The 60,000-nt window shown below is 44.2% G+C and overlaps 4 protein-coding genes across 9 annotated transcripts; all 4 read right to left on the bottom strand.

Moving 5' to 3' along the window:
• Positions 1–11,950: 11,950 nt before the first annotated feature.
• Positions 11,951–12,334, bottom strand: LOC136531677 (L-type lectin-domain containing receptor kinase SIT2-like). The gene has a single exon (XM_066524332.1). The coding sequence runs from the start codon at positions 12,332–12,334 to the stop codon at positions 11,951–11,953; it is 384 nt and encodes a 127-aa protein (XP_066380429.1).
• Positions 12,335–18,847: 6,513 nt separating this feature from the next.
• LOC136531676 (anthocyanidin 5,3-O-glucosyltransferase-like) lies at positions 18,848–20,707 on the bottom strand. The gene has a single exon (XM_066524330.1). The coding sequence runs from the start codon at positions 20,509–20,511 to the stop codon at positions 19,015–19,017; it is 1,497 nt and encodes a 498-aa protein (XP_066380427.1). The 5' UTR covers positions 20,512–20,707; the 3' UTR covers positions 18,848–19,014.
• Positions 20,708–27,160: 6,453 nt separating this feature from the next.
• Positions 27,161–36,046, bottom strand: LOC136531673 (uncharacterized). Its single transcript, XM_066524323.1, has 3 exons — positions 35,062–36,046; positions 28,459–28,599; positions 27,161–27,386 (listed from the first exon to the last, which is right to left on the bottom strand). Exons 1-3 carry the CDS (start codon positions 36,044–36,046, stop codon positions 27,325–27,327), a joined length of 1,188 nt encoding a protein of 395 aa, XP_066380420.1. The 3' UTR covers positions 27,161–27,324.
• On the bottom strand, positions 35,996–54,595 carry LOC136531674 (CBL-interacting protein kinase 24-like). Of its 6 annotated transcripts, XM_066524327.1 has the most exons (6): positions 54,264–54,595; positions 53,146–53,208; positions 52,953–53,004; positions 49,510–49,650; positions 38,752–38,892; positions 37,134–37,679 (listed from the first exon to the last, which is right to left on the bottom strand). In XM_066524327.1, the coding sequence occupies exons 1-6, from the start codon at positions 54,435–54,437 to the stop codon at positions 37,618–37,620; spliced, it is 633 nt and encodes a 210-aa protein (XP_066380424.1). In that variant the 5' UTR covers positions 54,438–54,595; the 3' UTR covers positions 37,134–37,617. The 6 variants fall into 6 exon arrangements, with proteins under 6 accessions (XP_066380423.1, XP_066380421.1, XP_066380422.1 ...); XM_066524329.1 differs by lacking the exons at positions 37,134–37,679; positions 38,752–38,892 and adding an exon at positions 46,654–46,884; XM_066524328.1 differs by lacking the exons at positions 37,134–37,679; positions 38,752–38,892 and adding an exon at positions 47,897–48,437.
• Positions 54,596–60,000: the final 5,405 nt, after the last annotated feature.

Below are 60,000 nucleotides of genomic sequence, written 5' to 3'. Positions count from 1 at the left end.
CAAAAACTAATTGCACAGTTTGCTTTAACTTTACGAGACGAATCTTTTGAGCCTAATTAGTCAATGTTTGGACAATAATTCACAAATACAAACGAAATACTACAGTAGGGAATCTTCACTATGCAAAGTTTGCCTGCGCAAACTTTGCCCAACTAAACACCGCCTAAGTAGATCCAACCTAGGGCCTCCGAGAAGGGGGAGCATGTTGCAATGCCCTCGCTTGGATGTCCATGCCCTCACAGGATGCGCCCTTATGTAGATCTAGGCCGGGCCCAATGGGAAGGGGAGCAGGGATGATGGGATGCAGAGTGGCCAGGGACGCCCTACCCTGGCTCGGTCATCGTTGAGAGAGAGAGAGGGGGGGGGGGGGGGGGAGGGGGAGCCGGACAGCCAGGAAGGGGAGTTGGGCCACTGGGAAGGGCAGTGGCCTGGGGCAATGCTCCCTCGTTTAGACAGGGAGAGAGAGGCGGCGGTGCTATCTAGTGAAGGAGTCAGAGCGAGTAGGCCGGGCTGGTGGGCTAGGGTTCTAGCCAAGTTATATACCCAGGCTGGTTTTCACTGTCGGTTCTAGTCAGAATCCAGCGGTGAAATGATTTCTCCAACAGTTCTGTTTTGAATTGGCGGTGACATATTATCACTGTTGGTTTTAATAAACTCTCGGTGAAAATAGTGTAGGGGAAAACCATTTAAGTAGTAGTGATGATCAATCTGTTCAAATCTAACTTGGCAAAATTTGAGTTTTGCAGTTAACCTAGTAATTACTCAGTCTCTCAAGTCTCACCGGTACAGATAAAAATAAAAAAGAAATGCCTCTGCAGTCACTCTGATAACTCTCTTATTTCTAGTACCAAGACGTTTCTTGTATAAATCCTCATGTGTGCCAAGTCTTTTCTCCGGTCTCTTACTCTCGCCGTTGTCTTACTTCTACTTGTTTAATTACAAAAGCTTCTTCCCTCCTTTGCTTTACACATACACTAGTAGTAGTGACTGGTGAGCATGTTTAGTACACATTCCTTCTTGGATACCTAAAAGAACTTTATTACTCAAGCTTGCAAAAGACCTATTGGTGGGTCTATAGCAGAAAACCATATCTGTGGTTGAAAACTCTGGCCAGTGGGACTTCTTTCTCTTTTTCGTCATTGTCTACTCACATCAAGTTTGAAATGCGACTCTGTCTCTTTGCTGAGTCATTTCTCTTGTCTTCTAAGAGCCTTGCACAAATGTCCAATTGGAAATGTGCTCTCTAGAATGGAGAAAGAAGTAGAATGAGAATCGAGCAATGTAGCCATCAAAACAAAGCTAATTAAGCAATAAAATCAAAGGGGTGGATATTTGTTACTAACCTTAAAGTAAAAAGATCAAGCCATTCTTCAAAATCCAAGAGCTAGCTTCATGGTGAAGAGCAGCCGCAACAATGGAGGGAAGGACCCAAACGCACGCCTCTATTCTCGTGATGGAAGAGAGGAGGAAGGAGAGGACGGCTGCAGCCTTATTATGCTGTAGGCTTATCACCATCGGTTCTTGGCTAGAACCGACAGTGATAGAGCCTAATCACTGTCGTCTCTTGGCTTGAACCGGCAGTGATATGTGGCCGTAAGCCACTGCCGGTTAGAGACACAAACTGGCAGTGATAGTTGTCGTCACTGCCGGTTCGATCACATCCCAAATCAATTTCTGATTTTCAGAGCCATGAACCGACAGTGAAGGATCAACACTGCCGGTTCTCCTAATTCCGGCAGTGATGAGGTCGACAGTGAAGTGTTATTCTGTAGTAGTGGTCTATAGCAGAAAACCATATCTGTGGTTGAAAACTCTGGCCAGTGGGACTTTTTTCTCTTTTTCGTCGTTGTCTACTCACATCAAGTTTGAAATGCGACTCTCTCTTTGCTGAGTCATTTCTCTTGTCTTCTAAGAGGGTTCTTGGTTTCCGGTCACGGTACGCCATGCCATGAAGTCTAGCGGCCACAGATATCGATGTGACCGTTTGGTTGATAAATACGCATAGGCAGCTACTGAAATTTACAGTGCAAATCAAATGTAATCTCATAACAAAGTGTGGCGGCCATTTTTGCGCCACAACTTCAGCGTCGCCACTAGTGCAGCGTCGCGTGCACTGGTGGGCAACCAAACAGCCCGTAAGTCTCATCACATTATTTGACTCGTTTAAAGCAGTTTCTACCCTTGTTGTATACGCCAGACAGAGAACATAACTAGTCTACAGCTGGACCTGAAAAGTCCTATTTATTGAAGGGAAGGTCCACGAGGGAAAAACCGAAATACTCCTATCTCTGACTTATTGTTGTAAATGTAAACTTTGCCCCTCTGGAAATTTCCTCTAGTTCGTAATCAACGCACATAAAGTCTTCTGTCTAGTTTTAATTTCTTTTCATCCTCACCTAATCTTGTTTGAAAGTAGACCTCCCTTTTGCAAGTTTTCTTATATTTTTATAAAATATTATCTAATCTCATGTCATCACTACCGTCGCTTCAAATTTTCCATGAAAACAGTGCTTTCGTTATGTTCTAGTTTCTTCTGCCGATCGAGTCATCATCATATAGCAATTCTTCTGTCGTCTTTGATTGTGGCCCCCTGGTGACTTAATTTCTAGAGTCCGTTTGGATAAATTTAGTTCCAGTTCAAGTAAAACCTGAACTAATTTTTAGTTCATACTTCATCCATCCTAATTTATAGGTTGTTTTGGCTTTCCTACGATATATATTATCGTATAATGTGATGGAGATTCGAACTGGCTATAATTATAATATAATCTTGATGGCAATGAGATCTGTGATCCATTAGTAATATCAAATACAAAACATTAGAGTACCATAATAACATCTATTTAAATATAATAATAAAACATATAGAAAAATTAGGAAACAAAGGTCACTATCTAGTTGAGGCCATTGACCCAAATAGTGAGTATTATACTCTCACTATCGGGACTCGGCAGTGATATTTTCCTATCACAGGCGGATCTAGGAACCGGTAGTAATAGACAAGCCCATCACTACTCACGACCCTCTGCAAGATGCGATAGTGATGCTGGGTTTGGACCCGATAGTGATCCATGGATCTGGAGTATGGTATATATCTATAAAACCTCAACTTAGACGTGGCAATATTAATTTCACCGGGCTTTGCTGCGGTACCTCTAAATGACCGTGAGCTGTCGATCTAGATGATTTTTATCACATATTACCTTCTAAGAGGTAATAGAAGGAGAAGGAAAATATTTTCCAATTAGATCTAATTCCATATCCTATTAGATCTAGCTTGCATGCATGATCTAAATTGTAATCAACGTGACATATCATGCTAAGATGATTTTTAAACATTTTTTGTAACAATTTCTTTTCGAGTCTGTCTACCCAACGACCATGTGTTTTATGTAGTTTCAACACATGAATTTTTTTACACCATAAAATTAAGATCTAACAACCTTCATCCTCCTTCTACCTCCAGACAATCACAAATCACAAGATTACAGATCCACGGATCTACATATTACAAGAAACAATTTTTTTCTATGCAATAACAAGAGGACAAATCGAATCTCGGGTGGCCGAGGACTACAACTCCGACCAGCGCCTCCGTGTGCTGACGATGACATCCTTTGGTCTCAAGTACGAACTGGTGACCTCCCAGTACCGGGCTTACGCATCAATGTCGTCCAGATCACGCATATACAACCGGGCTTACGCACAGACAGTTGAAAAGAGAGGGGGAGATTGAGAAAATCCATGTGTTTTTTATACTAAAACACATGTGTGTTATATAGCATTTCTGTTTCTTTTCACATACGTTTGCATGTACGTCACTTGGTAAAATACACGTATCTGCATGCTTAATCTTTTTGTGCTTATCCCTTTTATATAACGTAGTTTTAATCGAGTTAGCATAATATAAACACTTAAATATGTAACGTGTTAGCGTGCAACATGTTTTAGATCGCCAAAGTTCACAGCTCATTTAGCGTGTTAGATGTTGATGTTCTTTATGTATATAATAATATATTTTTTAGTTGAGTACGTGAATTGAAAATGGATTGTTCGAATTCATATTTAGATCTATGCGTAATTTTTGTAGGACAAAATAATTACGCACAGTTACGGAATAGAAAAAGGAAGGTTGCAGAAAAAAAGAAGAAGATTGCGGCAAGGAGGGGCCACATGCGCTTGTATCTCCCGTGATTTAGGGGATTTGAGAATTTTTCTTTTTTTTCTTTTTTAGGTTAATTAATTAAGTTAAAAATCTAAAAAAAAATCAGTGGCCTAGATTAGTTTGAAGTATTACCTCCTAGCAGCTGATGGGGGTACCGTAGCATTGCCCAATTTCACCCTTGAATATTATAGGAACATAGTTAGGATGGAGATGAAAAATTTACATCACCAGTTCAAAAAAAAAGAAGAAAAATTTACATCACGGTTTACCTGTCCCTCTAAATGGGGAGGCACTGTAACTAAAACAAAGCTAGTTCTCCTACTGTATACAGGCAAGATATACACAAACACTCGCAGTATCATGCATATATCATCTTCCTTGAGACATGGTGGCCGAAACTGTTGTGCCATTGCTTGGAGTTGATGAAGGATATGACATGATGTATGGATCGAACCCATCTTCTTGCATCAAGGCCAAGGCTTCAAAACTTTGGTGGGTGGGAGCTGTTGGATTGATCTCCCACACCATTAGGCCCAACGGCTTTTGGGCCTTGTTCTCACGCCCTGATCGGGGACGCCCAACCCTACATGATTGGTGGGCCCCCGTCGCACAGCGCTATAAAGGAAAGGTGGGGGCCGAGGCTCGCAGTACGAGGTTCACCGCGCCGCCAGTCACCCCACCGACATCCTAACCCTAACCCGATCTTGAGAAGGGGCGCTGCCAGCGACGGGAAGCACCATCGACGCCGGCAACGCCACCCGACGCACACGCCGCCACCAAGGACGCCACTGCACCGACTTCTCTCTCCATCGAACGTCGCTGCCGGCGTGCAGATGGCATCAGGGAACGAGATCCCGACCGGTGCTTCGACCACTATGGCCTTCGATGGTCTGCGACTTCCTACTCCACCTACCCCTCTTCTTCCTTTTATATCTCTGTAGTTCATGCATTAGGTTTTGTGTATATACTGTAAATCTTGAACATGTATTCCTATTCTGTGTACCCGATCTGGTGAACTTGACTCGATTGAGTCCTAAGAAATCTAACAATGGTATCGGAGCTAGGTTAGAGAAGAAACCGGATCGGGAAAAAGAAAATAGAAAGAAGAACCCTAGATCTAAATCCTTTCGGATAAGAGAAAATCAGACCCAAATCCGAAGAGGGGAAAGGGGATAATCTTGGAGAACTCGAATCAAAGAAAAGAAGGGTCGGAACCCTAACCCTAACCCTAGTTTCCCATTCGGATGAACGAAAAGAAAAGAAATCAAAAGAACAGAAAACCGAATCGGCAAAATCGAATCGAAAAGCAAATCCCTAACCCTAATTTTTTCCCCATCCCCACCACGGGTTAATCCTAGAAGAAAGAAAGGACGGGGAAGAAGGTAAAAAGGGGGCAGATTTACTCTTCGCCGGCGCGGGAGAAGAAGAGCCGAACCGGCTCTTCTCCAGCGCGGGAGAAGAAGAGCCGAACCGGCTCTTCGCCGGCGCGGGAGAAGAAGAGCCGATTTGGGGCGCTGCTCGCCGGGCTCGGCCAAGGGGGCGCCACGGCTAGGCCGCTCGACGGCGGCGTGCTCACCCGTTGGGGAGCACGCGCGCCGGCGAGGGGGCCGGCGACGGCGCCATGGGTCGCCCGCTCCTCCGCCTTCGAGACGCTCTCGGTTGCGCTCGCCTCGCTGCTGCGGCTGAGAGAGAGTAGAGAGAGAAGAGGGAGGAGCGAATGGCCTCTAGGGTTCGGGAGGACACGGCCAGGGGCTGTTTTTGTTCGCCCGAAGACGGCGCGCAGCCGTCCGATGAATCCAACGGCCACGGATGCTCGGGCCGTCGCCGGCCCAGGCGGGTGCGAGCGCGCGCGGCACTTTGCCGGCCTAGGCCCAGGTTGCGGCCTGGGTGCGGCCTGTGTGGGCGCGGACAGATGGGCCGCTGCAGCGCGCGCTGCTGGCTGGGCCGTGCGTATGGGCGAGCTGGGCCGCGCTGGGCTGAAATGAAAGAAAAATTTTGTTATTATTTTCCAGGAGCAATTTTAATGCATATTTTTTTGATGAATTTGAATGATTTTGATATAATTTTTCTGTGCAAATTTTATCCAACGATATTTTGCTCAGAAAATAGTGAATTTTTTAGTGCTTCTGGAAAATAATAATATGAAAGATTATTAAGTTTCCGCTGTGCATGATAATTATTGTTCTCTTTGATTAAATTTGAACCAACAGGATAATTTAATTTTAAGAGAAGTGATGAATTTCTGATAATTCTTTTGATGAGATTATGATGTTGTTATTTTCTGACCAACGTTGTTAATAACAATATTATAATTTTGATCCATGAGAACTTATGCATTAATTTTACTTCTGCCCAACGATGATGTAAAATGTTTGCATGGATGAATTATAAGTTTTAATTTGACCAACGTTGAGTTAAAGCATGAAATTTTATGTATAAATGTTTCTTACTTACTCTGGTGTGATTTTAGGAGGCAAATGCATTGTGAACATTGCCAACATCCCGACACTCAATGGGACCAATCACCGTGTGTGGCGGGAGAAGTATGAATTGGAACTTGCGTTGGGAGAGGTCGATTTTGCCATCACCTCACCGTGTCCTACTGAGCCAGAGGACCCAGTGAGAGGTGAAAATGAATCTGACGCTGATTTCGCTGCTCGAAAGCGTGATCATGCTGAAATAAGAATGAAATATGACCTTAAACATAGGCAATGGACTCTCTCCAACCGCAAGTGCCTGTTGGTGGCCAAAGCCACCATAGAAGAACAGATAAGGGGCTCAATCCCTGAATGTGCTACTGCCAAAGAATATCTTTGAGAAAATCAAGAGTCAGTTTACTGGGTCTACCAAGGCCACAGCAAGTTCACTGATTAAGAAGCTTGTGAATGAGAAATTCACTAGTGGTAGCATAAGAGAGCACATTTTGAAGATGAACACTACGGCATCTAAGCTAAAGGAAATGAATTTGAAGGAGGAGGATTTCCTAATTAATTTAATTTTTGCTTCTTTGCCAAAAGAATATGACACCTTCATTGTGAATTATAATATGCAGCCTGAAAGATGGGGCATAGAAAGACTCATCTCAATGTGTGCTCAAGAAGAGGAGAGGATAAAGTCCTCACAAGGTGAATCCGCTAATTTTGTGAAGGATAACAAAAGAAAGAACTTTAATGGCAAGAATTCTAAACCACAAGGGAAACCTAAGTGGGATAAGGCCTCTTCCTCCAATTCACAGGGAAAGAAATCCCAGGATTCTGAGAATTAGCAGTATGGTGGAGCTGAAAAACTTCAGTGCAAGCACTGCTTCAAGAAGGGACACTACAAGAGGGATTGTCCAGACTTCCTGAAATCTCTGCTAAAGAAAGGTGATGAATTTATTATATTTGTAGATGAATCCCTATATTTATGTTATGATAAATCCACTTGGTGGGTTGATCCAGGAGCAACTACTCATGTTGCAAATTCCTTACAGGGGTTAAGTGGGACGAGAACCTTGCAAAGAGGAGAAAGAACGATTAAAGTTGCAAATGGAGTGCAAGCCAATGTTGAAGCCGTTGGAGTTTTTTCTTTAGAATTGAATAATGGTTTTGTACTTAGACTTAAAGAAGTACTTTATGTTCCCTCTTTGCGTAGAAATTTGATAAGCGTTTCGAAACTTGATGATGATGAAATTGATTGTCACTTTGGTGGTGGCAAGTGTAAGATACTGGTTGATAATAAATGTGTTGGTCTTGCCTTTCGACAAGACAAGCTTTATCTATTATCTCTTGCTGAGAATGCGAACAATGTATGCGATGAGAATGTGAATGATTCCCCATCTGTAGATGTAACTAAGAAGCGAAAGAGAATTGATACTGTCTCTTCGAAATTATGGCATTGTCGCTTGGGCCATATTTCGAGGGGGAGAATAGAACGATTGGTTAAGGAATCAATTCTCCCGCACTTAGAATTTTCAGTTTTAGAACAATGTGTTGATTGTATCAAAGGAAAGTATGTCAAGAAAATTAAGAAAGATGCCAAACGAAGCACAGGAATTTTAGAAATAATTCACACAGACATATGTGGTCCTTTTCCTGTGAAAAGTGTGGATGGTTACGACTCGTTTATAACATTCACAGATGACTACTCTCGTTATGGCAATATTTATCCAATTAAAGAAAGATCGGAAGCATTGGATAAATTCAAAATATTTAAAGCTGAAGTTAAAAATCAGCACAATAAGAAAATCAAGATAGTACGATCAGACCGAGGTGGAGAGTACTATGGGCGACATACCCTATATGGCCAAATTCCTAGACCATTTGCAAAGTTCCTACAGGAAAATGGCATAGTTGCTCAGTACTCCACACCGGGGGAGCCTCAGCAGAATGGAGTGGCTGAAAGACGTAACCGTACCTTAATGGATATGGTAAGAAGCATGATGAGTTACTCCACATTACCGATTAGTTTATGGATGGAGGCACTGAAAACCGCCATTCACATACTTAATCGAGTACCAAGTAAATCGGTGCCTAAAACACCATATGAATTATGGACAGGAAGGAAACCCTCACTTAACCATTTGCGTGTGTGGGGCTGTCCGGCTGAGGCAAAAGTGTTTAACCCAAACATAGGAAAGTTAGACTCCAAGACAGTCAGCTGTCATTTTATTGGCTATCCAGAAAGATCGAAAGGATATCGATTTTATTGTCCTGACAGACATACGAAGATTGTAGAAACAAGACACGCTGTGTTCTTGGAGGATAACATGATCAGGGGGAGCATGGTAGCACGAGAAATCAGCCTACAGGAGAAGCGGGTACATGTACCCACTCCGATGATTGAAGAACCATTCTTCACGCTACCTGCTGCTGTTGCACCGACAGTGCAGGACACTGTAGTGCCAACATCTGTTGCAAGTTCTCTCGTGGCGACAATGAATGAACATGAGGAACCTGTCCTTGAGGAACCTATCATTGAGGAACCTATAGAACCAAATGTTGCACATGAGGAAGAACAACAATAGCCCAATGTGGAACAAGTGCCAGAGGCACCTAGAAGGTCTCAAAAAATAAGAAGATAAGCTATTACTGATGACTATGAAGTTTATGAAACAGAAGAATTTCAGATGGGGGATGATCCCACCTCATTTGAAGAAGCCATGAAAAGCGACCACTCATCAAAGTGGCTTAAGGCCATGGAAGATGAATTGAAATCAATGAGTACCAATAAAGTTTAGGACTTAGAAAATATTCCTAAAGGAGCCAAAATAGTAGGCTGTAAATGGGTCTACAAAACGAAATATGACTCCCAAGGGAATATAGAAAGATTTAAAGCGCGACTTGTGGCGAAAGGCTTCACGCAAAGAGAAGGGATTGATTACAATGAGACGTTTTTTCCAGTCTCATGTAAAGATTCCTTCAGAATTATAATGGCACTTGTAGCCCACTATGATTTGGAGTTACATCAAATGGATGTAAAGACGGCTTTCCTAAACGGGGATTTGGAAGAAAATGTTTATATGGCACAACCGAAAGGTTTTGTCATTAAAGGAAAGGAAAATATGGGATGCCGCCTGAAGAAATCAATCTACGGATTGAAGCAAGCTTCAAGACAGTGGTATTTGAAGTTTGATAGAACGATAAAAGGTTTTTGGTTTAAAGAAAATGTTGACGACAATTGCGTTTATGCAAAGTTCAAGAATGGAAAGTACATATTCCTAATTTTGTATGTGGATGATATCTTGCTTGCTAGTAGTGATATCAATCTACTAATGGAAACGAAGAAATTCTTGACCACAAACTTTGATATGAAAGATCTCAGTGAGGCCTCGTTCGTTTTGGGAATAGAGATTCACCGAGACAGAAGAAAGGGTGTTCTAGGATTATCGCAAAAGGCATACATAGAAAAGGTCCTGAAGAAATTTAGTATGCATGCGTGCAGTCCTTCACTTGCTCCTATAGTCAAGGGCGATAGATTTGGGGAACATCAGTGTCCCAAGAACCAATATGAAATTGACCGAATGAAAGCGGTACCGTATGCTTCAGCTGTTGGAAGTTTACAATATGCTCAAGTGTGTACACGCCCTTACTTAGCTTTTGTTACCGGGTTACTTGGCAGATATCAAAAGAATCCAGGAATTGAACATTGGAAATTAGTCAAGAAAGTCCTACGTTATTTGCAGGGTACGAAAGGCCTCATGCTTACGTATAGAAGATCTGATTCCCTGCATATAGAGGGGTATTCAGATTCTGATTATGCGGGAGAAGAAAGAAAATCCACGTCAGGATATGTATTTACTCTCGCAGGAGGGGCTATATCGTGGAAAAGCTCCAAACAAACCGTAACCACATCCTCGACAATGTATGCCGAGTTTGTAGCATGCTATGAGGCAACGGGGCAGGTGAATTGGCTGAAGAAATTCATACCTGGATTGAAAGTGATTGATAATATAAATGAACCATTGAGGTTGTATTGTGATAACAACCCAGCGGTACAGTATGCTCACAACAATAGGTCAAGTGGTGCTGCCAAATACATTGACATAAAATACTATGTTGTGAAAGATAAAGTTCGGGATCATATAATAAATCTTGAGCATATAAGCACAAAGAAAATGCTCGCGGATCCACTCACAAAGGGCTTACCACCCAACGTGTTCAGAGAACACGTAGCCGGCATGGGTTTAAGGGAAAGCCTATGATTCCCGAACATACGAAGGGTCCAAAGAAAGTGTACATTTCAAAACGGAGAAGTGTATTGTGGCTGTTAGTCTAACGGCATTAATTGCTGTGATGATGGGACAGTTCTATGCACTAATCTGTGATGAAATAGGATGGAAGCAAGAAAAATATGAATCGAAAGTTTGAGTAAGAATTAAAGAACGAAGAAAGTGATGAGAGATCAAGGGGGAGAATGTTGGATTGATCTCCCACGCCATTAGGCCCAACGGCTTTTGGGCCTTGTTCTCGCGCCCTGATCGGGGGCGCCCAACCCTACATGGTTGGTGGGCCCCCGTCGCACAGCGTTATAAAGGAAAAGTGGGGGCCGGGGCTCGCAGTACGAGGTTCACCGCGCCGCCAGTCACCCCACCGACATCCTAACCCTAACCCGATCTTGAGAAGGGGCGCTGCCAGCGACGGGAAGCACCACCGACGCCGGCAACGCCACCCGACGCACACGCCGCCGCCAAGGACGCCACTGCACCGACTTCTCTCTCCATCGAACGTCGCTGCCGACGTGCAGATGGCATCAGGGAACGAGATCCCGACCGGTGCTTCGACCACTACGGCCTTCGATGGTCTGCGACTTCCTACTCCACCTACCCCTCTTCTTCCTTTTATATCTCTGTAGTTCATGCATTAGGTTTTGTGTATATACTGTAAATCTTGAACATGTATTCCTATTCTGTGTACCCGATCTGGTGAACTTGACTCGATTGAGTCCTAAGAAATCTAACAGGAGCTAGTTCTGGAGGTGATGCATCGCCATGTAGGTACTGCATGACTTGCCGCATGCTTGGCCTTGCATTGGCAAATGGGTGTGAGCATAACAATCCCAACTTCAATGCCAAGCATGCCTCATCGACATTGTAGTCCCCCTTGAGCCTATTGTCGATTGTATCAGTGAGTGATCCATTCTGCAAATGTTGGAACACCCAATCAAAGAGCATGATCTGGTTATGCTGTGCATTATGTTTGACAGGCCTTCGCCCACATGTGACCTCAAGAATGAACACACCGAAGGCAAACACATCTGTAAGAGGTGTGGCCTTGCCTGTACTTGCTAGTTCAGGAGCTAGATAGCCTATGGTGCCAATGCAACCACATGTGTCGTTTGTGGATCAAAGCCATGGTCATACAATCTTGCAAGACCAAAATCACCTAACCTCCCATTCATCTCATCGTCAAGGAGAACATTGCTTGCCTTGATGTCACGATGAATAACTACTTTCTCCCATTCCTCATGGAGATAAAGCAAACTGCATGCTATACCCTTAATGATGTGAAACCTTTGAGACCAATCCAGTGTGGCCATAACCTGATCCTCATACTTATCAAGGCTTCCGTTGGTCATGTAGTCATATGCTAAAAGGAGCTCACCTTTGCGCCGACAATACCCAAGTAATTTTACAAGATTACGGTGCTGGAGGCGGCCAATGCTAACAACTTCGGCAATGAATTCCTTCATGCGTTGTTTTGAATCTAATCTAGAAGGAATCTGTATAGAGAGAAAATCTCGTCTTATTGAGCATCTTAGGGCCAATTCTTCTATTCAACAGATGTTCAATCATAAATCATGCTGATATTTGTTTAGATCTATTTTTTTCTAGAAAAAAGTATACTTCATGTGCTAGTCTCTAAAAAAATTTTGGCAAAATTTTTGCAATATCGAAATTAAAGACCCTGATTCTAATATTTCCCACTACTACATAAAGTAGTTTTGGGATGTGTCAAAATCATTACTAGGGGTAGGGGTGGTTTCTCCAACAGTTTCTACCCAAGCATCTCTATAAATGAGAAACCTGTAGAAGCGATTGCACACCTGTTCTTTAAAATTAATTTCTAGAGACCGTTGAAACTACTGACCCAAGGAATCATTTTTGTAGAAATTTTAAAATGGCCATAAAAACTGTAAAAAAACCATGAGAAGCCCACTAGCTAAGCACTGAGTACCACTAGCTCAGCTTTTCAGATTATGGAGGAATCTGGAATCCTTTGGATTGTATAAGCTGGGCTAAAGCTATGGCTATTTTGAACTCTTGGTGGCTCCTCCTGCAAGCCAGCTTCTATAATCCTCATGAATGAAACAGGCCCTAAGATGCTTTTTTTTCTATTAACTTCTATGAATCTTGTATTATATATTAGATCTCTAAATTATCTTAAATACAAAAGTTTCTACTAGAAAGTTTTTTTCTCATCAAACACTGCAAGTTTGGTGTCTCTGGCGCGCATCTAAGGTCGTTTCAGATCGAATTTCAAAATTTTGAATTTAGAAACTGGGAACTTCAAACGTATATTACGTCTCCTAAACGATATCGAAAAACAATAGTGAACTACAATGTTCTAGATCTCATCGAGTAATCTCCAGTGAGGCAGTGACAGGACGTTTCCTGTATAATCGTTGATCAACATATGGAAGCCTAAATCTTCTGTCAGGTCTTTTGGTCATGTCGTTGTTTGATTTGTCTCCCCTCGTTTGATGTAAGTCCACAAGTAAATATGACCGGTGACTGGTGAGTTGTGAGCATGCTTTGTACACTCACACATCATTAATTAATCAAGCCCACAGCAGGACCTGGAAAGTTCTATGGGTGCGAAAAGTCTACAACCGAATTTGATATATCGTACTCCCTCCGGTTCTCTAAAACAAGTCGTTTTGAGGTTATCTTAAGTCAAACATTTTAAACTTTGATTACAAATAACTTCTTTTGGGTTGAGTTTGAAAATATGAAAGTGATGTAAGTAGATTCATCTCGAAATGTAGTTTCATAAAAGTATATATTGACTATATTTTATAAATATTTTATAGCAAAAAGTAGCGGTCAAAGTCGTTTCTTAAAGACCGTGTCGATGTTCAAAACGACTTGCTTTAGAGAACCGGAGGGAGTATCTATTGTTGAAAACTTTGGCCCTGTGGAAACTTCTTCTCTACGCACATCGGGTCTTTAGTCTAGTATTTAATTTTCCTCGTCACATATAATCTTCTTTGAAAGGTGCGCACCCTCCCTTTTGCATGCCATCCTATGTCTTAAAGTTACTCCCTAAATTCCTATCATCACTACCGTCGCTTCAAGATGTTCCCTGAATGTTATCTTCAAGATTTTCCATGGATGTAACATCACTAGCGTCACGTCAATTCCTAAATAAATTAACTCTTAGAGTTCTCTTAAGTCAAAAATTTTCACTGAATTTATAGCAAAGAGCATCCGAACTTATAACACTTAATTAGTATCATTAGATACACCCTAAAATATTTGTGCTCTTTTCTATAAATTAGGTCAAACATAAAAAAAAGTTTGACTTAATACAAGTCTAGAGATCGATTTATTCAAGGATGGAAGGAGTACTAACAAACATATCGATGCATTCCGAACATACAATTTGTTGCATAATTATCTGGATGACTTGCAGCTTGTAGTTTATTCAAAACATCATGTGTTAGGGTCGCCTTCCTCTCAAGTAGATTACCTAACTAAGTTAGATAACCATTAGTTAGATTAATCGGTCATCCTGGTACATCACCCATATGATGTACTCAACCAACCTTCATCTGGGATCGATCACGCGGATGAAAAAGATCATCACAACATACAATAAGTTCACATCACATTAAAAGGAGTACATTAGTTTACAACAAGTTTGTTCCACACTTAGTCATTACACCATAACATCACAGAGTTACAAGTGGAAGTCTTTAACTAACACAACATTATTTTTGGTACAACGCATGGTTGTGCCACTCTCCATGCATCTACACAACGAACCATCCTCTACCACTCCTTGTCATCGGAGGACTCAGGTGCGTAGAAGAAACCATAGGCTGCGGCTACGGTGCCTGCAAGACTTAAACAATTACATGGTGCAGTTGTACTCAACAGGACTTACCCAATGTATTAACAAGGATTATGCATTTGGTTCATTGGAAAGGATTGTAATTGGATTCGGATAAAGGCATTTTATAAAAGAATGAAAATGTTACCTTATCAACTAGGAAAGCATATCATGTTTAAGGAAATGCAAGCAATTAGCAATTGGATCTAGATCTTCCACGAGTTCTTCTTGGTCACTAGTTCGTATCACTACTACACGGTGATTAACAAAGGCGGTCAAAAACGCTTTTGTGACGTGGGCAACTTGTCCGCCTGCAATTAAATGCCTAGGTTAATCGTGATTAACACAGGCGGACATGGTGCCCGGGTTTCATGGTTAACACAGGTGGTCCTTGTGCCTGACTATGTTAATCAATTTAAAACAAATAAAAAAACACAGCCCAATGCTGAACCCATATAGGGCCCGCCGTTGAGCCCAATGTCTATATCCGCCGTCGGTGAATAGATCTGGACCCACGCCGCCGCTCGCTAGGGCCGCGGTGCCAGCACCGCCGTGTCCAATGCTTCCCACACCGCCGCTCACTAGGGCCATGCCGTTGCTCACTAGCTCCACGCAGGGCCAGCGCCACCGCTCTCTAGGGCTCCGAGAAGCCTGTGCGTCCATGCCGCCGCCCGCTGGAGCCGAGCCAGGCCTGCTCGTCCGCATCACCACCCGTCGGGGCGCGCAACCACCAGTCGAGAGTCACGTCGTCGGCCATCGCTAGCCAGATTGGTCGTCGGTAGTCGCACGGTAGAGAGATAGGAAGAGAGATCGGATGTGCTCGGCTAAGGGAGAGGAAGAGAGATGATGGAGTGACTGAGTCTGCCGGTTGGGAGGAGAAAACTTATGGTTTCTCCACATATATATACTACAAACCTGTTACCAGGCCTAGATGGGCCAGGTGGGCTCGACCTCCGTTTTCATATGCGGACCTCTTAAAATTCCCACCTTTGTAAATTGATTGTAAATCGATTTTACGAGATAGTCAATATCCTGATCGCCTCCGTAAATAAAATGTCTGCCCCCGTAAATTAATTTTGCGAGATGGTTAATTGTGTCCGCCTCTGTAAATGAAACGTCCGCCTCCGAATATCCTCGGGTATTTTACGAGATGGTTGGATTTTGTGACCGCCTGTATTAATATTTGGGCGTGTCTCAATCTTTTCTAAGTTTGTCCAAGGAAGCCCACGAATGGTTTGACCGATGGCCGAGGTACTAGCTTATTCTAGCTACCCCGCACCACATCTTGCGCCAAATCCACGGGAAAGCTGGTCGCAATGAAGTACTTGGTTTGCCACACCCATATATGAAAAGTGGTTTGTACAAGTATATTCATGTCTTATTACCACGGATACACGGTCCTTAACCAGTCCAACGAGCTACACCATTCAAGACCTCACCTGTTTTGCCATATGGTCTAAGCCTTGGCTAGCCCTCAATCCATTCTCATCATCTTGATCAAATTTCAGATCATATCTCCAATTTATGTTGTTACAAGCATGCCCTAAGGGGAGTAATGGTACATATCTTTTATGAACACGAAAACGATAGTCCAGAGCGTATCACACAGGGTCACACATCGGGCCTACAAGCAAGGACAACAAAGTAAATCAACAAGATTGAATAACTTAGTTGTTAAACTCATTACAATTCACGATGAATTCACCCTTCATTACACATTTACACAGCATTAAACACTATGCATATTCGCCTTGAAAAATGACAACAATGATACAATATCACCAAAATAACGAGCAACATAAAATGTAAATCTACCAGGTAATTTCCAAAAATAAAATCAAATTATTTTTCATCAAGCTCATCCTAGGATTTCAACCAAATTGATTAAAAACCTACAAATTGATTGACAAAATTAAGGAAGGAGAGGGAGATTACCTTGCTTGCTTCAACGAATCCCAACCAAGATTCAAATTCCTAGCGCCGGATTATATAGATCATAGAAGGGGATGAGAGATGGGGATTAAGAAACAGCACATTGCTATTCTGTCCAAGCAGTGAGAAGAGAAGCAAATGTGCTGTGCTCCGGTGGCTGTGTGTGAGGTTAACTCCCCAGACCTCGGCGCCCAGCCCAGCCCCTAGATGGGCTTAAAGATGGCAATGGGGACCCGCGACCCGATACCCAATGGGTATTTACTCTATTAGGGTCTAAATATGGACTAAACACACTACCCACGGGTATGTAAATGGACCAAACCCTTCACCCATTGGGTACGCGGGTATGGGTATGTTCCAGCAGTCCCCGTAACCGTTTACCCATGGGTGAAAAATACCCGGCCATCTGAAAGAGGTCAATACTCCGTGGTTAGACTACAGATTCTGAAAAGTAATGCAGGTAGAGAGAAACAAATATGCTTGCCAGTAACCTTGGTCATATTTGGTGCAAAAACCATAGCAATGTTGTGAGCATTCATCTTGTTGTAGCTTTCATTTTCCACCACATCTGCCATGAGATTGATGGCCCATTCAAGCAATGCTGCTTCAACCGGAGGTAGGGTACTTGCAAGATGGCTACACTCTTCTTCAGTGTTGCAGTGCATCACTTGTTCTGGAGTCAACGAGTCCAATACTCCACTTGGAAGTTCCCGAAACCATGTCTATAATCAGTAACTTCTACATTAATCATGACTAATGTAGAGGAGAAACTAAATGGAAAGGAATCTTAATTTGCATAAGATATTATTATATGCTATTATTTGTCTAATTTTATGTGCTCTGGTTAGTGGTGATTATTGTTGAATTATTGATTTTCATGTGCGTGAATAAATTGTTGGCGGGTACGGGTGACCCGTCGGGTATGATTTACCCGGCCAGGTATGGGTCTGGGGAAAATTCCCCACCCATGACGGGTATGGGTATTCTGACGGTACCAAAATTTTATGGCGGGAATGGGTCTGGGGTGGCCATACCCGATAGGGATTTACCCATTGCCATCCTTAGATGGGCTCCATAACCGTTTGCGCTGAGGTTTGGCATGTCGATGCTGTGGTAGTGCCATGTGGGATCCACGTCCATGCCACCTGTTGTAGCTCAGCCCCAAATGGCATAGGGCCCATATGTGTAACATCAGTGAAAATCTTACAAAAAAAGACTAAAAAGCAAAATTTCAACTCCTTATTATGGGTACAAACGATGGTTGAAGATGTTATAAAGAAGACAAATTTTGCTTAGGGACATCAAAGAAACGTTATTTGCTGATACATACCGCCAACCTAGAAATTGTCCAGTACCATTATGAAAACATGTGTCATTATCGTAAGACATAAACCGATTATTTTATTAATTTCTCACGTCTAGCGAGAGGAAACCAAGAAGAGAAATGACTTTTTTGCCCTTGTCACCTCTACCTTCATCATGTCAGCGTAGCCGTTCTCTGTCCCTCTACCCTCACGGCAGTGAATCCCCTCCCTCGTGCCTCTTCCACAAATGGTGACATGGCCCATCCACCCGGCGATGTTAAGCGTCTTGTCCCCACCGTCAATATCTTAGGTGCTCTTCTGCTACATCGACGGCATTGGGTCCTACTCCCGATGCTGCCGCCTCATCTTCGTCGTCCTCGCCGACGATGGCCACAATGATCGTAGGGCAATGGTTATCCTACCCGCAACGTGGTTGCCCCTTGCCTCCTAGAGATGCACGAGCTGGGGTTCTTGGGGATGATCACGAACACAGGTGGCGAGTCGGAGTCGTTGGGATGGTTCGACGGCAACAACAAGATCGAACACGCTTGCTTTAGTGGCGGCCTGCAGAGTATGTTCGGGTTGCCCTCCTATGCCGCCACTAGTGAAGTTGTTCCGTGGTAGGTCTACCGTCGCACTCATGGGAACGACGGCGGCCAACTCGGTCAGTAGTGCGCCAACGAGCTTGTTCAACGAAACATTTAGTTGGCCGAGGCGGGTCCCCCCAAAGTCCAATGGGCCGGCTTGTGGGGTCGCGCAGGCGAGCTTGTTTGCCCAAGTCAACAAGCTCCAACGTCCCGAGGTCCCCGATTGGGAGCTTGCCGGCTAAGTTGTTGTTAGTGAGCCCCAACAACACGATGACAAATTAATAAAATAATCGGTATAATGTCTTATAGCTGATATACACGTTTTTATAAGGGTACGGACAAAATTTCTGAATTAATGAGTCTGATATCCCTATGCAAAATTTGCCTATAAAAAACGGTGGCCGAAGAAACCATGAAAAGATGACATGGACAGTCACGATAGAGTATATAATATAATTATTAAATCTAACAAAGGCACAGAAGCTGCTATAATTTCATAGCCTGCAAACCTTCCGTCTAAGACTCCTCACATCCGCCAAGAATTGGACAAAGGCTGCGTGTGACGAGCCACCGGCCTCCATTGCTGCCGCTGCTTCTTTCGTGCGTGCCGCCACTCGGACCCTGAGCTGCCTCCCCTCCTCAGACTCCATCACCAGCCGTACCTTCGCCTCTACGACCTCGGCCTTTACAAAACCCGTTTGGTACCCCTCCATCTCCACCCCAACACCCATATCCTGGGTCATGAATACCTTGTTCATCTTCTGCTCCGCGTACAACGGCCAACACAACATTGGCACCCCAGCCATGACGCCCTCCAACATCGAGTTCCACCCACAGTGGGTCACGAACGAACCAGTCGCAGGGTGCTGGAGAACCGCTACCTGCGGTGCCCACGACCTGACCACAAGACCTCGGCCCCTTGTCCTTTCCAAGAATCCCTCTGGTAGGACAGCATCGAGGTCCAGCTTAGGTTGTTGCCCCAGGAACCTCTTGGGGTCATAGATACTGCTTGCCGGCCTGCGCACGACCCAAAGGAATCGGTGCCCGGACTTGTCCAGCCCAGTGGCAATCTCCTTGAGCTGCTCCTGCGAGAACGCGCCCATGCTCCCAAAGCAGAGGAACACAACGCTGCGCTCCGGCTGAGCGTCCAGCCATCTGAGGCACTCATGCTTCTCATCACCTCCTGCACGAGGATCCCGTGCGCTATTGCCGACTAAAGGCCCGACGCAGTAGATCGGAGGCAGCACCTTGCCCGGGACACACTGGGGATCACTGAGCGCCTGCAACGCCCGGATTTCCAGTGACTGAAAAGTGTTCACCAGAACTCCCCCACTGTCCATGCACCGCCGAAGGATGCTCGCCATGGTACTGCTCAGCTCTTGCTCCGGGTGTTCCACCAGCTCAGCGATCAGGTGAGACGCCGGCATGGGCGGAACGCCGAGGAAGTCGAGGGGCGTGTCCCCGAGCTCCTTCAGACCCGTCTGGCGACTGGTCAGAAGCGCGGGGATCTGGGTTAACACGGCCAGAGCTGACGCGCTGGACGGGGCAAACGTGTAGACGGGGACACCCAGCCTCGCGGCGACGTCGATGGCGTCGGCGCAGAACATGTCGATGACCAGCGAGTGCAAGTGCTGCCGCGGGATGGAGCAGAGGAAGCTCTCCAGCTTCTCGTTGTACCGTCGCAGCGTCTTCAGCATGAAGAGTAACGGGTGCTTGCCGGAGCCGGAGCCGGCGACGTCGTCAGGTGGTCGGACGACCGGTGGGAGGACATGGAAAGAGATGGACGGATTGGCCGCGGCGATCCGCTTAAACTGGCTGGCGAACACAGGGACAATCACCATGGTGACGTCGAAACCGTGGTTGATGAACACCTTGGCGAGCTCCGCCATCGGGATGACATGGCCGGTGCCGGCGCTGGGGTACAGAATGACGGACTGCTTCATGTCTCTGTTTTTCAGGTGGAACTGCCGGCGCGGCGTGCGGTTCGCCATGGCAGGCAGCGCGACTTATATCTCCGTGGAGCCTTCCTGGAGAATCAGTAGACTTGTTAATTAGTTTTCTTGGTAGTGAAAGCGAGGGAACATCTATGGTGGGATTCGGGATAAGCCCTGTGTTTAGGGATGAAAACGTTATAGATATTTTTTTTTTTTGACCGTATTCGAAACCGAATCCGTTTAGAGGGGTTGAGATATGTCCGTATCCGAATCCGGATATCCAACATCCGATACCGTATCCGTATCCGAATACTCAAATCGCATATTTATGATGTCGATATCCAATCATATCCTATCCGACATAGTTGACATTATCCGTATTCGAATCCGAATCTGGACAGAAATATGAAAACAAATATAATACCGATAATATCCATCCGTATCTGATCCGTTTTCATCCCTACCTGTGTTACTGGCTTCGAATCTGCTTACTTTCGAGAATAAGATAACACTTGGTCACGACTCACGAGCGTAGGTTTGAACGTTCACCACACAAGTGGAAGCTGGGTGAGCTTTGGGATCAGTCACCATCGTTCCAGAAAATTCCATGCTTCTGTATGAAACTCTAACCCGGTCTAAATCTAAATACCAAATAACAAATTAAATTATATATGCGAAAACGAGTACAATTCAAAATTTCGGTGAAGAGGCGACTCAGGGCGACGTCGCCGCTGCCGTAAAAGCCCCTGGCGCAGCCTTCTCCCTGACCGCCGCCGCCGTCCTCCAGGCGACGGGCCACTGTGGCACTAAAAAGGTGTCCGACCGCAACCTCTTTCTCCCCTTCCTCTCCCTCGTGTCCCTGCTCCATGGCAGATTGGCCAGCTTGGATTCCTGGCTCAGAGCATCTCCAAGAGACTCTCCATATTCTTCCTAATTGCTAGAAATAGAGATTTTTGTGAAAAACTAACCTCCAACAGCTTTTCTAAATAATCATCCAAACACAGCCATCTTCAATTCCGGATTTTTCGCTAGCCAAAAAAAAGTAGACGAGAATGGCTCTCTAGAGTGCGCATGAGATATAGAAAAATTGTTAATGACTGAAAAGATATAGAAAGCGATTTTTATATAAATGGCTCTCTAAATAATGATTCAGAGAGTGAGATTTAGAAAGGCTCCTGGAGATGCTCTCAGGTTGCCGGTGTGCGACGAGCTCCTGGATCCGGCCCCTGCGCGATCTGTGTCGTGGTGGGCCCGTCGGCATGGATTTGCGGCTCGTCGACGGCAGGCTCGTTGGCTTTGCGGGTGGCGGCGGATGCGGCCTATGCGTTGCCATGCGACCACCTCTGGTGGGCGGCTCGGCTATGGCCAGCCCCGCGGCTGGTGCGAGCTGCGGCAGACGTGGCCTCAGCCGTGCAGGGTCACATGCGCCTCTGGCAGCGACGGAGCTGCCCTAGGGGTGTGGTGGGGCGGCCGCCCCAGCTATCGGCAGCGTCGCCTCAGACACCCGGACCCCCTCTTCTTCCCAATCTCCGGCCGCCGAGGTCGCGAGTTGCTGAGCAGAGCGCCATGGCGACGAACGAGGGTTGAGCGACATAAGTCCATGGTTGCTGCTGGGACACTAGGCCTTCTTTGTCAGTTTAGTTTAGCCTAGTAAGGGCCCAGTTTGGTTCCCCAATCCCCCCAATTGAGCCTACCCCACATCTGGGCGTGACTCCCTGTCCGCATCGAGCTCGAGCGCATCCGCTGCAATTCTGCCGCTCGCCACCGCTCCACTAGGCCACCACCCACCGCCTGCCGCTGCGCGCCTGCACCACGGCACTACCCCATCTGCCGGCCACCCCCATGTGCTAGCGGCCGGCGGCCAGCCACTGCCCGAAGCCCATCCGCCCGCTGGCAAGTGCCTAGGTCACCAAGTGCGCCCGTCGAGGAGCAGCCGAGCAGGATTTGGCGTCTGGCAATGGGGTAAAACGTTCTCACCACTTGTAAGTATATTCTCATAATGCCCACTATTGTTTGAGGGCTACCTTCATTTTATTGTTACTCGCTAAGACGCTAATTGATATTCATTCAATCTACAGGTTCACACATTCTTAGTTATTTGTATTTTGCAATGTATGGATCAATTGATGAACTACTAGTTTATTCTTTAAATTTGAGGTAACATCTTGTGTTTCTCATCTACTTTTCTCCATAATTGTGTGATAGCAGCGATTTTGCCATGATTTGTGTGATTGTAGTATGTGAATGCAATGCGTTGTGAATACGGTGCCTTTTTTGGTTCATTTCCACCCCACCTATAATTTTTTCTGTCTCCGTCATTGGCCTCTAGTGTGTGGCTCGGCGATGGCCGGCCTTGCATCTATCGTGGGCTATGGCGGATGCGTCCTGAACCATGTAGGGCCATGCGAGCCCCTCCCTTCCCTAGCGTGTGGCTGATGGCGGCGGCCCGGTGTGCGGATCCCCTTCTTCCTGCTGGATCTATGCTGGTTGGGCACAGGGCAGTGTGGACTATCTTAGGCATCCCCGTGCTAGATCTAGGTGTGCTTCGCTTCCCACCTGCCATTGCGGTGCCATGGCGGGCTCTGGTGCGGCGGCCCTTGCTGGGCATGGAGGTCGGTTCACCTAGCTTGGTTGTGATGTTGACGAAAGCTTTGCCCGGCTTGCTGCCGATGCTGGCAGTGATGGTGCCCTCGGATGTCAAGCTTCTCCTTAGAGACGTTGCCAAAGAACCTCTTCTCGATGCTAGACTACGGATCTACGGCTAAAGGTGGCTTTAGGCTATAGGCCTCTTTGAAGTGATGGTTCCTGGGCAAAAGCTCTGTTGGGCCTTCGGCTAGTGCTGGCGACATTGGCTCCCTCGGCATCATGCTCCTGCCTGGAGGTGTCGCTTTAGGACCACTGCTCTGGCCTCGCGCCTTGGTCTTTGACATTTTGTCGTTGTTCACGGTGATTGTCGATGTCCATTCCTTGCCGCATCGCCAGTCCATGTTGGAGCTACCTGGTGGGCTTGTGCATGTGCTTATTGTTTGTCTAACAGTTCGTCCTATGGTATCGTCGTTTGGATCGTCCTAGTGGATGCTTTGCCGCCGTCGTTGTTTTTGTGGTGGATACTTGGTTGTCACTGGTTTCCTCCCCTGGCGGATACTTTCCTACTAGCGTCGCTTTGTTCCTGGGGATGCTTTGCTATTAGGATCACGCGTCCCTATGGCAAATGCTTTGTCGCTATGGGTTTTGCGGGCTCTCCTTCGGTGGATACCTTGCTACCGGTCTTCCCTGGCGGATACTTTGCTGCAATCGTCGATTTGGTCTTGACGGGATACATTGCCGCCAAGATCGTGTCCTTGTGGCAGATGCTTGGCCACCATAGGTTTTGTGGAGCTCCCCTCCGGTGGATACTTTGCTACCAGTGTTTGTGGTTGCTCTTGTCGTCTCCTTTGGCAGGTGCTTAGCCACCACGTGTTGCCTTCTCTATAGGCAACTGTTGCATCGATCTATTTATTTTTCTTAGGTCCAGTCTATCATTGGGTGTTGTGGCCAAGGGGTCGCCCTGCCTTTTCTTGCTATTTTTGCTTTTCGTTGTGTCTTGTGGTAATCCTTGGATTACCTGGGCTCATCTTGTACCGGAATTTCTACTTCTTAATGAAATACGTGTCCTGAGGACACGGTTGCAAAAAAATTAGTATAATTATACCTAGAATAATTCAAACTAGTTTGTCGTATGACTTTGCTATATTTTCTAGGTACAAATTTTATTTATGGGCAACACATAAAATTCATTGTCAAAATGGAAGTGTATGAACGGGATGTTAGAGTATATTAGGATATATGATCGATTTGGACTGTGTAAGCCTGGCTTGCCTTATCCTTAAGCAGTGTAAGGAAAATGGACCCCATGGGCCATTTAGTTTGGATTTTGGTGTTTGATGATCAACATGACTATTTGGACTAATATTGTTTGCTAGTGTTTTTGGATATAGTTCAAAGGATACAAAGTGAACTTGGACTTAGGCAAAGTTGCGATCCGAATGATCAAAACCTCAAGCAAAACATTAGGAGCAATGTTGAAGACCTACAATATATGCAAGAGTCCAAAACACAAGATGGAAGATGCCCAAACGAAGATACGTGAAGAAACATCCGGTGTGCTCAGGATGGAGCACCGGATTGACCTATTGTCAGCATGAAGTTTTGTTCCGTGTTGGGGCACACGAGCAAGCCGGAAGGGTCTGCTCGATGGAGCTAGAGATCCGCCTAACTTTAACACAAGGATTATCGATCATGCGCACTTCTCCCAAGATGTGCCAGTCAATTTGACCCTACAATTGACAAGGAGAAAAAGCTAATCAGTAATTTAAGGCGGAACATGCCGGTGTTGCCAGACAGTCCTGAATGTGCGGCTCTGAGAGACGATATGGAAGGAGATCGACTAAATAGTCGATTCCAGCATACTCATAAGAATAAATAAGTTAAAGCTCATTGGGTTGTGGAAGAAAAATCGGTTATCATTCAGGATGCATATCGTTATTTAGACAAATATTAGTCAATGGCAATAGGATGTCAACAATAATCAGTTTATGTTAAGCCAATGACTGCAAGTAACCGAATCCCTTTTTATATAAAAGAAGCAGCTCATCATGATTTAACCATTTAATAGAGATAAATCTAATGAACATATTAGATCTCATCTATCGTTATGACCAGTGGGGCATGAGGCAGAATCATATAGGCCGTAGAAACAATGATAAACTCGACGACCCTAACTTATTACTAATATCATTGGGGCATGAGGCAGAATTATGCAGGCCGTAATACAATAATAAGATCATGGGGCTAACACATCTTTCAATCTATCTTTATTTCAATGGTCTCGTGACGTGAACTGCATATGTGAAAGCACTCGATATCGGCTAAAACAATCGATTCAGGCATAGCGCACAGTTAAGGTCATGCCCTATCAGGAACAGATCTACCAAGTAACGATCCCCACTCCATAGTGCTAACAGTGGGGTGTGAGGTAGGATCACATAGGCCATGATAACGAGCCATGGAACGGTTATTGTTAGCCAATAGATCTATTCAAGACCAGACATGCCTTAACCGCACACTATGCATGATCAAGATTGACATAAAACAGCCGATAAAACGTAACTCATCGTTTAAGATGCAAATTAGATCAGTTTAGATTAATAAACGATGGGTTAAATAGGATATAAGGCCGATCTAGATCAATCCCAATCGGGCGAAGTGATATTGTTGTAATTAAATAAATAATAAAAGCAATATCGGTAGCTTAATGAATCTATCCGAAGGACGCCACCCTTAGATAGAGCTGATAACTTGACCTTAATCTAGTTCAAGCAGTGGAGGTTGATCGGATCGATGCAGTTGTACTTGAACTAAATAAGAATCGATAACTAGCTTATACCAGAGTAGCAGTGGAGGTCGACCGGATCGATGCAGCCATACGAACAGAAGTATAAGCCATGATGGTACTTACAGATAAGCCGGAGGTCGGCCGGACCGATGTAGCCTTGCTCGCTGAAGAACTCACCGAGATCTACTCTACTCCTACTCCTAAAGGGTGACCGGAGCCAAAAAAAAGTAAGTAACTTGTATTTGATTGATTGTGTGTCCTCTTACAATAGCCGGGGTCTAATATTTATACTCGGAGCCTAAACATGAATCCTACTCGAGCATGACTCATTACAATCTTCGGCATAGAAGAAAATATTCCTAATTTAAGATGACTTGGACCCTAATCTTTCCCTTTTTACTGAGTCCAATATGTAGTTTCCTGGCGCCAACCGTAGCTCATCATCGCTATCTGCTGACGCCATCCAAAGAGATCCGATTCCAGAGTCGTATTTGAATCAGCTGATATCGATCCTTATGCAATCGATTCCTTGACAATATTGGAAGCCTTCAAATTCCCCCGTTCTTCTCCAAAATTTTGGTGTAAACACATGCCCCCCAATTTTGGGATAAAAGTTATTTTATTCCAAAATTCCTATTTATCTGTTTACCACACCGCAACCATTCTATTACGAGATATACGCATGATTTATGACTTCCCAGCCTGAGTTTTATATAATATCCCACCAGTACCTCTTCCAACTCACTCGGCTCGTTTGCTTTTCCCCTTTTCCTTGAGCAAATCTTAATATCCAACGTCGTCATCGCCAAGGCTTCAAACCCTAGCAAATCCTATGTCTTATCAAGTCGTTATTCAAGCGTTCTTCAACAGATTCAAGTCTACTTCAGCTTTAATGGCGACCAGCGACCACATCCTTGAGGTATGCCTTCCAAGTCTCCTATTCTCCATGTACCGGTCGCTGCCCTATATTCCCTTTTTCCTTAAATTTATTTCATCCGATTTCTAGGAAATGAGGAACGAAATCTTGATTCCATCAGTTGTTGCTTCAAATGTTTATTTTCTTGGGCCTATGGGAGATCCTAATCCATCTAATTTCATCCATCAAGAAACCAACCAAATCCCCTTCAAACAGTCTGTCACAGAACCGACCAATTTATAAGAGCACAAGTACAAAAACAATCGCCGAAACGATCAAATTCTCGAACTTGAGCCCATATAAACCCGGTAGTCAACCGAAATCTCGAAGGATTTCAAACCAACTTGCATACAACCAAGATCACAGTAATCCAACATAACATATCGTACGTTACAACATTTCCCAGATGTTCGCAAATAGATTACATCATCACAGAGTCATTGTTATTACAAAACAAGTCTTGTAAAACATGCGGAAGCAAATAGTTTAACTCACACACCGAGTTCAAATACACATACTGGTTGGTTGATCACAGACCGCAAAAGCATTCAGATAAGAGAGAGGAGATCATGCCCATGATCTAGTCCTCATCACCCGCCGGGTGGAGACAGTACTTGCAGAATCCCTGATATAGAAGGTCATCTGCAACAAGAGGGAATAAACCCTGAGTACGGGAATGTACTCAGCTAGACTTACCCGTCGAAAACCAAACAAATGACACCAAGGATTATGCATAGCTTAATGTAGTGGAGCTGGCTGACACTTCCTTTTTGCAGAAAAGCATAAGTAATAATGATCAACTCTTAACCTGGACTAGCAGTGACTTTTTAGTCATTAGCCTGTCATCTATATTAGCACCTGTACTAAGCAATCATTTTATTATGGTGCAATCATTAATAACCATATCCGGTATTCATTGTGGCAACCTTATCATCATCCATTTAACCATATCGTTAAATTAATTGAATCTACGTTGCCGCTGCTCAGTCAAGTTCTCACTATCCGGGAGAGACGGCGATTCGAATCGATTCCTATCCAGCTGGAGGGGTATTCCTAAACACAAACCCTGCTTCCCCCGTCAGGGTTGCAAACAAGTCACCTTTGGTACGATTCAGGAGTCGCGAGTCCGAACCGATCGACATTCTCAGAGACCCACTCTGCCAAGGTTGTTCGGGACTCTAACCCGCCTTGGACTTATGCCAATGGCTCTCCGCACATCCTTACTACCTCCAGAATGTCGCCACTGCTCGCGTCCCCGGCCTGAGTCGAGCTACTAGGCTTCGCGGTCGGAACGACTTATCCGGCCAGCTAAGTGTTAGGCTGCGTTCAACATGACATGAGGACGTACAGCGTATCAGTCCTTAAACGACTCAGACGGAGTCACTATGTTCAAACCTACACAAGACCCCGCCCGGTCTTAATTCATTATTCACATGGTTCTTTTCCACGATAGCAAATATAGCCAACCGTGATCCACCTCATCCTAAAGCTCGCAGGTGACAGGAAATCACCTGACTTCTACCGCACTAAGCATGGCTAAGCATTTAACCCGTCCTGAACTTAAATAGGATTCCAGTGCGATATCTGGACAAGGAAGGATATATAATGCAGCAATTGGTTCCAACCAATTCCTATACTTAATGCATCATCAACAATAAAAGATACTCAATGTATTTGTGAAAACATAGGAGGCTTAATATGCTCCGGGGCTTGCCTTTCAGGAATGAGGAAGGCTGGTGGTCAGGGCACTCGGGCAATTCCTCCGCGGCGACTGCTTCGTCGGCTTCCTGCACCTCGGGTTCCTCCTCCTGGTTGGCTCCCTCGAACTTCAGCAACGTCACTCCCTCCGGCACACCTATTGCATGAATGCGCAAGATAAATATCATGGATGCACATGAACGAATGTCAGGGATGCTCGGAGAATGCACATGTCCGCTGTAGTTTTGCATATTCCAACTTAGCCCTATTCAAATCACTTTCACTTACCACGTTTATACAACCTAAGGTATAATTGCTCATCTTCAGTTAACGACCTAGCACCTGCACCTAAGCATATTCTCAAGTTAGGCTAACCCCTAAACAATCAACGAGAACATTGCAACCACCTACACTCAAGCAATTGTATTTCAGCAAAATGAATACTAAGTAGCGGTGCAGTAAACTAGCTATAACTGGAGATTTATAAATCCAACTGATATACAACAAGACAATCTGGAAAGCTTATAAAATTGTATACAAAACATTTTCAGACCTCAAAGCATGATTCAAACCTTTACCAGGTCGAATTCATCAATCAACAGAAGTCTATCCTCACAAGGCAGAGAATCAGCAAAAACTGCTACCTAACTTTAAACAGCTGTAGTTTCTAAACTACTGGGCCAAATGCCCTCAAATTTTGACAGGAGCTAGCTACCTAATTTATCTACAACTCTTGTATTCAACTCATTCACAGAAACCCAAATATCATGGGGAGCTTTCTAAAGTCCCCAGATCTGTCCAGAAGGACATGATGCAACAATTAATTAGCAACTTATGATGTAAACATATAATTAGACAAAACCAACTTTACTATCTCATCACACATATCATAAGAACACCAGCAAGTAAAGTGTTCATCACCAAAACATTTCTTTTACTACCTTTCTTAATTTATTTAATTAATTAGTGGAAATAGTAAACATATATGAAAACTACCCCATTAATTCTACAAAAATTACAGTAGACACTACATGCTCTAAGTAGACTACCATAAAAATTTCACACCATTTGAGCAAGAATAAAAGCCTACACAAAAATGATAAGGCATAATGGCTTAAATTGGCATAATTAGGAAACCCTAATGAAAAGTGTCAAGCAACAGATTTCATATTTTTCTAAGCATCCTTAAGGGTACTAGGATACTACCTACCAATTTTCATGGCCATTGGATTCACAAATTAATTACTAAAATTTACACAAGAATCACCTGATGATAAAAGAAAAATCTATAACTCAAAAACTACACATGCAATGACTCTCAAATTTTAACCAGAGCTTCTACTATACAAGACTAGCTCACCCACAAAATTTCATAATTTTTGGATCACAGAAACTCAAGATATGATTTAAACAAGTTTGCATTCATTCAAAAACACTTTTCAAGTTCCTAATTAATTCACCCAAAATTTCTACAAAATGTGCTCAAGATATATTTTTCTTAAATACTAGACCTAACTGTGAGTCTAACAAAATTGGAATCACTCAATTTGGATCTACCAATTAGGAGTTACAAAAATCACAAATCAGCATTCAAAACTGAAAATTTGAACTAGCCCTAAGACTGCTCAGCCACTGACAACTGGGGCCCGGCTGTCAGCTGACCCCACCGGTCAGTGACCGTGAAAGCAGAGGAGGCGCTGCGATGGCCGGCACACGGCGAAGCTCGCCGACGGCGGCTCCTCTGGTGAAATCGACTTCACCGGCGTGACTACCACTACCACCCGCATCGATTGACCTACTTAACCTAACCTCAATCGACCTCTAGGTACGCCGGCCATGGCGTACGGCGGCTCTGCCGTGGCGCACGGCGGTGCGCGGCCGCGTTCCGGCCGGACTGGACCGGCCTAGAAGGTAGCGTCTTCACTGGAGCGACTATGCGAGCTGGGGAAGACGAGACGAGGGATAGGGGTAGAAGAAGGGTGCGGAGGTGTGCTGGCCACAGTGACGGGCTACGGCGGCGACATTCCGACGAGGCTACGCGCGGCGGGAAAGCTTACCGAGCGCGGCTAGCAAGCAACCATGGGTGCGATGCGACGGTGGATACGCGGAGGAGCTAAGGCAGTGGTGAATGGGCGACGAGGCGCGAGCTTGCTCGACGAAGGCGGAGCTGATCGGCGGCAATGGTGGAGCGGTGGCTCCGCTGTTGCGCTTCGGCTGCTGCTGCGAGCTGGAGAAGTGAAGGAGGAAGGAAGAGTGAGCAGACAGGCAGGCGGACGCGGCTTCAAGTGGAGGACACCGGCAGCGGCGTCAGGCCAGCCACGGCGCGTGGCCTGCGCGGTCAGGCGACCGGCGACGCGCGTCCCCCACGCGGCGGCAATTTTCTGAACCCAGCCGGCACTGTAGCGAGTCTGAATTTTTCAGAATCGGCAGCAAATGACCGACTGACAGGACAATTTCAAGCGGTTATATCTCCCAATCCGTGCTGATCTGGCTCGAGGTGTAGTTAACAAAGATGGAGATCTACATGTGGTCTACAACTTTCACAATTGGAGCTCGAGCTGGTTCGGCTTGGTTTGCAGACTACAGAGCTCTCAACTATGGTACATGAAACTGAAACTACACTTAGGACTTAGAAATAATTTCAAGTGTTGAATCCACCTTCAAAGCTGACTTGTGGGACCTTTTTGGGCATGTTGTGCACATTTTCACAAGTTGGTCACAAAATAACTTTTGTTCCTTACATAATTCTCTACAACTTTGCTTTAGGTTGCTCAGACATGCAAACATCCTAAGCTACACTTTTAAATAGTCAAACACAGGAGCTCTAGGGGTCCAAATTGGTCAACCATGACTGGGAAACCTAATTAGGCCAAAGTGATCAACATGAAACATTGTTCCTAATGACATTCTAAGTGTAACTAAGTTACTTAGGATGATTATTAGCCACACCACAGCATTGGTCACACAAGAATCAATCAAGGTATGTACTGAAACAATGAAAAACACAATGAAATGTCGCAACTGTTTCATAGTCATGTTTCACATGTTTCATGATCTGTGTTGCATAGCACTAACTAGTCCTTGTTTCACTAAGTGAGTGGCACATGTTGCACTTAAGTGTTGGCACACTTTACCTTTCATAAAGAACAACACACATGAAATATACAACAGCGTTGCTAATGTTTCGAAATAATGTTTCATGTGCTATAAGTTCACGAATGGATGCATGATGCTCATGTTCATGAAATGCAGTGCAAATGTGGAAGCCTAAACACCATGGGGTGTTACAGCCCTCCCCCCTTATAAAAATCTCGTCCCGAGATTTGAAAAGCGTACCATTGTTGATAAAATTCCTTATAACCATCCCTCAAATAGTCTTCCCTTTCCCACGTTGCATCGCGTTCACTACCCTGATTGCTCCACATGACTTTATAGAACTTAACTACCCGACTCCGAGTCACTCGCTCACGAGTGTCAATCACTCGAACCGGCTTTTCTTCAAAGGTCAAATCAGATTTTAACTCGATATCCCCCAATGGAACTCTCTCTTCAGGGACGCGAAGACATTTCTTCAATTGGGATACATGAAAGACATTGAAGATAGCACTCATCTCAGGATGGTAATTGAATCTTGTACGCCACTTTACCACTTTGTCCAATGATTTCAAACGGACCAACATATCTCGGCGCAAGCTTTCGCTTCACACCAAAGCGTTGGACACTTTCATAGGTGAGACTTTCAGATAAACGAAGTCTCCAACTTCAAATTCAATAGGTTTCCTACGTCGATCAGCATAACTTTTTTGCCTAGCTTGAGCTGCGGCCATGTGGGTTTGGATAGTACGGACTTGTTCTTCGGCTTCTTGAACGAAATCAATTCCATAATATCTCCTTTCACCGGCTTCTACCCAGTTCAACGGGGTTCTACACTTCCGGCCATACAAAGCTTCGAAATGGTGCCATCTTTATGCTCTCTTGATAACTATTATTGTACGAGAATTCAGCTAGGGGCAACCATTTTTCCCATGATCCCTTAGCCTGAGATGACACAAGGCTCTCAACATATCTTCTAAGATTTGATTCACCCGTTCAGTTTGTCCATTGGTTTGCGGATGATAGGCAGAACTTCTTACGAGCTTAGTCCCTAATAATCCATGTAAGTGCTCCCAAAAGCGAGCAGTGAACTGTGGTCCTCTATCCGAGACAATAGTACGAGGGATCCCATGAAGTCGGACTATCTGGTTGAAGTACAACTCCGCGTAGTCGGTTGGACGAAAGTCTATGCGGACCGGAATGAAGTGTGCCGACTTGGTCAGTCGGTCCACAATTACCCAAATTGAGTTAAAATTCCTCTGAGTGGTAGGGAGTCCAACTATAAAATCCATACTTATCTCTTCCCATTTCCAACCAGGAATAGAGAGTGGCTGAAGTAATCCAGCTTTCATGTGTACTGCCTTGACCCGACAACAAGTGTCACACCTAGCCACATAAGCGGCTATCTCTTTCTTCATTTTGGTCCACCAAAATCGAGGCTTTAAATCATGATACATTTTACTACTACCAGGATGAATAGATAGCTTAGAGGAATGAGCTTCGGATATGATTTGATTTCTAAGCTCTCTATCCTTCGGAACTACCAACCTATCCTTGAACCATAACACACCTTCCTCATCTACTCGAAAATGTTTGGTTTCTTGCTCTTTCATCTTGCGCTTGATGTGAAACACACCTGCATCTGTCTTCTGTAGCTCGATAATTCGACTCTGTAGAGTACAACTGACAGTGATGTTGTGCAGGACTGCAGGATGAAGGAGCTTTGACAAATGGACATCACTCTCAATCATCGAGTGGCAATGAGACTTTCTGCTTAAGGCGTCCGCGACGACGTTTGCCTTGCCAGGGTGATAGTGCACTTGAAGGTTATAATCCTTGATCAACTCGAGCCATCTTCTCTGACGCATATTTAACTCTGGTTGAGTGAAGATGTACTTGAGACTTTTATGATCGGTATAGATGTTGCACACATTGCCAAGTAGATAATGTCTCCAGGCCTTCAAAGCATGAACAACTGCAGCGAGCTCCAAGTCATGCGTTGGATAATTCACTTCATGCTTCCGAAGTTGGCGAGAGGTATAAGCGATGACTCTACCCTCTTGCATAAGAACACCTCCTAACCCAATACCTGATGCATCACAGAACACATCAAAAGGTTTCTCGATATCCGGTTGCGCCAAAACCGGAGCCGATGTTAGAAGAGTTCGCAGGGTATGGAAAGCCGCATCACACTCAGGAGTCCAGACAAACTTCATGTCTTTTTGCAGCAATCGAGTCATAGGCTTGGCTATTTTAGAGAAATCCGGGATGAAGCGACGATAATAGCCAGCCAACCCCAGAAAACTCCGAACCTCGTGCACCGAGATGGGAGCCTTCCAGTTCAATACTTCTTGCACCTTGGTGGGATCAACCATAATTCCACCATCGGACAACACGTGTCCAAGAAAAGGTACCTCACGAAGCCAAAATTCACATTTGCTGAACTTTGCATACAGCTGGTGTTCTCGCAATCTAGTAAGAACCACCCGCAAATGTTCAACATGATCGTCTTCATTCTCAGAATAGACCAGGATATCATCTATAAATACCACCACAAATTTGTCCAACTCGGGCATAAACACTGAATTCATCAGATACATAAAATGTGCGGGGGCATTGGTCAATCCAAAAGACATAACCAAGTACTCATATAGACCATATCTTGTAGAGAATGCGGTTTTTGGAACATCCTCAGGCCGAATTTTGATTTGATGATACCCAGATCTCAAATCAATCTTGGAAAAGACTTTTGCCTTAGACAACTGATCAAATAAGATATCTATGCGTGGCAGAGGGTACTTATTCTTGATTGTAACTGCATTCAAGGGTCTATAATCTACACACATGCGTAGAGATTGATCCTTCTTCTTCACAAAGATGGCTGGGCACCCCCACGGAGATGAACTAGGGCGGATAAGGCCTTTCTTTAGCAGTTCATTCAACTGGGTCTTAAGTTCAGCTAGTTCATTGGGAGGCATTCTATATGGCCTTCTAGAGATGGGAGCTGTACCAGGAAGCAACTCTATCTTGAATTCTACTTCTCGATCTGGGGGCAATCCAGGCAAATCATCGGGGAAAACATCCGGAAAGTCACACACGACAGGGATATCTGCCAGAGACTTTGCTTGCACCGCATTGGTCGTGCAAGAAAGACTGATATCCTTGGGTAACTGTACTAGAAAACCCTCCTGATTGCTCGGATCTCTGAGCATAACTACCCTAGTGGATGTATCGATAAGCACTCCATGACGGCTCATCCAGTTCATTCCCAATATCACGTCGATACCTAGCCCCGGTAAAATTACCAGATCAACCTGATAACTTCGCCCTTCGATCACAAATTGTACATTCCCAACTACCAGCTTGGTTGGAATAATACCACTAGCAGCCCTTATACAATAACCCTCACCCTCAACAGTATATGTTTTCTGCATAAACTTGGATGCAAATGATGGACTAATGAAGGAATGCGAAGCACCTGAATCAAATAGTACAACTGCGGGGTGTTGGTCAATCAGAAACTTACCGGCAGTCACTACCTCACCTGAAGGGATCTCAGTAATATTAGTGTGGTTCACTTGTCCTTGATGGCCACCCTGGTAATTATTCTTCTTAGGGTAAGGGCATTCCCTTGCCCAGTGGCCTGTCTTGTTGCAGTTCCAACACGGCATGTTGCTTGGTGGAGCTCTGGAACTGCCCTGACTGGTAGTGCCCTTGGGAAGAGCAACTGTAAATGCCTTGCGAAACCCAGTCTTGACGGGATTCCTCTTTTGCGGTGGGCGAAACTTGGCGGCTGATGCTGGAGGACGGAATGGAGCCCTTTGTGCGACGGGAGCCTTAGATTGTGAGGCACCCGCCTCATAGGCCCTCTTACGACTTTTTGAAGCAGCATACACAGCATTGTTGTTCTCTTGCGATAAAGCATCGCTCACAAACTCATTAAAATGAGCGCACTTGCAATTTCCCATGGTCTTCATCAGTTTGGGGCTAAGTCCCCGCTTGAAGCTTGCAATCTTCTTGGCATCTGTGTCCACAAACTCGGTAGCATACCTTGCAAGGTTGTTGAAAGCTTGCAGGTATTCGTTCAGGCTCTTGTTTCCCTGAGTCAGCTTCATGAACTCTGTATGTTTGATCGCCATAAGACCAGGAGGAATGTAATTTCCCCTGAAAGCAGACTTGAACTGATCCCATGTGATTTGGGCATTAGCAGGCATAGTGGACCGATGATGACTCCACCAAATGCCAGCAGGCCCATGAAGTTGGTGCGATGCGTACTCAGTTTTGAGCACCTCAGTCAAGCGGAGCAGGCGGAACTTTTGCTCGAGAGTATTTAACCACTCATCAGCTTGTAGAGGCTCCTCTGCCTCCTTGAAGATTGGGGGTTTCGTGTCAAGGAAATCCTTGAAATCACTGTACTGATTTGGATCCGGTCCTTGGCGTGGACCACGGCCATCACGATTCGCAATCGTACGGAGGGCCTCAGCCATAGTGCGCTGTCCTTCCGCAAGCATTGCTATAAGTTCCGTTGGTGTGGGTGGTGGTGGCGGAAGATCATCATCATCACTCGCACCGGTGGAACGAGTACGAGGCATCTGCACAATGCGCAACCAGTAATTATTGATGATGTCAGCACATTGGAGGAGAACAATATAATCGTGCCAAACTGTATTTACTGACGAGAATGAAAACTTCATACAATAAACAGAGGCAATAATTCCTTCTCCAATCACCACATCATCAAGTAAATTACTAGCGCTATACGCAGTGCATTCCAACATGACAAGTTTTAAACTTCACCATTACGATACGCATCTCAAAGGGAGCGAATTGAGGTACTTTACCAGTATGACTGCAAAAGCTTAACTAGTGAGACTTGCTAACGAACTACTCGTCAAAGTGATTACTGTCCACATTGGAGACACCTTGGACTTCTTCTAGGTATTCCTCTCCTTCAAACTTCTTGCCGAGAGATTTCACTTTAAACTTGGGATAAGCAATTATAAGGGAGGGAGTAATGCAATATGAATGTCATGAGTGAATATGATGCATGCTCGTTCCGTACGTCTTCACAAACCTAAGAAATTTTAAGCTTTAGCGGACTATACGGTGGCATACATACGTTCTCTCAATTAGCGGTAACTAGTCGATCTACACGGTGCGTTGTTAGCGTACCTGCAGAAAAACTTCATTGCAGCCCAACCCAACAAGATATAATGCTAATTACACAAGTAGTACTAAGATACTCTCCATATATACATCCCCCGATATATATACTTCGGTATCCAAACTACCCGAGAAATGTACCCCCAATTAAGTACTTTCATATATACATGTATGCCACATGTAAATACTCCAGTAACCACAACTAGCTCTCCCCTAGACCGACGGTTGGACGGTCATGCTCTCGCAACTCACACTTACCTTAGCGTAGAGGCAATTGATCCATACATTACCATTCAAACGAATGGCATCCATGCAATATCACGCCGCATGGACGACGAAATAGAAACAATCAATTTCCCCCAGTTAGTAATTATATATAAGCCACCTAGAAGTCCTTAAGTGGGCTATGAGGGATGTGATCACCAGTATACCATAAAAATTTTGATTTTTGAACACTTATATATAACTATAAGTTTGAAAACCATTTTAACAACAAAAGCTTTTATTTTAAATAGCCGTAAGACATGTTTAATGTTGAATCTAGCTCTGATGCCAGCTGTCACAGAACCGACCAATTTATAAGAGCACAAGTACAAAAACAATCGCCGAAACGATCAAATTCTCGAACTTGAGCCCATATAAACCCGGTAGTCAACCGAAATCTCGAAGGATTTCAAACCAACTTGCATACAACCAAGATCACAGTAATCCAACATAACATATCGTACGTTACAACATTTCGCAGATGTTCGCAAACAGATTACATCATCACAGAGTCATTGTTATTACAAAACAAGTCTTGTAAAACATGCGGAAGCAAATAGTTTAACTCACACACCGAGTTCAAATACACATACTGGTTGGTTGATCACAGACCGCAAAAGCATTCAGATAAGAGAGAGGAGATCATGCCCATGATCTAGTCCTCATCACCCGCCGGGTGGAGACAGTACTTGCAGAACCCCTGATATAGAAGGTCATCTGCAACAAGAGGGAATAAACCCTGAGTACGGGAATGTACTCAGCTAGACTTACCCGTCGAAAACCAAACAAATGACACCAAGGATTATGCATAGCTTAATGTAGTGGAGCTGGCTGACACTTTCTTTTTGCAGAAAAGCATAAGTAATAATGATCAACTCTTAACCTGTACTAGCAGTGACTTTTTAGCCATTAACCTGTCATCTATATTAGCACCTGTACTAAGCAATCATTTTATTAGGGTGCAAACATTAATAACCATATCAGGTATTCATTTTGGCAACCTTATCATCATCCATTTAACCATATCGTTAAATTAATTGAATCTACGTTGCCGCTGCTCAGTCAAGTTCTCACTATCCGGGAGAGACGGCGATTCGAATCGATTCCTATCCAGCTGGAGGGGTATTCCTAAACACAAACCCTGCTTCCCCCGTCAGGGTCGCAAACAAGTCACCTTTGGTACGATTCAGGAGTCGCGAGTCCGAACAGATCGACATTTTCAGAGAACCACTCTGCCAAGGTTGTTCGGGACTCTAACCCGCCTTGGACTTATGCCAATGGCTCTCCGCACATCCTTACTACCTCCAGAATGTCGCCACTGCTCGCGTCCCCGGCCTGAGTCGAGCTACTAGGCTTCGCGGTCGGAACGACTTATCCGGCCAGCTAAGTGTTAGGCTGCGTTCAACATGACATGAGGACGTACAGCGTATCGGTCCTTAAACGACTCAGACGGAGTCACTATGTTCAAACCTACACAAGACCCCGCCCGGTCTTAATTCATTATTCACATGGTTCTTTTCCACGATAGCAAATATAGCCAACCGTGATCCACCTCATCCTAAATCTCGCAGGTGACAGGAAATCACCTGACTTCTACCGCACTAAGCATGGCTAAGCATTTAACCCGTCCTGAACTTAAATAGGATTCCAGTGCGATATCTGGACAAGGAAGGATATATAATGCAGCAATTGGTTCCAACCAATTCCTATACTTAATGCATCATCAACAATAAAAGATACTCAATGTATTTGTGAAAACATAGGAGGCTTAATATGCTCCGGGGCTTGCCTTTCAGGAATGAGGAAGGCTGGTGGTCAGGGCACTCGGGCAATTCCTCCGCGGCGACTGCTTCGTCGGTTTCCTGCACCTCGGGTTCCTCCTCCTGGTTGGCTCCCTCGAACTCCAGCAACGTCACTCCCTCCGGTACACCTATTGCATGAATGCGCAAGATAAATATCATGGATGCACATGAACGAATGTCAGGGATGCTCGGGAAATGCACATGTTCGCTGTAGTTTGCATATTCCAACTTAAGCCCTATTCAAATCACTTTCACTTACCACGTTTATACAACCTAAGGTATAATTGCTCATCTTCCGTTAATGACCTAGCACCTGCACCTAAGCATATTCTCAAGTTAGGCTAACCCCTAAACAATCAATGAGAACATTGCACAAGCATACACTCAAGCATTTGTATTACCAAATGGAGACTATGTATCGGTACAGTAAACTAGCCATAACTAGAGATTTATAAATCCAAATGATATGCAACAAGACAATCTGGAAAGCTTATAAAATTGTCTACAAAACATTTTCAGACCTCAAAGCATGATTCAAACCTTTACCAGGTTGAATTCATCAATCAACAGAAGTCTATCCTCACAAGGCAGAGAGTAAGCAAAAACTGGAACCTAACTTTAAACAGCTGTAGTTTCTAAACTACTGGGCCAATTGCCCTCAAATTTTGACAGGAGCTAGCTACCTATTTTATCTACAACTCTTGTATTCTACTCATTCACAGAAAACCAAATATCATGGGGAGCTTTCTAAAGTCCCCAGATCTGTCCAGAGGGACATGATGCAACAATTAATTACTAACTTATGATATAAACACTTAATTAGACAAAACCAACTTTACTATCTCATCACACATATCATAAGAACACCAGCAAGTAAAGTGTTCATCACCAAAACATTTCTTTTACTACCTTTCTTAATTTATTTAATTAATTAGTGGAAATAGTAAACATATATGAAAACTACCCCATTAATTCTACAAAAATTACAGTAGACACTACATGCTCTAAGTAGACTACCATAAAAATTTCACACCATTTGAGCAAGTATAAAAGCCTACACAAAAATGATAAGGCATAATGGCTTAAAATGGCATAATTAGGAAACCTTAGTGAAAAGTGTCAAGCAACAGATTTCATATTTTTCCTAGCATCCTTAGGGTACTAGGATACTACCTACCAATTTTCATGGCCATTGGATTCATAAATTAATTACTAAAATTTACACAAGAATCCCCTGATGATAAAAGGAAAATCTATAACTCAAAAACTACACATGCAATGACTCTCAAATTTTAACCAGAGCTTCTACTATACAAGACTAGCTCACCCACAAAATTTCATAATTTTTGGATCACAGAAACTCAAGATATGATTTAAACAAGTTTGCATTCATTCAAAAACACTTTTCAAGTTCCTAATTAATTCACCCAAAATTTCTACAAAATGTGCTCAAGATATATTTTTCTTAAATACTAGACCTAACTGTGAGTCTAACAAAATTGGAATCACTCAATTTGGATCTACCAATTAGGAGTTACAAAAATCACAAATCAGCATTCAAAACTGAAAATTTGAACTAGCCCTAAGACTGCTCAGCCACTGACAACTGGGGCCCGGCTGTCAGCTGACCCCACCGGTCAGTGACCGTGAAAGCAGAGGAGGCGCTGCGATGGCCGGCACACGGCGAAGCTCGCCGACGGCGGCTCCTCTGGTGAAATCGACTTCACCGGCGTGACTACCACTACCACCCGCATCGATTGACCTACTTAACCTAACCTCAATCGACCTCTAGGTACGCCGGCCATGGCGTACGGCGGCTCTGCCGTGGCGCACGGCGGTGCGCGGCCGCGTTCCGGCCGGACTGGACCGGCCTAGAAGGTAGCGTCTTCACTGGAGCGACTATGCGAGCTGGGGAAGACGAGACGAGGGATAGGGGTAGAAGAAGGGTCCGGAGGTGTGCTGGCCACAGTGACGGGCTGCGGCGGCGACATTCCGACGAGGCTGCGCGCGGCGGGAAAGCTTACCGAGCGCGGCTAGCAAGCAACCACGGGTGCGATGCGACGGTGGATACGCGGAGGAGCTAAGGCAGTGGTGAATGGGCGACGAGGCGCGAGCTTGCTCGACGAAGGCGGAGCTGATCGGCGGCAATGGTGGAGCGGTGGCTCCGCTGTTGCGCTTCGGCTGCTGCTGCGAGCTGGAGAAGTGAAGGAGGAAGGAAGAGTGAGCAGACAGGCAGGCGGACGCGGCTTCAAGTGGAGGACACCGGCAGCGGCGTCAGGCCAGCCACGGCGCGTGGCCTGCGCGGTCAGGCGACCGGCGACGCGCGTCCCCCACGCGGCGGCAATTTTCTGAACCCAGCCGGCACTGTAGCGAGTCTGAATTTTTCAGAATCGGCAGCAAATGACCGACTGACAGGACAATTTCAAGCGGTTATATCTCCCAATCCGTGCTGATCTGGCTCGAGGTGTAGTTAACAAAGATGGAGATCTACATGTGGTCTACAACTTTCACAATTGGAGCTCGAGCTGGTTCGGCTTGGTTTGCAGACTACAGAGCTCTCAACTATGGTACATGAAACTGAAACTACACTTAGGACTTAGAAATAATTTCAAGTGTTGAATCCACCTTCAAAGCTGACTTGTGGGACCTTTTTGGGCATGTTGTGCACATTTTCACAAGTTGGTCACAAAATAACTTTTGTTCCTTACATAATTCTCTACAACTTTGCTTTAGGTTGCTCAGACATGCAAACATCCTAAGCTACACTTTTAAAACAGTCAAACACAGGAGCTCTAGGGGTCCAAATTGGTCAACCAAGACTTGGAAACCTAATTAGGCAAAATGATCAACATGAACATTGTTCCTAATGACATTCTAAGTGTAACTAAGTTACTTACAAGCATTTCTAGCCACACCATGCATTGGTCACACAAGAATCAATCAAGGCATACACTGAAACAATGAAAAACACAAGAAATGTCGCAAATGTTTCATAGTCATGTTTCGCATGTTTCATGATCTTGTTGCATAGTATTAACTAGTCTTGTTTCACTAAGTGAGTGGCACATGTTGCACTTAAGTGTTGGACACTTTACCTTTCATAAAGAACAACACACATGAAATATACAACACGTTGCTATGTTTCGAAATAATGTTTCATGTGCTATAAGTTCACGAAAGGATGCATGATGCTCATGTTCATGAAATGCAGTGCAAATGTGGAAGCCAAACACCTGGGGTGTTACAAAACAGTCAAACACAGGAGCTCTAGGGGTCCAAATTGGTCAACCAAGACTTGGAAACCTAATTAGGCAAAATGATCAACATGAACATTGTTCCTAATGACATTCTAAGTGTAACTAAGTTACTTACAAGCATTTCTAGCCACACCATGCATTGGTCACACAAGAATCAATCAAGGCATACACTGAAACAATGAAAAACACAAGAAATGTCGCAAATGTTTCATAGTCATGTTTCGCATGTTTCATGATCTTGTTGCATAGTATTAACTAGTCTTGTTTCACTAAGTGAGTGGCACATGTTGCACTTAAGTGTTGGACACTTTACCTTTCATAAAGAACAACACACATGAAATATACAACACGTTGCTATGTTTCGAAATAATGTTTCATGTGCTATAAGTTCACGAAAGGATGCATGATGCTCATGTTCATGAAATGCAGTGCAAATGTGGAAGCCAAACACCTGGGGTGTTACAGCCCTCCCCCCTTATAAAAATCTCGTCCCGAGATTTGAAAAGCGTACCATTGTTGATAAAATTCCTTATAACCATCCCTCAAATAGTCTTCCCTTTCCCACGTTGCATCGCGTTCGCTACCCTGATTGCTCCACATGACTTTAAAGAACTTAACTACCCGACTTCGAGTCACTCGCTCACGAGTGTCAATCACTCGAACCGGCTTTTCTTCAAAGGTCAAATCAGATTTTAACTCGATATCCCCCAATGGAACTCTCTCTTCAGGGACGCGAAGACATTTCTTCTTCAATTGGGATACATGAAAGACATTGAAGATAGCACTCATCTCAGGAGGTAATTGAATCTTGTACGCCACTTTACCACTTTGTCCAATGATCTCAAATGGACCAACATATCTCGGCGCAAGCTTTCGCTTCACACCAAAGCGTTGGACACTCTTCATAGGTGAGACTTTCAGATAAACGAAGTCTCCAACCTCAAATTCAATAGGTGTTTCTACGTCGATCAGCATAACTTTTCTGCCTAGCTTGAGCTGCGGCCATGTGGGTTTGGATCGTACGGACTTGTTCTTCGGCTTCTTGAACGAAATCAATTCCATAATATCTCCTTTCACCGGCTTCTACCCAGTTCAACGGAGTTCTACACTTTCGGCCGTACAAAGCTTCGAACGGTGCCATCTTTATACTCTCTTGATAACTATTATTATAGGAGAATTCAGCTAGGGGCAACCATTTTTCCCACGATCCCTTCGCTGAGATGACACAGGCTCTCAACATATCTTCTAAGATTTGATTCACACGTTCAGTTTGTCCATTGGTTTGCGGATGATAGGCAGAACTTCTTACGAGCTTAGTCCCTAATAATCCATGTAAGTGCTCCCAAAAGCGAGCAGTGAACTGTGGTCCTCTATCCGAGACAATAGTACGAGGGATCCCATGAAGTCGGACTATCTGGTTGAAGTACAACTCCGCGTAGTCGGTTGGACGAAAGTCTATGCGGACCGGAATGAAGTGTGCCGACTTGGTCAGTCGGTCCACAATTACCCAAATTGAGTTAAAATTCCTCTGAGTGGTAGGGAGTCCAACTATAAAATCCATACTTATCTCTTCCCATTTCCAACCAGGAATAGAGAGTGGCTGAAGTAATCCAGCTTTCATGTGTACTGCCTTGACCCGACAACAAGTGTCACACCTAGCCACATAAGCGGCTATCTCTTTCTTCATTTTGGTCCACCAAAATCGAGGCTTTAAATCATGATACATTTTACTACTACCAGGATGAATAGATAGCTTAGAGGAATGAGCTTCGGATATGATTTGATTTCTAAGCTCTCTATCCTTCGGAACTACCAACCTATCCTTGAACCATAACACACCTTCCTCATCTACTCGAAAATGTTTGGTTTCTTGCTCTTTCATCTTGCGCTTGATGTGAAACACACCTGCATCTGTCTTCTGTAGCTCGATAATTCGACTCTGTAGAGTACAACTGACAGTGATGTTGTGCAGGACTGCAGGATGAAGGAGCTTTGACAAATGGACATCACTCTCAATCATCGAGTGGCAATGAGACTTTCTGCTTAAGGCAGTCCGCGACGACGTTTGCCTTGCCAGGGTGATAGTGCACTTGAAGGTTATAATCCTTGATCAACTCGAGCCATCTTCTCTGACGCATATTTAACTCTGGTTGAGTGAAGATGTACTTGAGACTTTTATGATCAGGTATAGATGTTGCACACATTGCCAAGTAGATAATGTCTCCAGGCCTTCAAAGCATGAACAACTGCAGCGAGCTCCAAGTCATGCGTTGGATAATTCACTTCATGCTTCCGAAGTTGGCGAGAGGTATAAGCGATGACTCTACCCTCTTGCATAAGAACACCTCCTAACCCAATACCTGATGCATCACAGAACACATCAAAAGGTTTCTCGATATCCGGTTGCGCCAAAACCGGAGCCGATGTTAGAAGAGTTCGCAGGGTATGGAAAGCCGCATCACACTCAGGAGTCCAGACAAACTTCATGTCTTTTTGCAGCAATCGAGTCATAGGCTTGGCTATTTTAGAGAAATCCGGGATGAAGCGACGATAATAGCCAGCCAACCCCAGAAAACTCCGAACCTCGTGCACCGAGATGGGAGCCTTCCAGTTCAATACTTCTTGCACCTTGGTGGGATCAACCATAATTCCACCATCGGACAACACGTGTCCAAGAAAAGGTACCTCACGAAGCCAAAATTCACATTTGCTGAACTTTGCATACAGCTGGTGTTCTCGCAATCTAGTAAGAACCACCCGCAAATGTTCAACATGATCGTCTTCATTCTCAGAATAGACCAGGATATCATCTATAAATACCACCACAAATTTGTCCAACTCGGGCATAAACACTGAATTCATCAGATACATAAAATGTGCGGGGGCATTGGTCAATCCAAAAGACATAACCAAGTACTCATATAGACCATATCTTGTAGAGAATGCGGTTTTTGGAACATCCTCAGGCCGAATTTTGATTTGATGATACCCAGATCTCAAATCAATCTTGGAAAAGACTTTTGCCTTAGACAACTGATCAAATAAGATATCTATGCGTGGCAGAGGGTACTTATTCTTGATTGTAACTGCATTCAAGGGTCTATAATCTACACACATGCGTAGAGATTGATCCTTCTTCTTCACAAAGATGGCTGGGCACCCCCACGGAGATGAACTAGGGCGGATAAGGCCTTTCTTTAGCAGTTCATTCAACTGGGTCTTAAGTTCAGCTAGTTCATTGGGAGGCATTCTATATGGCCTTCTAGAGATGGGAGCTGTACCAGGAAGCAACTCTATCTTGAATTCTACTTCTCGATCTGGGGGCAATCCAGGCAAATCATCGGGGAAAACATCCGGAAAGTCACACACGACAGGGATATCTGCCAGAGACTTTGCTTGCACCGCATTGGTCGTGCAAGAAAGACTGATATCCTTGGGTAACTGTACTAGAAAACCCTCCTGATTGCTCGGATCTCTGAGCATAACTACCCTAGTGGATGTATCGATAAGCACTCCATGACGGCTCATCCAGTTCATTCCCAATATCACGTCGATACCTAGCCCCGGTAAAATTACCAGATCAACCTGATAACTTCGCCCTTCGATCACAAATTGTACATTCCCAACTACCAGCTTGGTTGGAATAATACCACTAGCAGCCCTTATACAATAACCCTCACCCTCAACAGTATATGTTTTCTGCATAAACTTGGATGCAAATGATGGACTAATGAAGGAATGCGAAGCACCTGAATCAAATAGTACAACTGCGGGGTGTTGGTCAATCAGAAACTTACCGGCAGTCACTACCTCACCTGAAGGGATCTCAGTAATATTAGTGTGGTTCACTTGTCCTTGATGGCCACCCTGGTAATTATTCTTCTTAGGGTAAGGGCATTCCCTTGCCCAGTGGCCTGTCTTGTTGCAGTTCCAACACGGCATGTTGCTTGGTGGAGCTCTGGAACTGCCCTGACTGGTAGTGCCCTTGGGAAGAGCAACTGTAAATGCCTTGCGAAACCCAGTCTTGACGGGATTCCTCTTTTGCGGTGGGCGAAACTTGGCGGCTGATGCTGGAGGACGGAATGGAGCCCTTTGTGCGACGGGAGCCTTAGATTGTGAGGCACCCGCCTCATAGGCCCTCTTACGACTTTTTGAAGCAGCATACACAGCATTGTTGTTCTCTTGCGATAAAGCATCGCTCACAAACTCATTAAAATGAGCGCACTTGCAATTTCCCATGGTCTTCATCAGTTTGGGGCTAAGTCCCCGCTTGAAGCTTGCAATCTTCTTGGCATCTGTGTCCACAAACTCGGTAGCATACCTTGCAAGGTTGTTGAAAGCTTGCAGGTATTCGTTCAGGCTCTTGTTTCCCTGAGTCAGCTTCATGAACTCTGTATGTTTGATCGCCATAAGACCAGGAGGAATGTAATTTCCCCTGAAAGCAGACTTGAACTGATCCCATGTGATTTGGGCATTAGCAGGCATAGTGGACCGATGATGACTCCACCAAATGCCAGCAGGCCCATGAAGTTGGTGCGATGCGTACTCAGTTTTGAGCACCTCAGTCAAGCGGAGCAGGCGGAACTTTTGCTCGAGAGTATTTAACCACTCATCAGCTTGTAGAGGCTCCTCTGCCTCCTTGAAGATTGGGGGTTTCGTGTCAAGGAAATCCTTGAAATCACTGTACTGATTTGGATCCGGTCCTTGGCGTGGACCACGGCCATCACGATTCGCAATCGTACGGAGGGCCTCAGCCATAGTGCGCTGTCCTTCCGCAAGCATTGCTATAAGTTCCGTTGGTGTGGGTGGTGGTGGCGGAAGATCATCATCATCACTCGCACCGGTGGAACGAGTACGAGGCATCTGCACAATGCGCAACCAGTAATTATTGATGATGTCAGCACATTGGAGGAGAACAATATAATCGTGCCAAACTGTATTTACTGACGAGAATGAAAACTTCATACAATAAACAGAGGCAATAATTCCTTCTCCAATCACCACATCATCAAGTAAATTACTAGCGCTATACGCAGTGCATTCCAACATGACAAGTTTTAAACTTCACCATTACGATACGCATCTCAAAGGGAGCGAATTGAGGTACTTTACCAGTATGACTGCAAAAGCTTAACTAGTGAGACTTGCTAACGAACTACTCGTCAAAGTGATTACTGTCCACATTGGAGACACCTTGGACTTCTTCTAGGTATTCCTCTCCTTCAAACTTCTTGCCGAGAGATTTCACTTTAAACTTGGGATAAGCAATTATAAGGGAGGGAGTAATGCAATATGAATGTCATGAGTGAATATGATGCATGCTCGTTCCGTACGTCTTCACAAACCTAAGAAATTTTAAGCTTTAGCGGACTATACGGTGGCATACATACGTTCTCTCAATTAGCGGTAACTAGTCGATCTACACGGTGCGTTGTTAGCGTACCTGCAGAAAAACTTCATTGCAGCCCAACCCAACAAGATATAATGCTAATTACACAAGTAGTACTAAGATACTCTCCATATATACATCCCCCCGATATATATACTTCGGTATCCAAACTACCCGAGAAATGTACCCCCAATTAAGTACTTTCATATATACATGTATGCCACATGTAAATACTCCAGTAACCACAACTAGCTCTCCCCTAGACCGACGGTTGGACGGTCATGCTCTCGCAACTCACACTTACCTTAGCGTAGAGGCAATTGATCCATACATTACCATTCAAACGAATGGCATCCATGCAATATCACGCCGCATGGACGACGAAATAGAAACAATCAATTTCCCCCAGTTAGTAATTATATATAAGCCACCTAGAAGTCCTTAAGTGGGCTATGAGGGATGTGATCACCAGTATACCATAAAAATTTTGATTTTTGAACACTTATATATAACTATAAGTTTGAAAACCATTTTAACAACAAAAGCTTTTATTTTAAATAGCCGTAAGACATGTTTAATGTTGAATCTAGCTCTGATGCCAGCTGTCACAGAACCGACCAATTTATAAGAGCACAAGTACAAAAACAATCGCCGAAACGATCAAATTCTCGAACTTGAGCCCATATAAACCCGGTAGTCAACCGAAATCTCGAAGGATTTCAAACCAACTTGCATACAACCAAGATCACAGTAATCCAACATAACATATCGTACGTTACAACATTTCGCAGATGTTCGCAAACAGATTACATCATCACAGAGTCATTGTTATTACAAAACAAGTCTTGTAAAACATGCGGAAGCAAATAGTTTAACTCACACACCGAGTTCAAATACACATACTGGTTGGTTGATCACAGACCGCAAAAGCATTCAGATAAGAGAGAGGAGATCATGCCCATGATCTAGTCCTCATCACCCGCCGGGTGGAGACAGTACTTGCAGAACCCCTGATATAGAAGGTCATCTGCAACAAGAGGGAATAAACCCTGAGTACGGGAATGTACTCAGCTAGACTTACCCGTCGAAAACCAAACAAATGACACCAAGGATTATGCATAGCTTAATGTAGTGGAGCTGGCTGACACTTTCTTTTTGCAGAAAAGCATAAGTAATAATGATCAACTCTTAACCTGTACTAGCAGTGACTTTTTAGCCATTAACCTGTCATCTATATTAGCACCTGTACTAAGCAATCATTTTATTAGGGTGCAAACATTAATAACCATATCAGGTATTCATTTTGGCAACCTTATCATCATCCATTTAACCATATCGTTAAATTAATTGAATCTACGTTGCCGCTGCTCAGTCAAGTTCTCACTATCCGGGAGAGACGGCGATTCGAATCGATTCCTATCCAGCTGGAGGGGTATTCCTAAACACAAACCCTGCTTCCCCCGTCAGGGTCGCAAACAAGTCACCTTTGGTACGATTCAGGAGTCGCGAGTCCGAACAGATCGACATTTTCAGAGAACCACTCTGCCAAGGTTGTTCGGGACTCTAACCCGCCTTGGACTTATGCCAATGGCTCTCCGCACATCCTTACTACCTCCAGAATGTCGCCACTGCTCGCGTCCCCGGCCTGAGTCGAGCTACTAGGCTTCGCGGTCGGAACGACTTATCCGGCCAGCTAAGTGTTAGGCTGCGTTCAACATGACATGAGGACGTACAGCGTATCGGTCCTTAAACGACTCAGACGGAGTCACTATGTTCAAACCTACACAAGACCCCGCCCGGTCTTAATTCATTATTCACATGGTTCTTTTCCACGATAGCAAATATAGCCAACCGTGATCCACCTCATCCTAAATCTCGCAGGTGACAGGAAATCACCTGACTTCTACCGCACTAAGCATGGCTAAGCATTTAACCCGTCCTGAACTTAAATAGGATTCCAGTGCGATATCTGGACAAGGAAGGATATATAATGCAGCAATTGGTTCCAACCAATTCCTATACTTAATGCATCATCAACAATAAAAGATACTCAATGTATTTGTGAAAACATAGGAGGCTTAATATGCTCCGGGGCTTGCCTTTCAGGAATGAGGAAGGCTGGTGGTCAGGGCACTCGGGCAATTCCTCCGCGGCGACTGCTTCGTCGGTTTCCTGCACCTCGGGTTCCTCCTCCTGGTTGGCTCCCTCGAACTCCAGCAACGTCACTCCCTCCGGTACACCTATTGCATGAATGCGCAAGATAAATATCATGGATGCACATGAACGAATGTCAGGGATGCTCGGGAAATGCACATGTTCGCTGTAGTTTGCATATTCCAACTTAAGCCCTATTCAAATCACTTTCACTTACCACGTTTATACAACCTAAGGTATAATTGCTCATCTTCCGTTAATGACCTAGCACCTGCACCTAAGCATATTCTCAAGTTAGGCTAACCCCTAAACAATCAATGAGAACATTGCACAAGCATACACTCAAGCATTTGTATTACCAAATGGAGACTATGTATCGGTACAGTAAACTAGCCATAACTAGAGATTTATAAATCCAAATGATATGCAACAAGACAATCTGGAAAGCTTATAAAATTGTCTACAAAACATTTTCAGACCTCAAAGCATGATTCAAACCTTTACCAGGTTGAATTCATCAATCAACAGAAGTCTATCCTCACAAGGCAGAGAGTAAGCAAAAACTGGAACCTAACTTTAAACAGCTGTAGTTTCTAAACTACTGGGCCAATTGCCCTCAAATTTTGACAGGAGCTAGCTACCTATTTTATCTACAACTCTTGTATTCTACTCATTCACAGAAAACCAAATTATCATGGGGAGCTTTCTAAAGTCCCCAGATCTGTCCAGAGGGACATGATGCAACAATTAATTACTAACTTATGATATAAACACTTAATTAGACAAAACCAACTTTACTATCTCATCACACATATCATAAGAACACCAGCAAGTAAAGTGTTCATCACCAAAACATTTCTTTTACTACCTTTCTTAATTTATTTAATTAATTAGTGGAAATAGTAAACATATATGAAAACTACCCCATTAATTCTACAAAAATTACAGTAGACACTACATGCTCTAAGTAGACTACCATAAAAATTTCACACCATTTGAGCAAGTATAAAAGCCTACACAAAAATGATAAGGCATAATGGCTTAAAATGGCATAATTAGGAAACCTTAGTGAAAAGTGTCAAGCAACAGATTTCATATTTTTCCTAGCATCCTTAGGGTACTAGGATACTACCTACCAATTTTCATGGCCATTGGATTCATAAATTAATTACTAAAATTTACACAAGAATCCCCTGATGATAAAAGGAAAATCTATAACTCAAAAACTACACATGCAATGACTCTCAAATTTTAACCAGAGCTTCTACTATACAAGACTAGCTCACCCACAAAATTTCATAATTTTTGGATCACAGAAACTCAAGATATGATTTAAACAAGTTTGCATTCATTCAAAAACACTTTTCAAGTTCCTAATTAATTCACCCAAAATTTCTACAAAATGTGCTCAAGATATATTTTTCTTAAATACTAGACCTAACTGTGAGTCTAACAAAATTGGAATCACTCAATTTGGATCTACCAATTAGGAGTTACAAAAATCACAAATCAGCATTCAAAACTGAAAATTTGAACTAGCCCTAAGACTGCTCAGCCACTGACAACTGGGGCCCGGCTGTCAGCTGACCCCACCGGTCAGTGACCGTGAAAGCAGAGGAGGCGCTGCGATGGCCGGCACACGGCGAAGCTCGCCGACGGCGGCTCCTCTGGTGAAATCGACTTCACCGGCGTGACTACCACTACCACCCGCATCGATTGACCTACTTAACCTAACCTCAATCGACCTCTAGGTACGCCGGCCATGGCGTACGGCGGCTCTGCCGTGGCGCACGGCGGTGCGCGGCCGCGTTCCGGCCGGACTGGACCGGCCTAGAAGGTAGCGTCTTCACTGGAGCGACTATGCGAGCTGGGGAAGACGAGACGAGGGATAGGGGTAGAAGAAGGGTCCGGAGGTGTGCTGGCCACAGTGACGGGCTGCGGCGGCGACATTCCGACGAGGCTGCGCGCGGCGGGAAAGCTTACCGAGCGCGGCTAGCAAGCAACCACGGGTGCGATGCGACGGTGGATACGCGGAGGAGCTAAGGCAGTGGTGAATGGGCGACGAGGCGCGAGCTTGCTCGACGAAGGCGGAGCTGATCGGCGGCAATGGTGGAGCGGTGGCTCCGCTGTTGCGCTTCGGCTGCTGCTGCGAGCTGGAGAAGTGAAGGAGGAAGGAAGAGTGAGCAGACAGGCAGGCGGACGCGGCTTCAAGTGGAGGACACCGGCAGCGGCGTCAGGCCAGCCACGGCGCGTGGCCTGCGCGGTCAGGCGACCGGCGACGCGCGTCCCCCACGCGGCGGCAATTTTCTGAACCCAGCCGGCACTGTAGCGAGTCTGAATTTTTCAGAATCGGCAGCAAATGACCGACTGACAGGACAATTTCAAGCGGTTATATCTCCCAATCCGTGCTGATCTGGCTCGAGGTGTAGTTAACAAAGATGGAGATCTACATGTGGTCTACAACTTTCACAATTGGAGCTCGAGCTGGTTCGGCTTGGTTTGCAGACTACAGAGCTCTCAACTATGGTACATGAAACTGAAACTACACTTAGGACTTAGAAATAATTTCAAGTGTTGAATCCACCTTCAAAGCTGACTTGTGGGACCTTTTTGGGCATGTTGTGCACATTTTCACAAGTTGGTCACAAAATAACTTTTGTTCCTTACATAATTCTCTACAACTTTGCTTTAGGTTGCTCAGACATGCAAACATCCTAAGCTACACTTTTAAAACAGTCAAACACAGGAGCTCTAGGGGTCCAAATTGGTCAACCAAGACTTGGAAACCTAATTAGGCAAAATGATCAACATGAACATTGTTCCTAATGACATTCTAAGTGTAACTAAGTTACTTACAAGCATTTCTAGCCACACCATGCATTGGTCACACAAGAATCAATCAAGGCATACACTGAAACAATGAAAAACACAAGAAATGTCGCAAATGTTTCATAGTCATGTTTCGCATGTTTCATGATCTTGTTGCATAGTATTAACTAGTCTTGTTTCACTAAGTGAGTGGCACATGTTGCACTTAAGTGTTGGACACTTTACCTTTCATAAAGAACAACACACATGAAATATACAACACGTTGCTATGTTTCGAAATAATGTTTCATGTGCTATAAGTTCACGAAAGGATGCATGATGCTCATGTTCATGAAATGCAGTGCAAATGTGGAAGCCAAACACCTGGGGTGTTACAGGAACCATGTGAGCTATGTGTGTGCACCCCTCACCACCCAGGTTCAGGTCTTCTCCATCTCAAATTTGGGTCCCTATTTCTTCTTAACATTAAAGTCACCTAGATCCTTCTAGGTTCATGGAGTTTTTTAATTCACGAAAGGAAATGTCATGGAGATTCTTACTATTTTATCAAACAGTTCACCTCCAGTGACAAGTTCCAAGATTATGTATATCTTTGTCTTCCCGGCCAACACCTACAAAGTAATAAAAATGCGTGTAAAGAAAGGAAACCAGGTGATATAGAGGGCTATAATTTGTAGGAATACAGTTCTAGTATAATACGATTAGATAGGTAAAACAGAGAACTGTAAGCACCGTTATGGCAAACCGCATACCTCATTAAGCCCAACTATGTTGGGATGTCTTACGATCTTCATGATTGATATTTCCTTTTTGATCTGGCAGCAAACAAGTAGTAAGCTCACTGGAGCATGGAAACCAAAAAAACTTCATATTTTTTAATAAACTGACAAAAGATATTTGGTTAACTGGTAAAAGGTAATCCTCAATTCTTGAGAGAGAGAAAGAGAGAAGGAAGATACTGTTTTGTGGGCTTGGAGTATTTTGATGGATGCAAGACTCGATGCTTTCCATTGCTAGTGATTCTACTTTGGCCGGTAGTAATTGTTGGTATCACAACATATTAAACCTAAAATGCATATCTCTGTTGCTGTCATTGGAATATGGTCTAAAGCTGTCGAAAAAGAAAGGGATGGTGATCGGGCTGGACAGATTTCTCTTTTTAATCATTGGAAATAACGAATGTCCAGACTCGTATAAACAGAACCTGCGAAATACCAAAATGGCTTAATCAACCTGGCCAACGCTAATCGCACAAGATACTGGGATAGATTCAATTCAAGACATAGAAACAAAATACTTCCACCCCTTTTTGGTGGCGGTGGTCAGACAACCCTGAATTCAACCCACTTGCCGGACCAAGCGCAGCGATCCTACTTGTGTTAGTGGAGCCGAATTCCAAGATGACCTGTTCTCTCTCCAAAGATTTTCCCCCGAAAGGAACATCGTAGCTGAAATCGAGTGTGGGAATAAGACGGGTAGTTTTTGTTCTGTTCAGGAAAGGGGAAAAAAAACAAGTGACGGTGATTGGGCTAAAGCTTAGCTTTAGCCTATTGGTTTGCTACTCGCAAGTTGCTAGGATTACTGTGTGGCTCGCGTTGGTATATTCGGCTCGGTCCCGCACCGGAATTCGGCGACTTTTTCCGACGGAACATTCGACGATTCCGCCTTGTAATGTATGTGCCTATAGGCAGCTCGTCCGGGATCGAAATTTTAAAGGCAGCTTAATTAAATCCAGCGAAAATGGCTTTTCTCGAAAAAGAAAAATTAAAAATCAAGCTCAAACGTGCAGTATAGGAATCCAATTTGACATGGTGATGTTCCAGCGCCTCCCTGAAAATGGGGAGCGGATGAGGACGGACGGATGAGGTACCTGGTGGAGCATGCGGTGGGTGAAGATGGTCTCCTTGTCGAGCACCTTCATGGCGACGGCCGCGCCGGTGTCGGCGTCGACGGCGAACTTGACCTTGGCGAAGGTGCCCTGGCCGATGGTCCGGCCCACCTCGTAGCGGCCCACCAGCTTCTTCCGCCCCGCCGCGCCCGCCATTCCTCCCTCCTCCCCGTCCGCCGCCTGGTCCTCCTTGCCCCGCGGCGGTGGCCGGTGGGGTTGGGTTTTGGCTCACGCCCGCCCGCGCGCTCGTGGCCGACTGATGTGACGTTTGGCGATGCCGGGGACCGGGCTGTGTTTGTGCACGGCGACAACTGAGGCCCCTTTGATAGGAAAATAGCAGGGATTGAGGTGGCTTGTTTCTCTAATCTTATACAATTGTAACCATAGGAAAATACGTGAGGAGGTTTTTGATGGGTAAAGGAAAAACACAGGAATGTTAAAGAAATCTTTAGAGAAAAATAATATTTCTTTCTTTAATCAGCCTACTTATTCCATTTTACTCTCTTGATTAGGCGCCACCAACAACCATTAGTCTCTACTATAAGTGACAATCAAAACTATACTAGATTTTCTAAAAAATAGTCCTTCGTTGAGAGACTACAACCATTATGCACCAACGAAATTGTACCCAGGTTTACCGTATCATTAAAATCTATGGCTCCTAATCCTTTCTCACAGGCTTCAACTTGATCCGATGGCCAATGTTATTTGGATCTCCCCCAACCAGGCTTCAACGCACGCCTCACACATCTCGCAGGCTACGGTAAAATGGAAATTAATGAAAGTCAATCAAGGCAAATATGGAAGTCAATCAAGGCAAATAGGAAGGAGGGATCCGTGACTCCGATCAAGGCAATTTCCAGAATTATCATTATAATGAAAAAAAACCCACGGCGAGCCCGATCCCATCTGACGCGCCCTTCCAAAACTCTCCGTGCCGTTCTGGTATTGCATCAATAAGGAATGGCGACAGACCTACCAACATACCCACTTGCATGTTTCCGTCAAGAACACGTGGGACCTGGTTTGGTGACCCCACGCTCCGACCGAGTTTACAAAATAAACGAACCGACTTGACACGTGATTATGAAAATAAAAGGCCATTATAAAATAGAACATGCAAGCAAGAGACAATTAGTTTTGTTCTAATTTTTAGATATATTGCTTTTGCTATGCACCTAAATATACATTGTCTATATACATAGTAAAAACTACTTCCTCCATTCCAAATTATAAGTCGCTTTGATTTTTTTGGTACATCCATTTTGTTATGCATCTAGATATAATAATATGTCTAGATACATAGCAAAATGGATGAACAAAAAAAGTAAAAGCGACTTATAATTTGAAATGGAGGGAGTATGTATCTAGAAAAGCTGGACGACTTATAATTTAAAACAGATGGGGTACTTAAAACTTACTTGATAAATCAGTTGATTATGCCAAGAAGAAATATTTTTTTCTTTTGTTCAATAATTTTCATTAGCTAGCTTTCTAATACCCGAAAATTATCTAAAGAAAAGAAAAACAGGATGGGAGAGATGGAGAAACCGAGGAACAACCAGATAAATATTCATCGCGGTTGTGCACATATATTTACGACTATATCTACTATTTAATTTAAAAAAAAGATCAAATATAATTTTTTCTTTCATTTATCAAAAGTGAAATATAGAGTTACTTTAAGAAGCTATATCTACTTTAAGAAGCTTGGTACGACATCTTTGATTATTTGGGATGAAGTTTGCATGAAGTGGCCATGAAGATCTCCAAGACATGTTTAAGGACTTAGGCATATTGTAAATTATATGGTTAATGCGAGAAATAACTTTATTATGCCTTGTTATGTGTAAGTGTTTCCCGGATTGTATATACATGGTCATATACAATTGTGTGAAAGTTGAACTCTGAAAAAAAAATCGTTGTTTGGTTGTTTCCATGTACATCCCTGAATGAAGTCGTAGCGTTAGCACGGACACTGTACTAATCCATTAAGTGCTTCGTTCCTCGTGCACATGATTTTTCCCATGAGCACCAAGTGGATTCTTTTTTCCTCTAGTTTTCCTATGGAATTGAAGGAAAGGAAAGTTTCCTTTAGATTTCCTATGGCCATTTCCTACCATCCAAAGGCTGCTAAAGGAATTCATTCCTATGGCATCTCAATCCTATGCTTTTCCTTTGACCTCCATTCCAAAGGGGCCCCGAGAAGGGCCGAGCGGCGGGGTTGGCTGTATGCCTGTATATAGGACGGGCGGCGCCATCGTTGCCGCCGCGTGAGTCAACAGCTTCTGTGGGGCCGTGTGCTCCCTGATTTTACTCCCTCCATAATTTTTTTTGTAAATCTCGCTTTCAGAGTAGTCAAAAAAACATTTAAGTTTAACTAAGTTTATATAAAATATTATCTATATTTAGATTTTCAATTAGATTTATTATAAAATTATTTCATAATTAATATAATGATACTTATTACATACCATAAACATCAATTTTTTATATATTTAATTGAAATTAAAAATCTTTGATTTTTCGAGAAATGAGATTTACAATATTTTTGGGACTGAAGGAGTATTTATTTATCTTGAGGTTTGAGCTGTAGCTGTGTGGACTAGGGCGTTGGGTGGTTATTAGAGCTTGTTTAGGACTCCATTCGAGTAATAGGAGTTTAGAAATGCTCTTTTTGTTTTAGTGAGACTCCCTGGTTTCCAAAATAAAAATAAAAATAGAGGTCAAACAATCTCATCTAAACCAAACAGAAAAAATACTAATATTTATGAAACATCGTATGTATCACTAGATTAATTATAAAATATATTTTCATAATAAATCAATTTGAAAATAGTACTATTTTTAAAATTTTAATCAAACTTATAATAGTTGGAGTCCTAAAAAAATGAGATTTCTTTTTTAATAGAGTAAGAGCTTTGGTAGGAAAAGGCATGGTAGGCTAGAATCAAACTGTCACCGATCACTTCTTAGGGAGGAGTGGCACTTAACTGAAAAAATTGTGATTTTAGTGAGAAACAATGCATCCTCATCATTTATTATAATTTGTGATATGATTTCTGCCACAAGATACGAATACACTTGAATCCGGGCACTTATTTCTCTCCATTAACTAATTAAAAAATTAGAACTAATTGTGTACCAACGCGAGCCACACATAAAATTGTCATCTTAATTCTTTGGATCGACTCCCACCACTAATTGTATACTCTTATTACAAAAAGTTACCAAACCCTATTTGAACTAGGAAAAAGAATGTTACATTTTTAATTTAATATAATAATAATAATATATAATATATAATAGTATATTATATATATATATATATATATATATATATATATATATATATATATATATATATGCGTCAACTCCTATTCCAGAAGCCATAGCCACGTCGCTCTAAATTATGTCGTCCGTCCGATCTTCCATCGTACGGCCGAGATTGGTTGGAGCAGCTTCTATCCAAAGTTGCTTCTCATGTTTCCCATCTCCTCCTCAGCCTTCTTTTCTGCTTTTACATGGCTTCTATAGCTTCACCTAAGAATTCGAATAAACAAATATATACCTGGCTTCCAGCATCTCTTCCCCACACCCGCTCCTTCTCGACACTTCTCCCCTCCTCCCACGCGCCGTCTCGAGCGCCGCATCCGCGCCCGCCCTCGGTGAGGCCACGCTCGGGAGCGCCGTAGTCGCCCCAGCCGAGGTCGCCGTCGCCGACCACCGCACCGGCCTCGGTGTGCCGACGACCCCGCCGTCCTCTCCAGCCCCAGTACGCTAGCGACCCGACCTAGGGTTTTAGCCCTTCCTCGCCTGTCGCGGTGGCGGCTCAGCTCGGCGTGCGGATCTGCCGGTACCTGTATGATCTCCGGTTGGCCTAGAGGAGGGGTGAATAGGCCTGTCAAAACAAACACTCAAACTTTTATCAAATTCACCCTGCGGCATTGTCGCTCTGAAGGGCGGCACTGCCGCACCTACAGACAACTTCAAATCACAGTTCAAAATCCATGAACAAAAACTTAGATCGGAGATATTTCCTAGCTTACTGCAGGTATGACAATCACAGATCAAGAGCTAGAAGTGGTAGAAACACCACACACAAGTAGATCGACTAGAAACCCTAGAAATCACATCAACCACAATATGTCATGTAAGTAATGTAAATCAAGCATAAGTGACACAATGATTTATCCCATGGTTCAGCTCACCACCATGGCTTGCCTACCTCCACGTTATTGAGGTTAGCCACTAAGGCTTAGGGCTTTTCAACCCTTTCTTGTTCTCAAATCAAGAGACTTAACTCTTGAGATGAGGGGTGAGTTTACTAACTTTAAGAGATGGTTGCAAACCTCCTGGGACTGCCACACAAGTTGGCAAGCTCCACGGGCGATACTCTAGCCAGCTAGGAGCCAAGCTCCAAGAGTAACAAACACAACCACCGGCCAAAACATGACCCAAGTGCTCTTTAGAGTTGGGGAATCAATGGAGCTACTCTCTAATTGAGTTTTGGACCCTTTTCCCTCAAGGATTGATGGGAAAATCAATGGATTTGCTTGGAGACTTGAGGTCAACAATGGAGGGAGAGAGAGAGAGAGCTCCTGCTCTGTTTTGGGCATGCTGAAGTGAGCAAGAAGAGGTAGAGAGCCGTTGGAGAGGAAAGAGAAAGGTATATATACCCCCCAGCCCCCAACGGTCACCGCACCCAAGGGGTCGGGTGAGATGGAGCCCGTGGCCTCTGGGTTCGGGCGAGACAGAGCCCACGGCCTCGAGATTGGGCGAGACGGAGCCCGCGTCCTTGGGGTCGGGCGAGACGGAGCCCACACCCAAGGGGGTCGAGTGAGATGGACCACGTGGCCTCGAGGTCGGGCAAGACCTTTTAATACGTCTCGAGCCATCCAGGGAAGTCAGCGTGGGCGCTAACTTCCTTGTGCCGCGACTCAGGTGCGGCAGTGTCTCTCTTCAAGTGTGGTAGTGCCGCACCACGCAAGACAGCAAGGGTAATAGTGAAGTGTAGACTATCTTGGTTGTGAATCTGAGGATGCATGTGGTTTGTTTGAGCACTTGGTAGCACATATTAGCTTAAGCATTGTGTCCCCCATTATAGTATGGCTTTTCCTATACTCAAATTCATAATATAAAAGAATTTAAACCTTATTTAAGTTTGAAGCCATCTATATTTGTAATTGGAGGCTCCTCCGTTTCGTGTAGCATCCTCGAATATAAATTTCCTACTTGTCATCTCGATAAATCTCATTAGTTCTCTAATTGCGTGGTCATTATCACCAAAACCAACAATTAGGACTTGATTGCACTTTCAATCTCCCATTTTTTATGATTGATGATAACCCAATTAGAGCTTACAAAAGATATGAAATAAATATTGAGATTTTCGAGCCATGGGTGTAGAGCCTCCCCCTAATTATGTGAATAGAGAATTAAATTCTCAAATTGGCATAAGAAGCCAAGATTCATATTTTAGTGGAAGTGATGGGGCTCCCCCTACATCCATGCTCCTATGGGGTGCTGTGTACTATGTCAGGTATGTAAAACATAATGCGAATCACAGTTTATGCACAACATGGTTTGCTGTTGCAGCTAGGTGCGGCACTGCCGCACTTGCTGTAACAACACATATCAAAATAGACACCACACAACATATGATACATATAAAGATATACATTCTAGCATAATTATATCACAAGCAACAACATAGATT

The sequence above is a fragment of the Miscanthus floridulus genome, unplaced genomic scaffold (assembly GCF_019320115.1).
Source record: "Miscanthus floridulus cultivar M001 unplaced genomic scaffold, ASM1932011v1 fs_412_1_2, whole genome shotgun sequence".
In the NCBI taxonomy this organism is placed as follows: Eukaryota; Viridiplantae; Streptophyta; class Magnoliopsida; order Poales; family Poaceae; genus Miscanthus; species Miscanthus floridulus.
Note: the sequence above shows the minus strand (reverse complement) of the source record. Positions and strands in the feature narration are given on the sequence as shown.

Excerpts from the sequence above, each read along its gene's own strand:
- LOC136531677 (XM_066524332.1), bottom strand. The coding sequence starts at position 12,334 with ATGAAGGAATTCATTGCCGAAGTTGTTAGCATTGGCCGCCTCCAGCAC.
- LOC136531676 (XM_066524330.1), bottom strand. The coding sequence starts at position 20,511 with ATGGCGAACCGCACGCCGCGCCGGCAGTTCCACCTGAAAAACAGAGAC.
- LOC136531673 (XM_066524323.1), bottom strand. The coding sequence starts at position 36,046 with ATGCTTGCGGAAGGACAGCGCACTATGGCTGAGGCCCTCCGTACGATT. Across the intron at positions 28,600-35,061 it reads AGGTGAGGTAGTGACTGCCG|GTGTGCCGGAGGGAGTGACG; the intron begins GTAAGTTTCTGA and ends TTCATGCAATAG. Across the intron at positions 27,387-28,458 it reads GCCTTCCTCATTCCTGAAAG|ATGACCTTCTATATCAGGGA; the intron begins GCAAGCCCCGGA and ends CTCTTGTTGCAG.
- LOC136531674 (XM_066524324.1), bottom strand. The coding sequence starts at position 46,803 with ATGCTTGCGGAAGGACAGCGCACTATGGCTGAGGCCCTCCGTACGATT. Across the intron at positions 38,893-45,818 it reads AGGTGAGGTAGTGACTGCCG|GTGTACCGGAGGGAGTGACG; the intron begins GTAAGTTTCTGA and ends TTCATGCAATAG. Across the intron at positions 37,680-38,751 it reads GCCTTCCTCATTCCTGAAAG|ATGACCTTCTATATCAGGGG; the intron begins GCAAGCCCCGGA and ends CTCTTGTTGCAG.